Source organism: Diprion similis, chromosome 10 (assembly GCF_021155765.1).
Source record: "Diprion similis isolate iyDipSimi1 chromosome 10, iyDipSimi1.1, whole genome shotgun sequence".
NCBI classification, from domain to species: Eukaryota; Metazoa; Arthropoda; class Insecta; order Hymenoptera; family Diprionidae; genus Diprion; species Diprion similis.
Window position 1 is genome coordinate 4,614,067 of NC_060114.1, and position 64,980 is coordinate 4,679,046.

General features: G+C 38.0%; 4 protein-coding genes across 4 annotated transcripts; 3 read left to right on the forward strand and 1 right to left on the reverse strand.

The window, feature by feature from the left end:
- Positions 1–1,333: 1,333 nt before the first annotated feature.
- On the reverse strand, positions 1,334–4,302 carry LOC124411291 (28S ribosomal protein S5, mitochondrial). The gene is made up of 6 exons (XM_046890351.1): positions 4,069–4,302; positions 3,794–3,901; positions 3,113–3,460; positions 2,580–2,810; positions 2,269–2,468; positions 1,334–1,961 (listed from the first exon to the last, which is right to left on the reverse strand). The coding sequence occupies exons 1-6, from the start codon at positions 4,139–4,141 to the stop codon at positions 1,578–1,580; spliced, it is 1,344 nt and encodes a 447-aa protein (XP_046746307.1). The 5' UTR covers positions 4,142–4,302; the 3' UTR covers positions 1,334–1,577.
- A 1,090-nt stretch (positions 4,303–5,392) lies between these two features.
- Positions 5,393–10,036, forward strand: LOC124411285 (polyribonucleotide nucleotidyltransferase 1, mitochondrial). The gene is made up of 7 exons (XM_046890343.1): positions 5,393–5,582; positions 5,881–6,795; positions 7,511–7,684; positions 8,112–8,305; positions 8,607–8,764; positions 8,934–9,245; positions 9,379–10,036. The coding sequence occupies exons 1-7, from the start codon at positions 5,428–5,430 to the stop codon at positions 9,763–9,765; spliced, it is 2,295 nt and encodes a 764-aa protein (XP_046746299.1). The 5' UTR covers positions 5,393–5,427; the 3' UTR covers positions 9,766–10,036.
- Positions 10,037–11,016: 980 nt separating this feature from the next.
- Positions 11,017–13,938, forward strand: LOC124411298 (probable DNA replication complex GINS protein PSF2). The gene is made up of 5 exons (XM_046890360.1): positions 11,017–11,344; positions 12,455–12,563; positions 12,712–12,873; positions 13,649–13,793; positions 13,837–13,938. Exons 1-4 carry the CDS (start codon positions 11,100–11,102, stop codon positions 13,691–13,693), a joined length of 561 nt encoding a protein of 186 aa, XP_046746316.1. The 5' UTR covers positions 11,017–11,099; the 3' UTR covers positions 13,694–13,793; positions 13,837–13,938.
- A 1,169-nt stretch (positions 13,939–15,107) lies between these two features.
- Positions 15,108–51,971, forward strand: LOC124411283 (5'-3' exoribonuclease 2 homolog). Its single transcript, XM_046890340.1, has 17 exons — positions 15,108–15,302; positions 15,437–15,564; positions 15,814–15,925; positions 16,086–16,259; positions 16,371–16,533; positions 16,745–17,205; positions 17,329–17,535; positions 18,289–18,441; positions 18,556–18,716; positions 18,870–19,038; positions 19,941–20,030; positions 20,164–20,320; positions 20,412–20,640; positions 20,984–21,199; positions 22,293–22,369; positions 49,838–50,115; positions 51,711–51,971. The coding sequence occupies exons 1-17, from the start codon at positions 15,228–15,230 to the stop codon at positions 51,777–51,779; spliced, it is 2,919 nt and encodes a 972-aa protein (XP_046746296.1). The 5' UTR covers positions 15,108–15,227; the 3' UTR covers positions 51,780–51,971.
- The last annotated feature ends 13,009 nt before the right edge of the window (positions 51,972–64,980 follow it).

Consider the following 64,980-nt stretch of genomic DNA (forward strand, 5'->3'; position numbering starts at 1 on the left):
TCGATCGATTTGTTAACACTGCTAGTGGAAAGGATTTTTCAAAATATTAATGACACCGCTGAACGAGTAATCGAAAGTGATGTGAACAATGAAAATCCCGGGACCTCGGATAGTAGCAACAAAAGAAAAAGGCGACGTACGTACGTTTGACGTCATTACTAATGACCTAGAATCATATGAGAAGAAGGCAAAAGTAACAGAAACTCTGCTGCCACTCAATATTACGTCTGAAACTCAAATGTCAGAGAATATTAAATCCGCTCAAAAAATCGATACAGTATGGTGCATTAACCATCGCCAAAAGTAATAAGTAATGGATTCATATTGCATTAACCATTTCAACAAACATAATCAAACCATCAATTTCAAAATGGATAACCTGGATCAGTATATTTTACTTGGTTCATTAATAATTGAAATTAATAATTGCATTCATTTGTTATGAATCTTTAGTAATCGAATTAAAGCTAAACAAAATAAAGTTATAATACGATTACAAATATATGGAATCATGTATTTATAATCGACCAATACTATTGATATTACTGAGCACATCCTACACGACAACTTTAGCCTGTACTTGACTGAACCTACCGAGTTAAATCTGGCATGTAGACCAGACATAAAAGAGTGTCACCCACTGAATTCTATACCATTAACTGAAGAATATATTTTCAGTCAACGTCTACACTTAGACTTGTTGCCGTACTACAAATAAAATATCTTCGAGCAAGTATTCATATAATTATGATTGAACTTTATTAATTAAGTTCGTTTAATCATTAAATTATTCGAATACGCGAATATTTGGCTTCATTTCTGAACTAAATTTCAAAATTTAATTCAATTCAACCACTGATAACACACTTCGAGAATTTACATTCATTGGACAAAATGTAGTATGAAATAAATTGGCTAATAGTGCTTTAAATTACAAGTACGGTCTATTTACTGAATCATTATAATCCACCTAATCACCAAGTTTTTTAAGAATATCAAATGAAAATGCTGGGAAATTGAAAGTATTTTGGTAAACAGCTTGACTTCCACTTTCACTAATTAGTAAAATAGTTACTAAGATTGGTTGAACAATTATAAATACGGTTTCCCAAAAATATATTTCAATATTAACACATTTAGAATGTTCAAATCGAGATGAAATGACCAGCATATTGTACTTTGCTTACTATATGGAATTATAACATATACATTTTCCAAGTAGTCTTCACTCAGTAAAAAATTTATGCAGTTTGGAAGAACAAAGTATGTAAAGAACTTGGGGCATTCAGATACGATTTAGAATAACTGACATAGGCGAAAAATATTTTTTTCAGTGTTATCGATTTAATTGTAGATAATCAACACAAATAAACCGAATCTATTGAATATTTGTAAACTATTAACAGTATTGATAATAAATGGATTTTGTACATATGAAGATATCATCGTCGAATAATAAGCCAACGTCAATAACATATCTGTATACGATTATCGAATTGAGATTGACCATTACACATATTATTTTTCACAGACTATCGGTATATTACGAGTATACAATGTGCTGATCGCTAACGTTCTCAAGCATCAGCATTTACAATAGGTTTGTCTTCGCTTCGACGTGGTCTTGCTTCAGGATATTTCTCAGTTAAAAAACTTCGCAATTCACCGTAGTTAGCCAGCAATCGAACTTTGACTTTGTCCTGATTTCTGTGATACTCTTGACGCCTTAGATAAATTTCCCACGATCTGTGTTTAGTGTAAAACGGAGGAAACTTTTTTTTCTGAAGAACCACCCGATTTTTCATCACATACTGAGTGTAATCTAGAATTTCATCTCGATCAATTTCCTCAGGTTTCCTGACGACTGGTGGAGAGGCAACGACTATAGGAAATTCAGCCATTTCTTTCCTGATTTCAACTAAATGCAACTTCTTTTCTTCTGCTATTTGCGAATGGGTTTTCTGTGGTAGTGGAACAGAAAATGACACTCTTTAGAATGTATTATTTGCATTACAACAATATTTTACCGTAAGAAACCGCATCGTTGCGGTGGTTGGGGTTCCAGAGAAAGAGATAGCATGGAAGGAGTGTGTTGTCTCCTTCTACTAACTACTGTGCATGCGTGGAAGTCTAAGCAAAAATGTAACGTCAGTGATTTAGAGACAACACTTCCCTTCCGTGCTATCTCTCTTTCCAGAACGCCAGCCGTATACCTATTTAACCATGCAAGTAATCGTTTCAGTATTATTGTATTTCAGTGAACATTACCTGTTGCAGTAGCCCTATGAAAAATGCTTTGACGATGTGTTGCAGATTAGTAGAGCCTTCGATTTTCGCATACAAGTCTTTAATCCCTATCATTTGGCAACAACTTTTGATCGCTCTATGGCATCGCAGTCCATAACCCTCCGGTTGTTTCTTCACAAATATTTTCGTTTTTCCAAATTGTGTAAAAAAGTCGTGATACACTGTAAGCAAAATTATTAAAATGTACAAATGTGGAAGTCTTGATATATAATCTCATCAGAAAACATTTATCACAGTTCGTTAAATACATAGAAGAGTCTTGAACCTCATACCTGTATGATTGTTGTAAATGTTCACGTGTAAGAGTCGTTGACCAGCACGGTTTTTGGCATTTTTTACAGCCGCTTTGCCTTCGACAGCTTTGCCGAGCCCAAAACCAGCTAATCCATTTTTATTTCCCGTTACAACAAATACACTCATTCTTCTCTTACGTCCCATGTTTGCGCTCATATTAAAAACAGACTTCGATTCCAAGCATATTGTGTCAAATCCCTCGAAAGTTTCTGTAATATTTGGCACCAGAAACATAGATGAGAATATTATGTATTAATTTCACCTGCGCAAAATCTTTAAAAAATTAAATTGGCCAATCTTTACAGGAATGTGGAGACTGCTTTCTGGATTTCAAAAATTATACCCAATGAAAATAAATTGTAATATGCGTATTTGCACGAAAGAAAAGCACACCTGTTAGTTTCATTCCGAATTACGTATCGAATAGTTTGAATTAGTTTTAACACTCAGTTATTGACAAAGTTTTTCACATTTCTAGATAGCCTATATAATAAAGTTACAATGGCTTTACCTTCGCCTCTGGGATCAGGAGGCCCTATGCTTCTTCCTGGTAATTTAGATCCAGACCAGCCCCGATCAAGTGAATGAATTTTGAATGATCGACGGCCGGTGTTTTCATCGCGCATTCTCGCCAAGTTTGCCATCCGTTCCGGGTCTTCGGGAAGTTTCTGTTGCTGGATGAGTTCTCTACCTCGTATGACTGGGCTTGTTAGCCCAGGCCATACTATGTTGGCTTTTCCAATTCCGATAATTTGACCTTTGTTCAAGTTCTTTGGCATTTGCTTTCCTTTTGCTCTGCCTCTCCTCCGCCCCGCATTGCTGACACTGATAACACCCTTCCATAATGCGTCACCAGGCACTTAACAAAAAACATGATACATGTGAGTAAGCATCGATTTTTATTTGGGGTGTTCAAGGAGACCACTCACTTGCTATTATGTTTATATTTAAGTATATGCGTTTGAATAGCTGGAAACATGAATTGGAAGTATGTATACACAGTTAAAAAACGTACATTAATTTTGCTACAGAAAATTCATGAACGCCGACTACAATTCGAGCCTCTCAAGGTGGTGACATCCATTAAAATGTGGAAATTATGTGTAAATTGATAGCATACCTCAATAATAAACCTAACTGTATTTTTTTAGGCAAGAACAGTTGATGAACTGTCGAAAATTACTCAACTCACATTTATTAAAGAAATTCGTGTACCGAACAGTGGAAATTAAGGGAACTTGTGTTTTCAGCAGATTCTCATTCACTGTACTGACGAAATTCCGTTTCGGTAGTTCTAGTCCTGAAACAAATTTGGAGATTAGAGGTTATGTTCCGCCGGTCAATGAAGTATGGTTACGTTCGGACAGATTAATATTGAAATTTTCCGTGAGGCTTTGCTTTTGTGCTTGCGTTTAACTACAGTCCGTAATATGCAGCGGGAATCAATGCTTTCAATCGTTATCATACCGTGATTAGATGCGTGAAGGCGTTGTGCAGCTTTCGCAACTGATTCGTAAGCACGGACAATGCGATAAGCCATTTTTCTGTTCAATGTTAAACTGCCAACTAACGATAACAACGGGAAGTTTGATTAATCAAGCAGCCATTAAGAGGACATTTATAGTTATAAAAGGCCACTGTTTAAGTTACTGTAACGCATTTTACAATATCAATAACAGAAATTCGCATTCGGGCCGAAAGGCGAAAGCCACTCGGTCACAGATTTCTATGCATGTATAGAAGTGTGCGCTCAGTCCGTAAAAAGAGACAGAACATACGCGGTCAGTACCTGTTTTTTTCTAACCTGAAACGTAACTCTAACGTTAAGCGAACCTGATATGAATTTTTTCGAAAAAAGGATAGAAAAAAGACGGATGAGTGTTGAGTATGAAGAATACATTTGTCTTATTATATTTATCTTATCAAGCAACAGTTTTCGATTGCATAGCTTTTGATTCAAAAGTATAGCCACATCGTTCGTCACGCACTCCAGTGGCAGCCCGCTAAACTATATACTTTGGCCGCACACTAAGAATGCGTTCCGAAATTAGCTTCCAGTGCTATCAGCAATATGTTATCTCTCTTGCACCTGTGAGTTTGTTACTAGCTCTGTTTCTGTCCTAGGGAGTTTCTAACGCTGCCAGCTAGTTAGGGTGCGTTCCGAAATTAGCTGGCAGCGCTAAAAACTCCCTGCGACAGAGCTACTCGTGAACTTGAGAGTGCAATAGAGGTGCAAGATTGTTAACAGCACTAAAAGCTAATATCGGAACGCACCCGATCAGTAAGTGCATACAAACATGGAGGATCCTGATCATAGACTTATAAGATAGACCGAGCGTTTCTATGAGAGGCACTGACGCTTTCATATGAAGGACAGAGATATCTGGGAGTACTGCTCTCTCTTTTCAATCGGCGTCATGGTGGGAGACAACGGAGCAGTGGAAGTGGAACAGCTTTGCGCCTGTCATATGCGTATTTCTCCTCGTTCTTCTCTACTCAGTCCCCGCCACTAATATCGCCAGACAGAGAGAGAAATACTTCGGACATATCTCTGTCCTTTATATCCTTGGTTCAAGCGACTCATAAGAGCGCTCAGTCTATCTTATAAGTCTATGAGCTAGCTTTGGGTAAGAAGCGAATTGCTAGACCGATGTTAGTAACATCTAGTAAGTTACTAAACTGCTGCTGCTTTTTACTGCCCATGAAATCTTACCATGAGGTTGCATGGGTTGCATATTTCCGCAACAAATGACAAGCTAGCCCTCCATGGCCTCGATGTATATTGCTCCGTGAGTCCGGCATGGAAAGTAGCCGGCGTGATCAAAAATGGCGTCGATTATGTCTTTTAGGTTATTAACGAAACATAAATTGCTATCTAAATATCGAAGAAGTCTATGTGACCCTCGTATATTAAGTTGCAAATGCAGTTCCAACACTGAAAATCACGAGAAATCAAAAGTTTGTGTTAATTTGAGTAACGGGTAAGCAAAACATTCAGACATTTCGTCTAAACTTAACCTCTAACTGATCATAAGGCCTGACCAACAAAGTCACAAATGTCTCCTGATCCCTAATTTTCACGAATAGAGGCTCAAAAACGTGACTTGGGTTTTTTTTTTGTTTAACGTGAGTTGAAACCGTGATCCTAAATCATCTGATAGAATATCCACCTTTGAGCGTTGGAAAACTGTATTCAATTGATAATTGCATAATTTCATTGCACTATTTGAACGCTGTGATTTATTACACACCAACATCATTTGATTTGATGGTTTTCAGGAATGAGATCACGTTTTCAACGGGTCAATATGCCAAAATGGCAGATGGATGTGCGGTGGCATCGATGGGTGATACCGCCGTCATGGTCACAACGGTCAGTAAAGTGCGAGCTTCGAATAACTCATTTTTACCACTTGTCGTCGACTACAGACAAAAGGCAGCAGCCGCCGGTCGAATACCGACAAACTTTTTCCGCAAGGAACTGGGTCCCACCGAACACGAGATCCTGACGAGTCGCCTGATCGACCGTTCCCTGCGTCCGCTATTCCCAGATAAATATTGCTATGACACTCAAGTGATGTGCAACATTTTGGCCGTCGACGGAGTCAACGACCCAGATGTAATTGCGATAAACGCAGCATCGGCAGCTTTGCATTTGTCAGATATTCCTTGGAACGGACCGGTCGCTGCTGTCAGAATGGGTTTCATTGATGGAGAAATCGTTATAAACCCGACGAGAAAGCAGATGCAAAACAGCGATCTGAATTTAATAATTACCGCGTTGGCGAACAGTCATATTGTCATGCTCGATGGCTCTGCAAACGATATACTTCAACCAGATTTTTTCAGCACATTAAAAACTGGCGTCAAAGAATGTCGGACCATTGCACAAAGTATATCGCAACTGCGAAAACAAAATGGTAAAGCTAAAAGAGAAATCGCGGCAATTCCTGAGATGAAGGAACAGATCAAAGAGTCGATAAGAATTCTTTCAGAACTGCGACTGCGAGAAATATTCACAGATCACGAACACAACAAAATTTCACGAGATAATGCAGTGAATAACATTAGAACAGATGTTATTGAGAAAATGAAACAGGAAGATCCCGATATCGATCTTGCTGTTGTAGTGGAAGAGTTTTCAGTGCTTAGCAAAGAGATATTCCGGTCGCTCATCTTTGAAGAGAATGTAAGGTATTTGATATTCTTAATTTTTGTCACTTGATTTTATTTCTTATCATTTCCACTCCAGGGAGTAAAAGTGGATGAATTTTGAGAATATATATCTCTACAACCTGTCGTTCAATTCGATTGAGGTTTTATTTTATTCAAAATCATGTAGATGCAGCTTCATTGACATATTATTTTCACAACAATTAATTAATATGAAGCCTCGTTATTGATTATAATGTCAACCGTTCTGTTCATTGGGATATTTAATGGTGCGTATGATATCTCAGAAATTACTTAGACTGATTTATGACAAATTTGGAAAGAATATTCTCGAATACATTGTCTTGGTCACAAGCCTGAGTTTTTGAAAATCATATTCATTAATAATTAATACAACATATTGTAAATTCTGGTCAAACAGTTAAATTTCAACTTCAAATGGTAGCCATTTTGTTAAAATACATAATAAACAAATTTCGTATAATGGCAAGAAGGGTAAACTATCGAAGAATATTGGCTCCGCAGAAGTAAATTGGTAAATTTATTTTTGAGATATTGTGGGTATCACAAAACATCTCACAGAGTGCAACAGTTGACTTTGTTGTCGATAAAAATACGTCCCGTAAACTGATTTCATTAAAAAGTAGTACGGCTACAGAACTGGGAATAAACTTCTCAAATTAGTATTAGTTTGGGTATAGTTTAATGCTCAATCTACTAACTCTTGATTGATAAGGTGCGACGGGCGAACGCTTGATGAATTGCGTAACATATCGTGCGAAGTTAATCTTCACAACCCCCTCCATGGGTCTGCAGTATTCCAGAGGGGACAAACACAAGTGTTTTGCACAGTAACTCTAGATTCGCCGGAAAGTGCTATGAAAATGGATGCCATTTCTATGCTGACAAGGTAATTAGTTGAATAATTATTTATTGCAAAGATTATAATGACTTTTTATTCTTTGTGAAAAAGTTAAATGCAGGTTTAAATTATAGCTACTTATAGGGTTGTTCAAGAAAGTGACCCGAATATTCAGATTCAGGGAATCTTAGATTAATCTGACAACTTTCTGTTTTCAAAAAAATAAAAGAAATCGTATTTTACGTTTTTCCTCTTTCTAATTTTGGGAAATAGAATATACAATCATGTTTGTGTGTATTGGAGTAACTATAAATATGTGAGTCAACAGTTGGAGAGAGAGAATAACTTAATAAACCAACCGAAGATGCAAAATATTAGGATTGAAATTATTGAGATTACAATCTATATTCTCTGTTTTATTCTAGTGTACTTTACTTTGAATTTCAAATGAATTGTTTGTGTTTCTTTTTTCCAGTGGAATAAAGGAAAAAAAGTTTTTCTTGCACTATGAGTTTCCACCATTTGCAACAAATGAAACTGGACGTTCAGGACCGGGTGGACGGAGAGAGATTGGTCACGGTGCTCTTGCTGAGCGAGGACTACGCGCTGTTCTTCCCAAAGACTATCCCTTTACTGTAAGGCTCACTAGCGAGGTGCTAGAATCCAATGGTATGTAAATATATAAATCAGTCCAGCGTTCTAAAAAGTTCAGGTTGAAGTTCAAAATGTCCAGTGTTTCTCACAAAAAAATGAAAGAAAATATTTTTGTGTCTTTCACATACACAGAACTGATGAGCGTTAAATCAGATTTTATATTCGAGAAGATCAAATGTTTTTTTACAAACAAAACACATTAGGTTATATATTTTTTTCCGATCAGTGAAAAAGCTAAAAATTTAGAGTCAAATGGAAGTGTGAACAGTTGTGACATGATGAAGCAGTAAAATACACTGTAATTTTCTTTTTAAAGGTTCTTCATCAATGGCATCTGTTTGCGGTGGAAGTTTAGCACTAATGGATGCCGGTGTTCCAATAACCGCCGCAGCTGCGGGAGTAGCGATGGGTTTGGTTACGAAGTATGATGAAACTAAGCAGATCAGCGACTACAGAGTCCTTACAGATTTATTGGTATATTATACCTGCTAAGTATTGCTTTTTGGATTGTTGTTTTTCTTTTAGAAATTAGTGTACGTTTCGCTTCCCTTTCGGTGAGGAAAACCACTCGTAGTCCACTTTTTATGCTTTTATTTTTAACTAAAGTTTGTATGTTAAGCATGTAACGTTGACTTATCGCCAGGGTATCGAAGACTACATGGGCGACATGGACTTCAAACTAGCAGGTACAAAGAAAGGGATCACGGCCATACAGGCAGACGTCAAGATTCCCGGGATTCCGGCAAAAATTGTATTTGAAGCATTGCAGCAAGGCCACGACGCGAAATCAAAGATCATTGAAATTATGAGATCTGCGATCTCCAAGCCGAGAGAAGAGAAAAAACCAAATATGCCAGTGTCAGAAATTCTTGAAGTACCCGGTCATAAGCGTGCCAAGTTCGTTGGAATTGCGGGCTCAAATCTTAAAAAGATACTCGTCGAAACTGGAGTTCAGGTTCGAGTTATTTCAATTTTTATGAAGTTTCTCTTTTACTTCAGAAGCTTCATCACTGTATTACATTTGAAGTAATGCAGTGTTTTTTTATTCCCTATTTATGGAAACAAATGTATCACACCGCTTGTTGCAGGTGAATCAAGTCGATGACACAATCTTCTCACTGTTTGCGCCTAACCAAATTGCAATGGACGAAGCAAAAGAAATAATAGATGAGATTCTTACTACGGAACGTGAGCCGGTTTTAGAGTTTGGGGCAATTTATACCGCCAGAATTGTGGAGGTTCGTGACTTGGGAGTGATGGTCACACTGTATCCGAATATGAATCCGACATTGGTCCATAATTCGCAGTTGGATCAACGGAAAATAAATCATCCAAGTGCTCTAAATTTCGAAGTTGGTCAAGAAATACACGTTAAATATTTTGGCCGAGATCCTGTATCTGGAGCAATGAGGCTATCGAGAAAAGTTCTACAAAGCGGCGCTGTTGCACCTGTGAAAAAATTCTCAAGTTCGTGAATAGGCGAGATTTCGAGTCATAATTAAATGAATTGCAAACCACAATTTTTTACGTATGAGCAGGTCGTTCGGTGTTTGTATGATATGTACTATGAAGTTAGTAAAAAAATCATCGTTTGCAGCAACATCGCTCGTGGCGAGTCGATAGAACCTATCAAGAAATTGCATTGCGATTTTAGAACATAACTATTTGTTACTTTATATTATATCGAGTAATTAGATCTTTGGTAACAATACCATAGGCTGTAAATATATTTTCAATTTCATTACATTTCGTCATGTTCATTTAACTTAGATACAGCTTATTTTCTAGTCCATTTGGTTTATTCGCATTTTGCACAAGGTTCCTGGTAAATTTCAAATTCTGAATTTCATGCTAAAAACATTGGGTTTGACTTTTAATACACTCTTAATGATTTGTATCTACCAATGTCGTTCATACGTCAATCAAACAGTGAGCTCATCATTGGATTGGAATTTCTCCAGGAGCTTTCCTAAGTGTAATCAGATATTATCTGTTGATGATAATAAACTCGTTTCCGTTACAGATATAGAAAAATTGCTTATTTTACAGAAATTTACAGAAGTAATGCACCTAACATCGGATTGGCAAAATTACATTTTTCGAGTGGCATATGGTTGAAGTATTCTTCAATCAACGCTCGGTACCTTGACCAAGACCTTGACGATCTTGAAATATCTTCAACGTTGACAATGTATCTGATAATTCGTGATAATTCATTTGATTTTTCCTCAAATTCTAGTAACTTAGGGTGCTTCCGATATTAGCTCCTAGTGCTTTCAATAATCTTTTATCTCTTTCGCGCTGCCGGATTCGTGAATAGCTCTGCCTTTGTTCTAGGGAGTTTCAACTACCAGCTAATTTCCATCGGATTCCCAGCCGGCTGCACTAAGTACCATTTTCTCAGTTGTCCACCAATGAAAACAGTGAAATCCTAGGGAGAATGCACTCAGTGCAGCCAATCAAGAATGGTGTAACGCGTTATCGATTTGTTTGACAAAAAAGAATCGACTTCGTGATAACCGAAAGTTTGATGAAGCACATTAATCGATTAATCGCAGGTCGATAAAGCTGGCTTTTTCTGACTTTTGGGATGCGTTCCGAAATTAGCTTCTAGTGCTATCAGCAATCTCTTATCTCTCTTGCGCCTGTGAGTTTGTCACTAGCTCTGTCTCTGTCCTAGGGAGTTTCTAACGCTGCCAGCTAGTTTCGGAACGCACCCTAAATATCGAAAAATTTCGCAACAATTAGCAGCAACAAGTTACAATATCGTACACATGTCGTTGACAGAAAAACAATTCTGTTATAAGACATGGATCCAAATGAAGTGGAGTTCTTGGGGGAGAAACAATTGGTGACAATTATACCGAGTTTCACTTTCAATCAGATTCATTTGATATCTGGAACAATTGGACCGTTCCGTGCCGGGTTACCTACTCAAGTTCCAATTTGGTTGGCAGTTAATTTGAAACAACAACAAAAGTGTCGCATTGTCGGTCAAGAATGGATGGACGCCAATCTATTGACAGACGTCAAGGACGAAGAAAAAAATTCCAAGTAACTATTAATATTTGCCCCATGCGATTCCAAGTCCATGGAATCGCATCATCTGCTTACTGTCAACTTAACCTAACCTAACCTCTCTTGACACTTCCTAACAAATGATGAAGTTGAAGTTCTTAACTTGAATATAATGATATATTTTTGGCAAAAAATTTTTATTTCGTTAACTTGAAATCGCCTGATATTCAGTAAACCATAATGCAGCATTAAGAAAGTCTTATTTTGCAAATACTAATTCCAAAATATTTTTGAAGCTGTAAAATAGTGATATTCTTTTATTCCAATGTTTCGTTACATTGATGTTACTACTTTTAGCTTCATGACAAGTTACGTATTATTTTAGATGTCAACACATATTGATGCATTTTTTAATTTTTCCCTTTTTTCAAACATCAATCACGTTGTTACGCAAGCTATGTATAAATGTGTTTTGTGTTTTGGTTCGGCATTCCTTGTTTTAATGACTATTATCTAGGGGCTTTGAGAATGGAATGATGAAGGTGTTAGTAGCATCAAGCTAAATACATAAAATTCACAAATTCTTAACACACTTGAGCAAACCGCGCAAAAATGATAAAAGATATGCATTTACAGTCCCGGTAGATAAAACTTAATGCATAAGTCAACTCAAAGTTTAGTGCAATAATGCCATTTCAGAAAAAGTTATTATTACGCAATTTTACGACTATTTATGTTATTGCTATTTATGTAAACATGCATAAAAAATAGGAATATTAACTAGGTATAAAGTCTCATTGATCATATGGGATTCTCAGAGTGCAAATTCGTAAATGATGAACTTGACGAAGTTGTTCAATTATACATATTATAGTCAATACTGGTTACATAATTAATTGCACCGTTCTTGTATAGCTTTATATTGATGAAGAGTTTTTTAAACTGCCCTCGATTTCATAAAAATTTGACTCTTAATTTTGATAGTAACTGAAAAATTATGTTCAATATCATAAGTGTTTTATTTGTGCAGCTACAGAATGAATGCTAGAGATGAAAATATGAAAACGCTGATAGTTCAGCCTCTACTGGAAAATTTTTGTTTCGAGAAATAATCTACTAAGTAATTGACTAAATTTTGTATTACAGGTTTTTCACACAAATGCCTAGTGATCACTATATGGACGAAACTCTCATGCTTCTGGGCGTAGCTCCAGAGGACATTCCACAGGCTGAAGAGATCAGAACAATTGTTAAGGTGACTAAATTTTTGCTAATCAGACATTTTATTCACAGAAACTAATTGATGAAGAATTTTGTGACTCAACGCACTTAAATTTGAAATCAGGAAATCGAATGTCCGACATAACAAAGAAGCTTTCCGAAATAAAGAAAATTTGTTCTAGGATCTATGGGATATTCGTATGTCTAAATTACGTACTTCAGTCGATGCCTTCATGAAAAGTGACAGCGTTTTTGCTAAACTAGACCATTTAACACCAATGGAAATAAATTGCATACGGCCTTCGCTACCTCATGCTCTTGATCAGCGAGATCGCATTCAAACGGTATGCATTTTGTTTACACCAAGCCATGTATGATTTTAGAGATAATATTAGGCTGCAGAATTACTTTGCATTTACCATCTTTTCTGCTTCTGCAGGAAAACAATTAGGAATTAAAAAAAAAATTTTTTCCCAAACCACCCATAATTTTGTAACTACTTGACACGAATGTAAAGTCGTAATTAATACTCAGTCAATTTATTCAAGAAATGGGTGTAGACTTGTTTTCCAATTTTCAAAAGTATCAGAAAGTTGTTTGCATGCGAAAATTTTGTAAAACTTTAACAAAGAGTATTGCTGAAATGAGGGGATCAAAAGTGACCAAGATTATTCAATATTTAATCCTTCTGTATTCTGACCTATGTGAATGATGACTAGTAATCCTAACTTTCTATTTTTATTCACTTCTTTGAACCACTTCATTATGGTGATTATTGTGAGTTTCAACCGAGATTGAAGTTTGTAATGCTAACTTAATTGAACATTGTAAGAGAATATTGCGTTTTGTGAGTTTATAGTTCCAAAACAAGTACGTTTTGATTTGTTCTTTATGGTTTATTTCAATTTTGGCACGTTTCAAGTTGCCAAATAACGATTTAAAAAAACCCTCGTTGCATTAAACTGTAAAACTTCAATCTCGTTCTTATTCCTATAAGACTGTGTTGAAATTCGACCTGGATTTCAAGAGAGTCTAATTTTCATCATTGTATTTATACATATCTACATATCTTTGCAATCGGAATACAGATAAGAAATAACGAAATTATTCATTTTTCAGTGTGGCAGCAGAACACGAGATTCCCAAGACACACAGCGTACATAGAATGCCTGTACTATGGTATAGAAAATCGTTTATACTTCAATAACCAATAGGATAATTTTTTTACACTCCAAATTTACTTGTTTTCAATGGTATTCTATGTAGGTGCATAATTTATTTATATCCGGTTGCGTATATGCGTGCGTCCGTGTGCCTGCTAGCACTACTAAATGCAAAATTCATAGTTTGCATAAAAATTATTTCCACCAGGATGCAGCATAGAATTATAGGGAGACTACTTTCGTTGAATATCTAAAGATACGGCCTTTGAGGCTTGACGATTATGAGTAATCAAGTATTAAAATAACATTATATTTAGTTTGATGTGAATATGAATCTTACTCGTGCTATTAAATAATAGGTACTCTTTATTACAGGTATAGTAGATATCTGTGATTGCCTTACCATCAGAGTTGCTTCGTGTATGACAAATTGCCTATAATACGGCGCTGTATTCTACATTCGGAAAAGAAAAGTCCAGTAAAATACTATCTTAACATTTTGCTGCCTAGTTCATGACTGACAGGGATGCCAATAAAATAAGTAATTTGAATTCAGTGTGCATAGCGCTCTTCTGCTTTATTCGCATGCCCATTGGTCAAGAGTTCAGCAGCATTTTGCTGCCCGTGAAAATCTGCCCAGAGATTATGGCTTCACATGTTGCGTTCCGAAATTAGCTGGCAGCGCTGAAAACTCCCTAGGACAGAGGCAGAGCTACCCACGAACTCAGGAGTGCAATAGAGATGCAAGGTTGTTGACAGCACCGAGAATTAACATGGGAACGCACTCAGAATTAATATCTTGTCTTCCATGGACGCAATGCATAGTTAGATGTTATCTAGTAGCTTCCGGAAGCACTTGGTTTTTTCACAAGATCCTAGTACTGCAGTTATAAGGTAGTAACAACCATATATACCTATAATAACTGTAAAAAAGTGGTAGCAAGCCTAGTCGAAAGTACAATAATCTCGGATATTCCAAATGAATTATTTCTGGTAATCCGCCTTGAATGAGTTTCTAAAATTCACTGTAGCAATTCAAATAAACGAGACGGTCAAGACTTCTAATTAATAAAAACCAAATATATCTTTTATTCAAAAGTATTGTGAAGAAGAAGAAGAAGAAGAAGAATAACAAACGTCGTTAAAGAGAATAATAATTGAATAATTAAAAAACAAATGAAGGCGTGGTGAGCTATGCTGGTCTTGTTGCGATCCGTCTAGGGGAATCTGTTGTACGCGTCATGTGGATATAGCATGAGGTTGAACATCATGTGGATGCGGTATAAGGCAGAGTGAATTCCACACTCACTGTAACACGTAGCGCCACCTAGTCGAGTAGTCGTACTTTGCAGTGTTCTGTTGATTCTATATGTTGATTTATTTCACGGTGATTGATACGGTTTTTTTTTTTTGTCACAATTTACAAGATGGCTACCAACCATCTGTAGATCACATAAAATTTATCGTAAATACTACATAAATTTATACGTGCAAAGTATAGTTATATAAACGCAAGATTAAGAACAAATTCAGTTATGGGTGTACCGGCATTCTTCCGATGGCTCAGCCGAAAATATCCGTCAGTTATAGTGGAATGCATTGAGCAAAAGGTGAACCAAAAACCACGTATTTGGATTCGTTTTCGGGCTTATACTCTCGAATTCGAAAGAACTACATGAAATATTCTTCAAGCATTGACTCAATCGCCACTTTATCCAACTCACTAAATTTTTTATTATTTCAGACGACTACCACAAACGGGGTTCGTGTACCCGTCAATTCCGCCGATCCTAACCCCAATGGGGTCGAATTTGACAATTTATATCTTGATATGAACGGTATTATTCATCCATGCACTCATCCTGAGGACAAGTAAGTATCCCTTTTATACTACTAATTCGTTTTTCATTTTGCATGATGCTTATAAGAATTAATACTCTGTTGGAACCTTGATGTATTATGAAATTGAAGTTTGTGACGTTAGTATAACGATGCATTTTCATATCTTACTTTTGACAGTTTGATGGAACTGTTTCGCATAACTTACCAGTCAGAGATAATTTTTTTAATAGTCCACAGTGATATCTTTGTAAGAATCTAATAATAAATTGACTTTATCAGGCCAGCTCCAAAAAATGAAGACGAAATGATGGACGCCATTTTTGAATGCATTGATAGATTATTTGCCATTGTACGTCCAAGAAAATTACTATACATGGCGATCGACGGTGTTGTAAGTTCAGCGTTAGATATTCATTTCTTAATTTTTTTTCTTTAGACTTGAACTGATATAACGGTTTATTGAAATTGCTAAATATTTTTCAAAACACGATTAAAACTTACATTTAACATTTTCATGTTCAAATTTCTAATGCTTACTTTTGCATTTTCAGGCACCGAGAGCAAAAATGAATCAGCAGAGGTCCAGGCGATTCCGAGCGTCTAAAGAAACGACAGAAAAGATTGCTGAAATCGATAGAATACGCTCAGAATTAGCTCTTAAGGGTGCGTTTTTACCTCCTGAGAAACCCAAAGGGGACCATTTTGACAGTAATTGTATTACGCCTGTGAGTAACAAACTAATTGTAATAAAATATATGATGTTAAGTTTGATTGTTCGAAAAGTTCTTCAACACAGATTGAAAAATATTCTAAAACTGCATGAAAAATTGTTTTAGGGTACTCCTTTTATGGCGAGATTATCGGCTTGTTTACATTACTACATTCACGCACGATTAAACAACGATCCTGGATGGCGTGGCATCAAGGTTATTCTAAGCGACGCAAATGTTCCTGGAGAAGGAGAGCATAAAATTATGGACTACATCCGAAAGCAACGGAGTAAGTGCATTTTGAAATAATTTTTATTCCGAGGTATGAAGTTAGTAACGTTAGTGTAACGAAACATTTAACAATTCGATTTTCTGATTTCATCAATTAATTAACGATTTCGATAAATCGTTCTCTGAATGGATCGATTAATCGAGGTTATTAATCATATCTTTCTATCGATTATGTGCTTATTATATCTTTCAATTAAACAATTTCTCAGGTCAACCAGATCACGATCCTAATACGCAGCACGTTTTGTGCGGAGCAGATGCGGACTTGATAATGTTGGGATTGGCAACACATGAACCGAACTTTACGATTATCAGAGAAGAGTTTAAACCCAATAAGCCAAGACCGTGCGATATCTGTGGTCAATTGGGTCATGAAATGAAAGATTGCACAGGCTCGGAGCCAGTCGCAAAAGAGGAAGAGAATCTGTTCGGATCCGAATGTCAATTTATATTCGTCAGATTAAACGTACTTCGAGAGTATTTGGAACGAGAATTACAAATGCCTAATTTGCCTTTCAAGTACGATTTCGAACGTGCTATTGACGATTGGGTCTTCATGTGCTTCTTTGTAGGAAATGATTTTCTGCCGCATCTTCCGTCGCTTGAAATCAGAGAAGGTGCCATAGACAGATTAGTCAATTTATACAAGAAGACTGTGTATAAAACAGGCGTGAGTTTAACAATTCATTTGATGTGCAAGTCGCTAAAAGGGTACCTTTTGCATCATTCAATCAACGATTGATTGAAATGATTTAACTAGCTGAAAACCTATATATGTGGTATTTTTTTTTAGGGCTTTCTGACCGACAGCGGCGATGTGAATCTGGACAGGGTTCAAATGATAATGTCTGATCTTGGGAACGTTGAAGATGAGATTTTTAAAAAACGCCAACAAGATGAATTGCTTTTCAAACAACGACAGAAAAACAAGAAGAGAAGGATGGAGGCTATCAGCAATTACAAACCCAATTGGGTTCCTGCTGGACAATTTGCTCCAACTGTAAGTTCGGATGGAAAATTTGACAAATACGGTGAAATGAATGAAGCAGTTTAAAATTTTTAGTTCAGATGTTAGCCTTTACTCATTGAATTGGCTACATAATTTCGTTGAACAATTATTAGAATTAATGTGGTAATTTGTCTGGAAAACCTTCAACCTGCACTTTTAAGAAGTGCAGAGAAAGAAGAAATTTCTTTTCTAAAAAGGGTTATATACACCGTAAAATGGGCTACGATTTTCAGACACATCGTTTTTCTCATACTAGCCAAATTTTCATTAGTATTTTATTAGAATTTTATATTTTTGTCAAAAGGAAGTCATTCCTTTCTTCTTTTATTTGTCGGTTTAAAGTGTTTATTAAAAATGCCTACATAAACGAAGTGAAGAACACATTTCACTTTTCTCGCCAAAGGATCGTCGTATCGAAAGTTTTCATGTTCGTTTGATAAACAAAAAAAAAAAAAAAAAAAAAAAAACAAACAGATTGCACAGATTGAGAAATTTACCACTGGCTAAACGGTTGTTTTCATTTAATTACACCAATTAAATCATACATAGATTATCTAGAAACAGAGCTTTCGAATTTTTCACTGAAACGATTCAACAGGCTAAATGCATCACTATGTATACAGACCTCACCTCAAAGTATATGAAAATTAAATTTGCGCCCGATGTACTCAGTACTTTGCAAAGAAATTATCATCCGCATGGAAAATACGGATGCCGGTAATTGATGGCGTCATTTAATTTCAGCCCTTGGGTCAAGGGACGCAGCCCGTACAAAATGCTCGCCAGGAAGCATTCCAAATGCGAATGCAGGGTAGAAATTACGGTACGAGCGCTACAGAGAGAGCCTTGAAAGGAACGAACGCCAGCAATGCTTTAGAGAGTATGCTAGTACCAGAGGTGAGCCTATTCTCTCCCTGAATCAACTTGAACCATGTTAAAAGTTATTTCTCATGTCTCAGAAATGTGACTGAACCAGAGTTCTTCATGTGTGATTAATGTGAACAAACGTAGGGATCGGGCAACAAAGGACAGAAGCGAAAGGTCGAGAATCAAACGACGGAGGAATCAGACGACGATCAAGCTCACGACGAGGTCAGACTATGGGAAGATGGATTCAAAGATCGATACTATGAGTCCAAATTCGACGTTTGCAAAGACAATCTGGCGTTCAGGTAAAATTACTTATTATTGGACTTCACGATCAGTATTAGTGATTATTTTTAAGTTTTGATAAAAATATTTCATGCAGATACTATTTCATTAGCTGTATTCAACAGTTTCAGATGTAAAGTAAACTTTGATAGATGATGTCTTTTTTTTCTTAGGAATAATGTCGCACTCCAATACGTACGCGGCCTTTGCTGGGTGCTTCGCTATTATTACCAAGGCTGCGCGTCTTGGAAATGGTATTTTCCTTACCATTACGCTCCATTTGCCAGTGACTTTATCAACATAGGTGGACTGTCGACAGAATTTGAGAAGGACACAGTTCCAGTGAGTATTTTTCAACAAATTCAACGATTTTGAATTTGTGAAGGTAGCAAGTCAAAATGGCTTTCCTCAACCTTTCCACAAATGTTAGTCACAGTTTTATTCTGTGTAGCAAGAAAAATGCTGTGAATTGAAAATCTGCTTTTACGATCCTGAATGGAACATGTTATGTACAATTTCGTAGTCACCATGTGTTGTTTATAACTTTATAACACATCTAGACAGAATCTCGCGATACCTTACGGATGTTGAAATGGCTGAAATTTCAGTGTCTTCATTGTAATCGCTCAAATTTATGAAAAAGGTGATGCTTAGAAAACGAGTTACAAGAGCACAAGCTTATGAATGTACACTCAATAATGTGTGATGTCATTTATTTGAACGTATCAATTTGTTTGATTTTCACAAATTCATATTTCGTTGAGAAAAACAAGTTTTAGTGGATAAAAGTAAATTTCTATAAGTACAGTACAACAGATATTGTCTTTTAGTATATTGTTATCACATTATTTTCATTGGTCCTGCTGTAAGTCATTCATAGTTGGATGGAAGTATTGAAAGAGAAGAGAAAAATATGCTCGTGTGACGAAACTGAACAGCATAAAGCACTGAAAAATCTCGGAGTGTCAAATATTTTTCTGTACGGTTTAGTACTCGAGTTGTTTTATCAATACAATCGAGGAACTCATACTATACTGTTTAGTTTTAAAACGCCATTTTTTGTTGTTCACTTTCACTTGAAAAACTTTTTATATATAGCAAAAACTTTTCAACACTCCTAACTTGCTAACCCTTGGAAAATTTAGAACTAAAATTGAAGGGCTTTATTTTTTCCCAAAGAATAAATGTACTTTAATATTCTGGACACAATTCTGTAACAAAAGTTTTTCATTAACTTCTCGCAGTTTCGACCCCTGGAACAACTGATGGGTGTTTTTCCTGCTGCGAGTAGCTCACATGTTCCTCCCCCATGGGCAAAATTGATGAGCGATCCGGTGAGTTTAGAATAAATTTTGCAGATCCGTTGTCCGTCATATGACAAAAAAATTCAGACTTTAATAAGTTGAAAATTTATTATGTTATATAATGCGAGTGATCGCATTAAGAAGATTAAATTTTTGTTTACAGAAATCTTCAATCATAGATTTTTATCCTGAAGATTTTAAAATTGATTTGAATGGAAAGAAATTTGCCTGGCAAGGAGTTGCTCTGTTGCCATTTGTCGACGAAAAGAGATTGTTCAAAGCTCTTGAGCCTTACTATTCGTGTCTAAGCGAAGCAGAAAGTGAGTCACGCCAATATCTCAAGTCATTTAAATGATTAAATTCTTAGTACTTTTTGATAATCGAGTCCCCGTAATATTTTTATTTCTTCAGAAAAACGTAACGTCAGAGGTGACGATCGATTATACGTCAGCCTTGATAATAAAGGCTACGATTTTATAACTGGATTGTATAAAAATAAAGTGGACTCTAATGTTGAAACTGACATATGCATCGATGGCATGCGTGGAACGGTTTTACTAGCAGAGGATTGCATTGGAGATGGTGCTACGTTGAATTCCCCGATCGGAGGGTTACCAGTACGAGAGAATCGGGTTTATTGGTGAGAAAATTTAGTCCTTCAATCCACAATATTAGTGTTTAACACGATATTTGTGCATACGAGCTGCACAGTTTGATCTCGTAATTTGTTTCATTTCAAAAATACTGGAAAAGGTTTTCATTCTTTGGAGACTTGCTTTTTATTACCCGAAGAGCGATGTTTCGAAGTTTGATCAGAGATAAATAAATATAACTTAATTGAACCAACTTTTTTGTCTCTCTAGACGTAAACATAAAAAACATACTATTTGTAACTCAAGCACAAGAAAACTTTTTCATTTATTGACCAGTATCATAAGTATTTGTCTGAATTATTTTTATATCTACTGTTGACAAATTTTCAGCGTGAGATTTCGAGATCCGAAGTATCAGAAAGATTTCATATACCCAGCAAGGAAACTCAAAGGTGCCAAAGAGCCTCCTAAAGTTTTGAAACCTCAGGACTTTGAACAGATGAATCGAGCGAGCGGTGGTGGGGGAAATCAGTGGCGTCCACAAATTGGATTCACACCTTCAACGCAAAGAGCTACTCTTGGAGACGCAGGTCATCGAATGTTAGGGTCAGTAGCTTGCCTTTCAGTTTTGTTTTACCAAAAAAAATTCTTTATCCTTTCTTTTTGTCTGTTGAAAAATCAGGGAAATTTCAGAGAATTCGGGCGCAGTTCCTGGAATTTTTCTGATTTCTTCTGCCACTGAGCCAAATATTTCAGTCACTTTGTAATATGGGTGTAGAAAACAAATATTTTACTAAAAGTATGTATATAAGTGAAAATTTTACCAAGAACCCAGTACTAAAACTGATTTACACTATCCAACACATATTGCTGAATCGAACTGATGATTAGGTATGATTTTCTGGCACAGAAATACATATATCGTGATACATTTTTTTTTTAAATAAGGACATCGAATGTTCATTGGAATGTTGAGTAATTGGGATTGAGAAAAATTGATCTAAATTTGAGACAGCTTGACTATTTCAACTCACAACAAAGATATTCTGCGTTATACAATTGATTGAATTTAAATTATAAAAAAGTGAGTTTGTTCAGTGAGTTTTGTTGGGAAAACGGGAAACTGTCGGGGAATTTTAGTAGTTAATATCGTTGACAATAGACACTCAGTTGAAGAAGCGCGCTGTGTCGCAATTGGGAACATATTATCAGTTATATTATGACAAGGAATCTATTCACTGGATTGTAAGTCAAAGGAACGTAAAAGAGTTGATTTTTTTTTGAAAATACAAGAAATCGATGAAGATAACTAAAGGAACTAAGGTGGAAATCCTAGAAATGTCGCGAAGTCAATGTTAGAGGATTGAAATCATTGATATGATTTCCAAGTGAATTGCTCCTTGGATTGTGACAAACTCCTCAATTCTTTGAAAATCGAGGAAAAATTTTTAAACTCTCAGATACAGATGAAATATCGCATCATGAGGTGTAAACATTTGCAAATTTCAATTTTGTAGATAAGCGACATGTGAGAAATGTAATTACTTCCATAACTTTGGTATGCAAAAATTGCAATTCATGTGTCATTACATCTCTCAAATCACTGTGGGTTTTATATTTTTGTGCGCTAGAATAACATAAACCATTGATACTATTTCGATAACTTTGCTGAGTAAGAATCTTTTTCTCTTTCATGCAGGCATCACAGGAGCAACAATAGCCCTGGACAATACGCTTATGTTCCCCCTCCGCAGGTTGGATACCATCAAAATCGTGGTGAGTTTGATACAGATTAAATTATTTCTAAAGTCAGCAGGGTGGCCACTTTTCTGAAAACCTAGAAAATCCAAAAATTTTAAAGATTTTTGTATACAAGGCAGGGAATTGTAGCATATATTTGTGTTTTTTCTTGGAAATTTTGCTAAATATTGTGATTAATGCAATTTCTAAAGTTTTCAACTATTACCAGTAACTCAAACTAGATGTAAATAATTTTCTTACTCGCGTATTTCTGGTTTTCATCAATGAACTATTTCACCCCAACATGTTTGAAAATATAGACAAAGCGTTGCGAAACGCGATATTTCAAAGTGCAAAAAGTCAGTGAAAAATCGTAATTTCGTTTTACAGGGAAATAGTAAAAAGTTAGGGAATTTTCAAAATCAAATTTAGTGGCCATCCAGCAGTGAATCTCCCTATAATTTCTTAGCAACTAGTAAGAAAATTATATTTCTATCGATGCGTCTATACAATATATATATTATACACTGCAAAGTGGCATTTCTCAAGCTCGTCGGGTAGCTTATTGGTCAGAGCAGTCACCCGGAAAGCGAAAAGTCCCGGGTTCTAAACCGGGTTCAGTCCATGATGCGAGTATACATAGAACTCCTACGACACGCCCCTTTCTTTGAGGTTAAAGCCTTTAAGTGAGATGTGTACCAACTGTATAAAAAAATCCCTATATTGTTAGGGAATTATTTTTCTGGCGAACGGTAACCTGCTCGGTAATGCCGTCATGTATAGTTGTGGTGTGAGTTATTTAAAGTCCCGCTCATTTTTTCCCCACGCAGATTCAACGTCACAACAATTAATCACCACTGATCTAGGGAATTTTGGTGCCATCGGTACGCATCTTACTTAAGTCCAGTTAAGCGCGAGAGAGAAAATTTTTTGGACAAAGAAACTCCACTTCTAGACACACCATGTATATTCACACCACAGTCCAGTCTAAACCGTGAAACATTTTTTACGGATCCACGAGAAATGCACGTCACAATACATACGTATATACATAACACACGGCACGTTTTGATTAGTCGTTAACGAGCCGTCGTCAGGTTTGATTGTTTTGAGTGGCTAAAGTCAAAAGGCTGGACGCACGATTGAACTTATTGATTAACTTGCAGCAGTAACTTAAAAATGAATGGTCGGGGTCTTGCTAAATAAACGCGTGGCGTAGACGTACGTATATATGTATAACATGTGCAGATGTATATTTGTACGTGTATACACACGATAAAATTGTGGGGTGGTTTTAATGGGGTTCCACCGACGCCCGATAACCGTTCCCCCCTAGACTTTACTCTCTGCAGTCAGTCAGTCGTTCGTCGTCACTCCCATAAGGATTACAAAACTTGAATTAAAACGCACGCGTGCCCTTCTGACTTACGATACGCGTCGCGTCACTATACATATACTGGATAGATTATATGCATATTTGCAGGGGAGTCGGTATTGTATTCGCTTCGAGAAAAACAAAAGAAAAAAAATTCAATAGTATAATAATATAGGTACTTATCTAGCTCGTGAACTTACCATGTAAATAACGGATGGAGGTAAAAATGTCAAAATTTTGGCAACAATATGTTTAAAAAAAATTTTAATCGATAAATGGAAGTTCGTTTTTTTCTGTTGAATTTTGACATATAGAAAGTCGAAGTATAGAATCGCCACAATTTTGATGATTGTATGGGTATTTCGGATTTCTACGCTTTACTTTTCTGCATTTTAATTTTTTACGTATTATAATATTCCGTAAATCATATTTTCTCGTTTTTGAAAATTCGATTTTACCAGCCTTTATATTTTCTAATCAGTCTACATTTTTATTATCACCCGTAAGTAACTTTTATCGGCCCTTGGGCATTGATCGTATAACAGTAACTATAATTCATTAAGGTTCAAATTATGACAGTCATACATGAATTTACCTATCGCACCGGGTTATGGCCGATTTTTTTCGGTTATAACATCATGAAAAGTGAAAACAACTTACCAAAATTATCCAAAACAAAAAAATCACCACCCATTCATCCAGCAATGATACGACCTGTCTGTCAGCTTTTGGGGATAAAAATTTCCATTCGGTTGCAATTTGGAGAATGTTTTTGGGGTGTATACTAAGATATGAGAATTCTATAATTTTTAGCCCACTGCGTCCCGCCGTTTAATTAAGAGAAACACATTGATCAATTTTATATAACGTTTCTCAATTGGACTTTTGTCTTTCGAATTGTTAGCACTTATTGCCGTCGGAAAAAAATGCTTAGATTTGTATTTTTCTTCTGAACAGGCCAAATTATAAGAGCGAACGTATTTCGCCGGTCATGAACCTTCTTATGGTGTTTTGAGCACGTGGTTACGAGACCGATATAATTGAAGAATATTTGAAGGTTTTTGTGAGATTCGATTACATTTTCTCATAAAACATGGATATCATTTGAAACATTTCGTGTCATGATCACTTAGGGTTCAGGAACTGCGCTCTGGTCAGCTAGGACCGATGAATTATCACACCAATTAATAATCGAATAATTTACAAAATATAACCTCAAAGCCCATCTCGCAGCAAAATAGATATATTAAAAATTTGTACGTTATTTATTCAGCTCTAGCACACCAGATTGCATTATTCGACAATAGCATGATCATTTTACAAAAAAATCCAAATCGATGCGAAGTTTTGAGACAAGATTATACCGATTTTGGCAAATACTGTCAAATCGGTCACGTGACCTCGAGTAACAAAATGTGAAGATTTCTCCATAGGATCCAAAGTAGAAGCTAGAGCAATATGGAGTCGCAACTGGATTGACATTTCATCAGTTCAGTTAAAATATACGAACACAAAGAGACAGAAAACTTCCTGCGAGTGATTCGATTTCTGTTCACATACGCTGAGTTACTTTTGCGTGTAATACAGGCTGAAAAACGATTTTTTCTAACCAAATACGACTCGGTGAGTGAAGTACATTTTTCTGCCACCAGATGGGGTCCTTCGATATTTAGGATCCGAATACGGGCCCGTTGTACGATGTGGGTTACCCGTTGTTGTCACCGGGACGAGTCTAATTGTCAACCGGGGAGAAATCCTTTTGGGTCTGCAGACGGCAAAGCCGTAGCAACTTGATCCTTGCTGTGCTTTGCATGGTGTATAAAGGAGTTTGCGAAATGAGTTCGAATGACGGATTGTCACGTACCGCGTGACTCGGGACGTCGACGTTCCGTCACGTCGAGCGGTCGGGCGGGTCGTGCGCTCCCAATTATAAAACAAGCACGCCGCATTCTGTAATTATCCAATTAGCGGATGTACATCGTGCCCTCAGTGTGGAAAGGGACGCGTCGCCGCCCTTCGCCAAAAGAATAGAAAAGGGGCGGCCCCTGCCCACCCACACAAACAAAAACCCTCGACAGAGCCTTCGAGGACACCGAGTACAAACGAGCGTTTGTCCTCACGCAGCAGGTTGTCTGCACCGTCTATGACAAATCGAGGTTAAGTCGTTCCGACGGGTTTTTGGCGACGAATTAATTGACGTGCGGAGAAAAAAAAATCACTAGTTTTAGTCACTAGAGGATTTAATCTAGGAAAATTCGTATCGTTGCAGTAACGGTTCATATATGGTTGGAATTACACAAGTAAATATTAAGTATAATTAACGTTGCCAACAACTATATTTTCAATTAGTTGTGCAATATTAAATATGTTTGTTACGTATATGTTGTATAATTTAACTACATTTCTTTCAGACGAACAAGACTTTAAAATGAATTTAATCTTGCACAAACATCAAATTATTTGAAAACTTTCAATAGAACATATTAACTTATTACCAAAATTATAATCAGATTTTTTTTTAGATTATGTTTTTAATTATTGAATGACGGACCAAATTCACGAAAATTTGATATATTATTCTTAATATACGGTTTACCTTATTCAATATTTTTTTCCGTCTTAAACATTTTATTCTAAAACAACCAACTCAAAACTATCAGTTCTCATCTCAGTCCCTATCTACACAATATAAAATAGCTCCACTCTGAAATCAATTAATTCAGTAATTAAACGGTAAATCGTTTTCAACCTTTACAGACTTGTTTAAAATTACTCAAAAAATTATATAATCAAAACTCATCTGAATAAAACATTTCCGAAATTACTGCCCAACTACATTAGAAGAGAACAGAATCAAGAAGATTAATCACTCGTATCAGATTTCCGGTTTATACACCTACAACACTAATTTTCATTTTGTAACTGTAAAATAAAAACTGAAAATAGTTAGAGACTGTATACATTAATCATAACTCGAAATTTTCTTCACTGTCTCAATAGGTTCTATTTTGCAATATGAGTATTTTTGTCACCGAATTCTTCCAAAAATCTTCGTAGCTAATTATTATACAACAGATACGTTAAATTTGATGAATTCTAAACATTCGACCATCTCGTATATATAAAATAAGCAAAGCGGGTTACACATACCGAATTCTGTCTTACCACCTAACGCGAAAGGAAAAAAAGTACGTTGCCAACCAAAAAAAAAAAAAATCCTTGAAAATTCCGTCCGGTTTGACGTACACAATAATATCTCGCAAGGAATATCTGCATAACATGAAGTCTCTAATTTTGGATTATTCATAACCATATTCCTGACGTTCTCTCTTTCCTCTCTCTTACCTTGCATCCACGATTTGGTAAATATACTCATACATACAGAAACATACAACATTATACATATATGATGTAGGTATACGCATATATCTGCATGACGTACTATGTATACCAGAGCCATTGCGAGTCAACGTCTATACATATATATATATATATATATAGGTATATAAGAGACACGTACATGCTACATTCATCCGTCCAACGATTGCGGAAAGGCCAGGGTGGTCGGCGCGGGCGAAGAGGGCGGGAGGGGGGAGGGGAGAACCGGGAGAACGGTAGCGCGCCTCCTCGAGTGTTTGCAGTCCACTCGAAGTTCATCCCGGGCGAACGCACCAGTCAGCAGGGCTTAATTTGTCTAACGAGGCCCCGCTACGGGGGCCCCGGGCCCCCGGGACACCGGGCCCGCCTTGACGTGGGGCCCACCTGTCAAATCGGAGGATAGACAACGCCGGATGGAAATAGAAATGTGCGCCTCCGACCTCCTCCTCCTCCTCCTCCTTCACCTCCACCTACAACTTCGCCGCCACCCACGCCCGGCTCTTTTGCTTATACATATTTACTTGCCCTTCTACTTCTCCTCCTCCTTCTCATCCTCAGCCTCGTCCTCCAGCCACGACGTCGTATTGCGTTTGGGGAACGGATATTCGTTTCGTATATCCGCGCGTCGCACGCCCCAAAGTATGTCCCCTTCGTCAACTTCGGCTGCCGTGTAAGGTTTATATGTATATTGCAAGATCCTGATAGGCTGAGAGGTATCGAAAGTTTTATACCGATTTTTTGCAGGAACTTTTTAATTACGGATATTTGGTATGTCGGAATACCGTTATTTTTGTGATAATCACTATTTCAGCGAAAAGTAGATAACCTAAATAATTGGCAAAAACTTGGATTCTGATACCTTGTGAATATGGAAATGTACTAAGATATGTGTATAGAAAAGTCCTGATCAAATATCGGGACGTATATCGGCTATCAATCGAAGCCACGTAAACAAACCTCCATTAATTTTTATATCAGAAATATTGATGTCTTCGATTTTTCGGTATTTTGGTACATTTTGGTACGTTTTGGTATATTTTGGTATCGCTGTTGCGAGTTTATGCTCACAACATTATATTTTGCTTATCTATGTTAAACTTGTGATTCAACAGGAAATACGTTATTATTAATCACAATTCGAATTTGACGAATTCATTCAGAAATAAAATCAGGTATTTTTCATTAGAATCAGACAAACAATATGAATTTTTCAGTGAAAATATCGATGATAATGAAATTTCCATGACGTTCTCAAATTAATGAGGCTTTTATAGTTGAACTTCACAATCAGTGTTTCTAAGATAGAACAAAAAAGTATCTGATTCCGTTGCAGTACCGTGCCATAACCTCTAATCGAGGGAAAACCTGGCTGCAAGTACTTCAGTGTTTTCGTCAATTTTCCGAACTTTTTTCAAACAACTCACAAGCACAATTATAAGCCCTAATCATTTCCCCAAGTTTAAAGAGATTCATTACTTAGGACAAGAAAGAATTGTAAAATACGATCCACCGTTTTTGATGGAAGTCCGACATCCCCTTCATTATTTTCGCTTTATACCGTAACTGGAAAATCATATTATTACAGAGTACAGCTGACTTGGAAAAATCTTGAAACTCTCAGGCAATTTTTGTTTTCATTAGGAAAATCTCGGAAAGTTTATTTTTTTCGTGTAAAAATCGGGAAATTTTCATTCATCCCTTGGAAACTTGGATTATAGAGACTAAATATTGATGGCAACTTGAATTTTCGATTAAGGTTGATCAATTGAAATTTCAGGTATACATTCTTCAACACTTCTTGACGTCAATACAGGATTAAATGATTTATATGCCTCGAAACGGGTAGCATGTTCACCACTCGAACCAATTAAGCCCAGTCAAGGCCTCGATGCCTTTAAGACTTAAATTATTGCCCCCCCCCTGGTCTAGAAAATTTAAATTTATGCCAAACTTTGTACAATTAAAATTGTAGGCTAAAGTATTAAAAATATAATTTCACTATCATCAAAACTGGACAAAAATCAATATTCTTAGATCATTACTCTGGAGGAAAGAAAAGTAAAATTAAGCAAGAATACTGTGTTATTCAAATTCATGAACAGTTGTCCCGGGAAAATTTCTGTAGATATTTTATACGATATTTTCTCAATTCCTATCCTTTTACTCCGACGGAACAGTTCTCACATCTTCGATGTCGTCAGACTTGGCAATCATTACATAAAATGTTAGTAGATATACATAAATAGGGGCGCCTTTAATCTGGTCTACTATTCAAATTTCAGCTTTTAGAGCGTTTCATTACGAAAAACTAATTTCTCCATTCGACAGTCTATTTTTACTCATTTAATTTGTACAACTGTCTTGATTTGGCTTGCACCTTACCTAATCCTAATAGGTCACATCTCAGTAGAATCGAATAACGGTCACTCGGGGTGAAATTCACCCCAAACGTGATATTTTGCTTCAAAAATGAGTTCTAAAAAACTAAACAAAAAATTTCCGAGTATCGTTTAAGGATCGCAGAAAGAGCTCTCTCAGTTTTCCTAATAAAAATCGATTGTTCAAATATTGTAAAATATCGTCAGAATTAAAGAAATTGCAAAAAATGTCGAAAAAGGACCTTATTTCGCATGAAAAATGGCGCCAAAAGGCTCATAAATAAGGGACTCTATGAGGAGTTTCAAAAATGTTTGGGGCGAAGTTCACCCCCCAGTGACCTATTAGGGTTAATTGTCACTTACAAGGAATTTCCAAAGTAGCCGAGGTGTTCCGCACCGAGTTTTTTCATTCCCGTGATGTGTTGTAGTACATTAAAAAACATTAGTCACGTTTATTACGTGCCAAGTCGGCCATTTAAGGGGTGAAAACCACCCCTAAAGCCCATTACAAAAAATAAAAACTGCAACACGCATATTATCATCTGTTGAGACTGAATAACGTCCGATCGGTTTCATCAAAAAATTTTACGTCATCGTCAAGAAATTGTTAGAAATCGATTTACGGGGTAAACCTGGGGGGTGGTTTTTATCCCTTAAACGACCGAGTTGGCACGTAAAAAAAATATGCGTCCAAGTTTTTTGATGCCACAGGATGAAGGAAATCGGTGACTTGCGCCTCTGGTACTGAGGTCAGTCTACTTTGTTTATTTACATTCTAATGGGAATCCAAGACATTGCACTGCGTTCTCTGATATTACACCGTATAAACAGTCTCAAAAAACTGAACACTCGACTGCGCATGCGCCAAGTTTTTCGTCTGCTTACACAGGCCAGCCAACTTTGTTTGATTTTAACCGTCGCAAAATAGCAGTACGCACAAGCATTTCGAGGTTATGTTGACTTGCATGTATGCCAGACACACTTCGCCTTTTCGAATCCTCTACGAGATATAACCTCGAAATGCCTGTAGAATTTCGGCAGCTAGCGTCACACTGACCGCAACTCAGTTGGTTAACACGGAATAAGCAGACGAAAAACTTGACACGAATTAATTTAACTGCACCTATCCAATGCACATACGTGACTTGGCGCATGCGCATCGAGTGTTCAGTTTCCCGAGATTGTGACACGGTGTAAATTCCGTGCAGTGTGTGAGAAGAGACAAGCAAAGCAAAGCAATAAGCGGCGGGAAAAGAATAAGAGAAGTTGACGGTGTGCTTCGTGTTTATGGGGTGGGGATGACGGGCGTCACCAGCAGTACCGCGGCTAATTTCCTCGGCATTGAGCCGCATTGTGCTTCAAATCGGTCTCCCATCCTCCCGTCCATCCCTATGGAGCGACTCCCTTGCTCTACACGCCTCGTATAATTGTGGACCTATTCACTGGTCTGTTACTATCCTGCACGCATAGGTTAGGTGCTTGTATGCTGTGCGTATGTGGGCGCGTGGATTCGCATTTACATCCAAGCAAATTCTCGCGCAAGGGCAACTCACAGGGGTTGCATTTATCGTTGTCGTTGTGATGCGGTTGTTTCGCTTCGGACGAAGCGCGTGATTCCGTGTTGCTATTAAATCGACACGCTATTTTAAACGGCTTAGTCAGATTCACGGTTCGGCACCTTTCCAAATCGGGTATTCGATACCTGAGCTTCATGTTACATTACCAAGAGAAATTTCTAGATGTGGTTACTTATAAAGCCCTTGACTGTTGTCAGCTTTTATCGTTATCAAAAAATATAGCGCTGAATACGGAAAGGGCAAATAAGTTTTTTAACTGTAAATATAGAAAATCAATTATAGGTGTTTTAATTCATATCTTTGATTATCGTCACTTGTATTATACATATTTTATTGTAACTTTTGCGATAATCAGATATTGATGAAACCATGAATTAATGTGACGTTAAGGTGTTGTTTAGCTGAAAAAAATATAGTAAACTAAACGAACAGATTCCGTGCTACAATACACAATTTTGATTAGAATTTTCTATTAACTAACCAATCAAAAATCTAGTTGTTTTTTAAATTTGATTTTTCTGATTGTGTCGAAAATGGTGATGTGTCCTTACGCTTCTCGGTCGTTTAATATATTGAATACGCGCACATCGAAAGTTCCTACGATGGTGGGCACGCAGGGTTCGTTTTCCATATGGTGTTGCTGTGCGAGATGAGAATCAGAAGAGGGTGTAGAACTGGAGAATATACAGAAAGGTGCTTCAAAATGGGTGGACAAGGCAAGGAAGAAACGAGGAAAGACGAGGACGGTCCCCTCCTCGCCTCTCGTTTCCAAGTGTGGGATTGCCCGTATTCTCAAGTCTCTTCGGAGAGCGCCCAGTAGACTGTATCACTAATTATGACGTGCCTCATTAGCGTCACCTCGGCGAGCTGCCGCGTTTCCATCCCTTTGCCGCCTTCTTTTTTCTAAATTCTCTTCACAACCCTCCTCTGCAGAAACTCCTCGCCGCACTTTGTGCTTCATGATGTTTCGAGTGCGAGTCAAGCTTTGAGCTCGCGGTATCCTGCCTGCACACGTCGTAGAAACACGGAACTCTGGATTTCCAACGTTGCAGGGGTTTTGATCGGGTGCAAAGGAAGACATTTTGAAACGGTTTCATCAAATTTTGGGTATTGTTTACAGAGAGGATCGATAAGAATATTTTAAAAATGAATGGAAAGTAGGAGCCTGAATTAGAAACTAGGAAAAGAGGAAAAAAACTGTTAAAATATGATAGTGTAAAAAAATGTAACAACTTATTCACTGTGTGATGATAGAAATGAAACTCAACAAATTCGAGTAACACAAACCAAGATATCATGAGTTTGTGTAATTAGACCGTTGAAAATGATTAAACTTTCTCGTTTTTGATCCGATTCCAACGTTTTCAGACTCATCATCCATTATATTACCACCTACAGCAAAAGGGTTTAAGTCTCGATCCAATTACTTTTGCCAAGATATCGGGAATATATTATTATTTTTGAATAAGTCGAGGACAATGATCGCAGGCCTCTTGTAATACGGCTGCGTAAGAAGCATTTACCTCTGAGGCTCACAATGAACCGCTTCGAAAACCAAATTCAAGTTCAGGTTTTATCGTCAATTGTGCGTTAGTATAATTGGGGTTCGGGGAGGGTTGTGAATAGAAGCGTAGAAAGTATGCTTCGAACTTTTTTTTTTTTTCGAGGAAACTACGTCATCCGTGTAATAGAATTATACACTACTACTACTACTACGTTACTGCTAAAAAAAAAAACAATTTTTCCACAACCACAACAATTTTTCACTCTGATTTTTTTTATGTAATACCAATCTGAACTAATTATTTCTTCAAGACATTAGTTTTTGCAAGCGCCGATCGAATATGCAAATCTTATTTTATATCATATTTTCTTCTTCTGAGTGATAAAATCACTTTTCAAACTTTAAGAAATTATAAGTTTTATGATTGTGGTCGGTAAAAAAGAGGGTTGCAAAAAATATGAGATTTAACTGTGTAATAACGTGCAATTTTTCGAACGTTCCTCGATAACCATAAAAAAATAATTATAAACTCTTCAATTTCACAGAGTTTGGAATAATTTCAGGACTCGGGAGAGAGAAAAGAAAGTGTAAAATATAACGATTTGCTTATTCGGTCAATATTTCGACATCCTCTTATAATTGGACGTATTTCTTCAATGCTTTTATGCATTTTTTTTTATAAAAATAATTGTGAACTCCTTGCATAAAATTAAGCGGCCACTCATTTTTACCCGACCAAAACGTGTAATTCCAAAATTCGTAACTTTTCGAAAATTGCATGTGAAGAACTGGTCGAAAACTTATTTCGAAGCTCGGAGCATCAGCTTTCAAACTATTTTTTTCTCGGATTTGGTTTCCATAATCTTAGAACTCTTTTACGATGATTTGATCGTTTGTTACGTTTAATAAAAGTTCTTTAAACATTTTTCCACCGAGGATCAGTAACTCGACGAGAATAAATAGTACAAAAAATTGAAGAATACAGTTCACACACAGTTTGAATTGGCGAATAAATTGTTAAAATAGCTATTTATGTGGCATGCCCATAAACCGCCTGTTTTTTGGCAAAGATAAAGATTTCAGGACGAGCTGGAAGCGAGCCGAAAGCGAGTACTGAAATTATCCGAGCCAAAAAACGGTTTACCGGCACGCCACATACAATATTTTTTACGGTATGGGCATTGAAAAGCAAAACGAAGAGTAAGGTTATGTCGCGATCTGTTCGACGAAGCTACTTTATTCGGCAGTTTGGGATGCGCACTTCGAGCTGCGCATCAAAACTGCGGAATAAAGACTTTATTCCGCAACTTTGTTCGCTGCCGTATACAGCGTCACTTTACGGAACGAAAACTGCCACAAAAAGTGAACTTTTTAATGCCCATGCCGTAAAAAAAATTTTAACGGTATTTCCTGGCGGTTCTTATTCGATTCGCGCACCTACAACAACTGGAAAACTTGATTTACCTGACTCCGTGTGTATTTATAACGTGCAGTGAGAATGTACCGCACCCATTTACTTGTGAATGGGGTTGGTCATCCTCCGAAACCCTTAGTGGAAACGGGGAGTGGACTCGAAGGGTGACCAGAGAAGGTGGGCAGGGTTGATTATCAATTCCTCGCCTGACTGGTCCTCGGCCCTCTCAGAATCACTCAATTTTCGACTAAGAAACTCTATTATCGCGGTTTACTGATTCGGTTACCACGCTTCCCCGCGAGGGAACGATACGGGGTTCTCTAACGACTAATCGACCACCCGTGCTGAGCAATCGTTCAACACTACCGAATAAACGGGAAATAGAATCACTCGTCGTTTATCCGTTTAGAGTGCCATTCACGTCTGCGTAGTTTACAAGTCATAAAATAGATCTTCATCATCTAGTCGTGAGATGTATACTATGGAGTTATGTTAGAGTACCTAGACATGTTTTCTGATCAGTGTGAAGGTGCTTTCGGCTAAAATTTACGAACACGAGGGAAATATGTGACTGAAATAATCTGGAAAGGTCAGGATGAATTGAAATTGTAATGATGATTAGTAGTCACAGATATTTCAAGGAGACAATCTTTTAGTCTTCAAACAGAAACTCGGAAGACTGTATTAAAAAATGTCCTCGTGAACTTTTGTTCATCTTATGAGAATTCGACTGATTGTAAGCGTACTTTGATTTCTCCCTCTCAGAATATCAGTGGAATACACAATAGAAAATCTTGAATTACGTTCTTATCTAATAACAAGGTAAACCTTGGTTTTCCATATTTGCATGGTTACTATCCACTTGTAAAAGCAAGTATTTCCTTTTACGAGTATGCACTGAGAGAAAAGTATGGTTTATCCATGGTGTGTGTATAGTATATGGACCCAAAATACGATAGTTTTGACCATCTTTATGGTCTGCATCATGAGATTTTTAACGGCTTATTTTAACCACAAATGAAGTTTGTGGACAATTTTCCCGATACTTTTATTTTAGTGTAGTTTGCACGTAAACTGGAAACTTAGTGCTTGTAAGTTGTATAGCTATTTATGTGGCATGCCCGTAAACCGCCTGTTTTTTTGGCAAGGATAAAGATTTCAGGACGAGCTGGAAGCGAGCCGGAAGCGAGTACTGAAATTATCCGAGCCAAAAAACGGTTTACCGGAACGCCACATACAATATTTTTTACGGTATGGGCATTGAAAAGCAAAACGAAGAGTAAGGTTATGTCGCGATCTGTTCGACGAAGCTACTTTATTCGGCAGTTTGGGATGCGCACTTCGAACTGCAAATCAAAACTGCGGAATAAAGACTTTATTCCGCAACTTTGTTCGCTGCCGTATAAAGCGTCACTTTACGGAACGAAAACTGACACAAAAAGTGGACTTTTCAATGCCCATACCGTAAAAATCAACTTTCTAGAAGTATAAGCTTTTGCAGATGTTGTTTTACAGTTGCCATTTCATAAGTGCATCATTTTCGTAACGCGTGAAAAAAATATAAAATTATCGTTTTTGGATCTAATCGGATTTGATCGGTTAATTTCGTGTCATCGTCCGACTGGCTCAGGTAAATAAAAAGTTCGTAGGGTGATCCGCAGGTCCCCAAGGGATGCACAGGTTGCCCGCTTAGTACCTTCCATCACAACAGAACACCCTTACAGCTTTTTCAGTCCATGGATGGTGAGTAAGGGTTTTTGTTCCTTGGCTAGGATATGCGCTCCATTACCTGCGATGGAATTGTATGAGGTATTTTACCAGTTACTCACGTACCGACTACCGACCGATGGACAGGCCGACGGACGGACAAAAGGGCGGGGCGTCCATTCATCGAGAGACGAGTGTCAAGTCTCTTTTGCCTCCTCGGGGCGGTTTTGTTTGCTCCTGGATCACTTCCCGATAATTACAGACTCCTAGATTTCGTTTCTTATGAGTATGGAACAGCTCCACTCAGCCAAAATATAGGCTACTGCAAATACAGTTGATTAACGGTCCAGCGTATGTTGAGAACAGTGAATGGGAAACTGGTCAGTATCTGTACAAAAGTGAAAAGATTTGGTGACAAAGATCGGCAAAACATCCGATTGTGTCTTTGACGTTACTGCAAGAACCACTGCATGATCTTCAAACTCCTCTGTTGACGACCTATTCATTATACCATAAAGAGCCACTTGTCAGAGTAAAATTGTATCTCTTTTCTGAAATTACAGGCCGGCGTTTTTTAAGTGAGGTACTTTTGTTATTGGCACATCCGTTGTAAAAATAATCCATTCTAGTCTGAGTTGGTTCGATGGGTTTAAGGTCTATAAGGAAAACAAGTCAGAGAAGTTAAATTCTCGAAGCATCAACTTGCAAAATTTTCATGTCAAAATAATCGTCTGTCTTCTATTGGTTACATGTGCGAGGCTTAAAATACTCAAGGGTTGAGTATGTTCATGATTTTCTATAGTAATAAATGTTTAATATACGTGATAGGTACTGTTAATGGGTTAGAAAACGTCGATTTTACAAATTTCAGGAATTTAAAAAAATCCACTATTCTCACTGATCTAGTTCTCTTGTTCAGTTCAAGTTTATGTTCATTGTGTTCAGTGACAGACCCAGATAAATTGTGTGCTACAGGTATCTAACAGTTTTACAGATTTGTTTACAATAAATTTTTTATTAATTCGATATAGTATAATAATTCTTAAAGTATTTAGATCATAGGCAAAGGAATGATTATAATGATGGATTTTCCTCACCAGCACGTGATAACAAAAGTGGAGATTTGGCAGAAACATCTCCAGAAGTGGTGGGACGAAAACACGTTTGTAAATATTAAACAAAAGGAACAACTCCAGCAGATTTTATACAGCCCAGTTCGTATGTGCACAAATGAGCTCAGTCCTTTTAAAAATAACTTCACATTTCCCAGGATTTTTTATTCCAATTAATCTTGAAGGCGCGCTAAGCGGTCTACTGGTGCCGAGGTAAGAGGCTCGAGTATAAAGGGGGCAGTCGAATGAGATTAATTCAAAAATGACGTGGAGTTCTTTAGACTCTGGTGCGTATACGGCGGCGTAAACGTGGAGGGCCAAGAGCTGCTTCCCTTCTTTGCACCCCAGAAGCGGTCCACTAGTCCTCGTGGTACAAATACTCTTCATTGAGCACCAATGCGATGCCTCACAGATTGGCCTCAATTTTCTCTTACCGTAGGTTACCGGGTATTCAAATTAACGTTTTTCACCGCAATTTTCTGAAGCCCACACCGGAAGTACTCAGAACGTTCATTGGCTCACTGTAAAGGAAATACACGATGAACTTGTACAGACTATAATTTGGCGTTTATGAACACTATATGATGTGTATCTAACACTATCCTAATATCAATTTTTCGAATTAGTTACAAAAATTGTTCAGTAGTAGTCGACATCGGTTAGTTCTGGATCATTTTATCACCACCATTTTCACTTTGGTTTTGATACTAGTGGAAAACACACATATTTGTAAGGAATAATTTTCAGATGATATCATTTGGGAGGATAAATCGAGGCTAAATACAATAATGATGACGATAGCGGTGAGGGTACATTATAAGGAAGAACCTTACCGAGTATTTTTTTTATTCCTTTTACTTGGTCTTCCAGGCCCGTTTGTCGACCCGTCGTGTCTTTTTTACACTGGATGTATGAACGCTTGAGTGCCCTGCACCCACGACGATTCTATACCTGAGCCTATAGTAATATCAAAACCACATCAAGAACAAATCTAACATATTGAAAAATAAGAATGATGAAAAAAAAAAAAAAAACACATAAAAGGCAGACACAGCTTCGGGTCTACCGCTCGGCGGTGGTTGAATTCTCTTGTGGTTCTTCCGCCTCATTTCCGCGAGAAGAAGTGAACACGATTGTGGCCAACTTTTCACCGTGCTTTTATATGATCCTTTGGTTGATTCGTTAAATCGAATTTCACAAAAGGACGTTACGCCGTGATCCGTCAAATTTTTTTCCTCCCCCTTTCAACTTTCCTGCGTATATAACTGCTGGCGTATAATAACCACTGAACTCGAAAATTTATATATATGACAGAAAAATTCAACCATATCTATAAAAAAAATTCCGAAACTAAAGACTTACGTTGTAAGCAGCAAGGCACAATAATCACGTTCAAGACAGGTTAACAATCTATCTTTTGCCAAATTGTTGTCGACATCTCTGGTATTGGATGATTGTTCTTCCTTCCAATCTTGTAGTATAGTGTCTCGAGTCAGCTAACAAGCCCTTTTTCTCAGGCGTGGCATCGGAGACCTTTTTCACACCGAGCCGAAGACAAGTATTGACAGTATGTATTGTCAGCGGGAACTGCTTCAGCTTTATATATTGACACACACGGTCTGATTCCTGCGGAAATGGATCGCGTTACCTCTTAGACGCGGGTATATAGCTTGCCCTGTTTGACCAGACCGTCAGCCAAACGTCTCAGGTTTCATCCTTGCCGGGTTTGTGGCTGGAGGCTGATGCCCCAACATGACAGGTTAACTCTCTCTGTCAAAACAAACCTTCCGTTACATGCTGACCGCACAGCTTTGAGTTCCCTTCAGTCACCCTAACTGACATTTGAGAGGAGGAGTTACACATGGGAGTGGAAATGTAACGCCAATTATTGGAGTCAAATCTGACCACGTAGAGCTAAGAGAGTCTGAGCGAATTAGCATCAGGTGCGGAAGAGATGATGTTGCGGCCGGCAGCTTCCGGAGACTACTCATTCGGCAAGTTTCAAGGGTTTCAAAGGCTCCGTGGTCCGAGCACCTGGGCTTAAAGATGCCTGAAAGAGGTTTGGAGGACGCGTGGAGAACGAGTGCGCGAAGCCATTGGCGGAGGGCGCTAACTACTCAAGAACTGGGAAAACTCTTGATTCCGCAATCCGTACAAAAGTCTCGCGGCAAACACCCGATATCCTTGTAGCATTTCAAGGAGATGATACTGCTGGTGGTGGTGGTGGTGGTGGTGGCGGTGGTGGTGGAGCTCGATGCTCGAGCCAGGGGAAGTGGAGAGCATATTTACAGCGAGATGAGTAGACGGCGAAGGCAGCGGTTGGAGACCGGAGCCTGCAAGCCTGGAAGCTACGGGGACCAGAAACAAGGGGCTACGGAGGGCCAGGAAGGTAGGGGGTCGTCGAAGCCTCCTCGACGGCTCTAGGATACTCCTTATCGAGATCCTCGTAGCCCTTGGTTCACAAGGACCATCCGCATCCTCTTCTCCCGCGTACTTTGCCTCCTCTCTCTCTCTCTTTGCTCCCTCTCTACTTCGATGTTCAAGGGGCTGCGCGCGTGCGCGCGCATATGCCTACCTTCGCCTCCCTCTCCCTCGGGACTCCAATCTCATGCGGTATTCTCACCCGTTGAGGAGGAAGTTTTTACCGTGGGTGTACCTGTATGTACTCATACCTACGTCGAGGGAAATTTCATTATCTTGTTGTTACAAATAGCAAATTATCATTGAAAGTTTATCGTTTATGGATGAATTAGAAAATGTCCAGCGTTGTTATTCCAGAGATTACGGAAGTGTGTACTCGATTTTCTTGTTACAACTAATAACTCATTTTCATTGCGTGCCCCGAGAAATATTTTTCGACTACGACCTAAAATGAAAACACCATAACCTATAAACAAAAATTTTTCTTGGTGTAATTGTGTACGCAGTACCAATGTCACTTTGTAAAGTTTTATAAGCAAATAGAATTTTGTGATAATCATTGTCATTAACGAAGTTTACGGCCAAAAGGACACGAAGGTACTACTTTGACCTCCGTAAACGCAAATTTTTAAACACTAAACAGTATTCTTTGAGTATCACAAATTTCTGTCATGCTCAGCTCAGCTGTTCAGTTGTAGTCATGTGCTAGTCGGATCCGTCTTCATTTAACAATCCACCTGATAACAATGCGATTCAATTAGGCATTTCCCAACGGTAAAGCGAAAACTCCCAACTACAGTGAACATCGATTATGAAATTGCGAAATGTCTGTAATCATCTTGAAACTTTTGTTCCTCATGTGCAGAAGTTGAGCGATGCAGTAGTGCCTTTGCTTCAGTAATTATTGACTATCTGACACTTGTTATTAGACCTGAACTCTGGAATTCAGATTGTGGTTACCAACTTCAAAAGTTCTTAGGTGCTTCTATGACCTGTTCAAATCATGGTAATTGTTGTTTCTAACTCGTATAAAATTTGTGCTTTCCAATTACGTTACCTGTTCATGAGTGCGAGCGTATAATATGTGAGGAATAACTCCAGCAAATAGAGAAAGAAAGACGAGAAATGGGAAAAGAAAACTCCTGTCTGAAGAATTTATATTCGAGAGCGAATGCATGCGTGTGAAGTGTTATCCTCGTGAAGGTTCAGGGTGGCAGCCTCGCAGACCTTGCGGTACAGAGGTGAGTCCGTGGTCCATAGGAACGGCTGCTGAGGGTCCTTGCTTTGGCTCTACGACGGAGTTCGGCTGAATGCCCCTCTATAGCCGAGTACGTGCTTCTAAGTGCATCCTGATTTTCAGAACCTCTTTGATTACATGCACTCAACCAACAGTATTCAGTTAAATACGCGTCATATCCTCTTATTCCTTTCGTATTTCGTTTCTTCTCGTAAATTTCACCCGTCTGCAAAGTTTGTCAGAATAATTTTATCATCTTACCGAAAATTTATCAATTCATCACTTCCAACACCTTTTTGCGAAAATCAGTGACGCGATTTATCCACTTTGCAGTTTGACGGAACAACTTTGTCGATGGAACATTTAACGGTTTGTTGTTTCGGAGAATTTTTGTTCAAAATAGAAGATTATGATTGTCGAAGTATTGGTGTGCCTTCACCATCAACGCTCCGTATGGATGATTTTTACTTTCGAACATTTATTCAGAGAAAGGTTTTTCCCTAGAAGCCTTTTTTCATTCTGAAAACAAAAAACTTATTCACTGCATTTCCACTGATCTTTGATCAGTCACTTCAAGTTACAATGAACTACCCTGAGTCAAAAAATTGGAAGATCTATGGCTAAGTACAAGACAGTTCACCATTCGTATGTCGCGAGGATCGTGGAATGACTAACAGCTTTTTGGCACAGTGTCTGATGCGATTTTATCGGTGTAACGTTAAGCGTTACACCTCTTATCGCAGGTGTACAAGGAGGTGTGTTGATTTATTTGAAAAGTGAGTACTGGATGGGAATGTGGCTTGGGCATAAAAGGGGAAGTGAGGCGGGGTGAAATGGTGGAGGTTGGGAGTCGGGAAAAGAGCCCTCCACCGGAGAGTCCTACACCACCGACCAAGCGCCAGCCTAGTTTCAGAATTCACCGACGTTAAAATCAACGAAGCGAGTTTTACCCGTGATTCGCATGATGGCTTGATTGCTTGCTTTATTTTCTCCATATTTCTATACTCTCACCTAGTATTTTGCTTCGTTACTTTGGAGTAGTTATTTCTATTTTTATGTTCAGTATATTGACCTGAAATGTTTCATCTAGTGCCATTTTTCAACCGTTTCGGCAAGGTTAGGGTAATAAAAGAAGATCCACTTTCAACGACGGAGTCAACTCATTCTGATTTTTCAATTTTTAATTTTGATAAATTTTTTTGTAGCACTAAAATCTTATTATTTCCGAATTCCGATGGATCAGCGTCTATTTTGATCGTGAATTTGAAACATTGTATAAAAAATCATGATAGGATGTAAGTAATATATCTAACAACGTTTTTTTTTAGAAAACATATTATCGCTATTTGAAATTTATTTTAGGTGATCTGTGTATCAGTTGTTAGTTACGAACAAAATGGGCAGTCATGCCTTAAAAATCGGACACGAAATACTTTGATTATGTCTATTAAAAGAACTGAGCAATAATATTATTTTTTCGAAAATATTAATAACTAAACTTTCTGTACTTGAATTTACTGTTTCTAATTTTATTTTACATCCAGAACCTGATTCTCCTAAAGCAATTAAATTCAATTAACCGAAGACCACCTTTCTAAGTCTCGATTTTAACACTTTCTTCACTTGAGAAAAGATATTCTTCAATTTAAATTTATTTGATCAAACGTAACGTGGCCCACTTTCAACTAAATTTTATTTTTATGAAAGACAAGTTGACTTGTAGGTAAGTTTGGAATTGAGAACTACTTAGTCGGATTGAGAAAATTTCAGTCCAATTATTTAATAAAATTATTTCACTTACGAGCTATCGATCAAATATTAATAACTTCCTCGAACAATTGATTTTATCTTCTAACACACGTGAAACTCACAAAATACATTCATTTGGCTTCAATAAACGTTGATTGCTTCACTCAATTTCTCTCCGTTTGACTAAATTTACAATTTTTTTTTTTTTCACAATGTATTTTCAGTAGCCCGCATAATTAATGAACTCATATGGATAAAAATAAGTTTTCTTGATTCAAGTACGTCATTCATTATTCGGTTAAAAGGTTGAACGAAACTTATTGTTATTCGAAAGTGGAAGGTTTCATGAAATCAAACAAATCGTAATTAATTAGAATTTCTTCTAAAAAGGAGAAATTTCGTTCCTTAATTTTATTTTACTAATTTTTTCCTTGGACTGTACCGTCTAAACATTCTTAATATCCGCCGGCTGGTCTCTGGGCGTATTATAAGAACCGGGTTTTCATCTGATGAAGATACTCCAGCTATCTAAGGTTAACGTGAAATCGGTGAACCAGGGAAACGGAAGCTGGCAGCGCGATGCGGTTCCTGGATTGCGAACTCGTCGCGAAAGGCGGCGGCGTTGATTGGATCACCACAAGAATCGATACTTTCACGGCAGAATGAGCCGGTACCGTAGCCGACCCCGGAGTCCCGGCTCCTCTCCGCTTCCCCGTGACGGCCTCCTGGAGCATCGTCGAGTAGGTCCTCGAGAAAGCTCGTCCCCCATACCCTGCAGGGTCCTTGCAGAGCTACCCGCCCGCTCACTCGCCGGATCCTGTCCAGCAGGTCTCCATGCCAACGCGCGCTCGATAAATTGGTTCTCTATATCCAGGCACAAGGACGACGACTCCTACAGGACGAATTCGCCTTCGAGAGTTAACGAGCGGGACGTTGTTACTCGACACCTGAGATGACGGAAACATCTTTGTCCTCAATTAGCATGAAAGCCGTATCACAGCGGAAAAGACTTTCCCAGCATCCTCTCAGCAATCCTTCTTCGTCTCCTGCGCAGCCTTTGCTGAAGAATCGGGTCAATCGTCTCGATCAAATGTCAGGGGAACAGAAAATATAGCTATTTATGTGGCATGCCCGTAAACCGCCTGTTTTTTTTGGCAAGGATAAAGATTTCAGGACGAGCTGAAGGCGACCCGGAAGCGAGCCGGAAGCGAGTACTGAAATTATCTGAGCCAAAAAACGGTTTACGGGCATGCCACATACAATATTTTTTACGGTATGGGCATTGAAAAGCAAAACGAAGAGTGAGGTTATGTCGCGATCTGTTCGACGAAGCTACTTTATTCGGCAGTTTGGGATGCACACTTCGAACTGCGCATCAAAACTGCGGAATAAAAACTTTATTCCGCAACTTTGTTCGCTGCCGTATAAAGCGTCACTTTACGGAACGAAAACTGCCACAAAAAGTGGACTTTTCAATGCCCATGCCGTAAAAAAAATAGTGTTGGATTAATCTCCAGCGATGTTAGTTAGTTAGTAAACAAGAAGCTGTACTCTGTGATAAAAATTAATTCAAGCAAATTCGAATAACACAAATTGAAATATCAACAATTTGAAAAAAAGGTTTCATAATTAGACTCTTCAAAATGATTAACCTCGCCTCGAATATCTCCGGGGATCGTTCAAGACAAATTTGTCAAACAGTCATTTTTGTAAGTACAACAGTTGATCGTCAAAAAATACATTTCCGCGTTATAACTCTACTGTAATATAATACTTTTTGAATGTTCATCAGACTCTTTTTGGCCATCTAGTCAGCGATCAAAATGTGCCCAAAAACATTGAAATCGAATTCAAAATACCAGAGTTCGAGCATTTTGAACGTTCTTATTATAAAATCTTTTCTCAAACCATTAATATCTTTGCTTGTGTTATTTAGTTTTGCTCAGATTTGTTTCTATCGCATGGTAGGCCTATCGTATCATTCGTGTTCACCATCAATTGCGCTAATAACATGTCTTGAAAATTTCTAATTCGTCTCTGTTCTTAACTTCAAATTGTACGTAATCCTGAAACGCGCTACCCCCCAAGCTCAGGGAAAATTCAGTATTTGCAAAAAACTGTTATGGTTCAACGACTTTTGACCCAAACAAGTCACAGCTCGGAACTAACTTACAATAATTTTTTGTTTTTTATTGAGAATTTTATAACACCAAGAGAATGAGAAAAACTTTGCGATATCTTATGTTTTGTTATATCTGCAAATCTTGATATGAAATTCTTGGAACCTCGCATGGAAGGTGGTTCGATTTTCAATTTAACAGTTACTGTTAAACGGATACATTGAGTAACACAATTTGTACCAACAATCAATTGATCAACAATATTAACGTCTCGATATTGTTATCAGTCAAAGTAACTAATTTATCTTAGATAAAATTTCCTCTGAAGGTTGTTTACTTCAATTTATTTTTTTCACATCATCTTGGTCTGCGTAACACATCCAGTGAAATCCCAATTTTCGCTGTACGCTCTCAATCTCCCTAATAGGTATTTACAATACCATTTCTGTAAATGTTGATACAGTGCGGTTGCGTCGTTTTCGACTATCCTTCAATTGGGTGAGCAGAACTCTCAAGTTCAGCATCTTAGAATTGTGGTCTATTGTCAGTCATCACAAGTATGTAAAAGAGTTACGCGAAACCTCCATTCTCCATTTTTCCCCTAGAAGATAGCGAACAGAAATCATGTTTTTCGTACCATTAAAATCACACATGCAGTTATTGCGAGTTACGTAATTTTCATTCATTCATGACGATGTTCGAAAGATTTTAAATCAACACTTCTTTAAGTTATTTGAAATCATCTCAACTTGTCTTAGAACATATAAAATTGAAAACAGTGATTTCTGGTAAAGTTGTTCACACTAACATGAAGATGCATGTCGTCTTTTAGGTACCCATACAATAGAAAGTTTTGTAAAATGACGTTTACTCCGAACCATTATATTCTGCATAGTTAAGAAACAAGAATTTATAAACTTTCATTGAATACGCCGCAATTTTTGCCTGACAAACAAAAAGTTATCCATTTTCACCTCGTGTAAGAAAAAACAAAAATCGAAAATGAAACCTGCGGTATTGACACAAAAAGGTGGCCTTCCTACTTTGAGTACATTTATTAACCCGCGTTGGGTGCACCCGCGAACTCCCGGCAGGAGGGTCAAGTGGATGCCGCCCTGGCGAGGCCTCCACTCAAACATTCCCCGCCCCATAAGCACCACGAGGGTGGCTGGAGAAGCCCGTCAGCTCAACAGAGCACATAGTCATTAGATGCAGTGGGAATTAGTTACACTGGTACGTGTGTTGTGGGAAGCGTGCAGCGTCGGGTCGCCGTAGCTATAGTCGTCAATATTGTGATTTAATTGCAACCCCCTGGGTAACTGTTCGTATAACATTCGCTAGTGTATCATCTAGATCATTGATTTTCAGCGAAAGAACGATAAAGATATCTTTATAATATCCATTTAATTGAATGATACAAGAGATGAAACTACTTTTTGCAAGTTTTCACCGAACAAGTCAAAAGACTGTTCACTCAAGGAAATCATGAATTAGCAATGTCAGCTGGAATCCAAATTGCGGATCAATGGAATTCCAATGAGTCGGATATTCATTAAAGTGCTGGGGGATTGATAGAGGTACCTGAAATGGTTTGAAGTCACAACGCATCATTTTGAAAATAGTTTGTATTTGTATTTCTACTGCTGAACTAAGGGAAGACTGTTTTACTGTTTCTTCGTTCCAGAGTAACGTACCAAATTATGAGAATTGAGAACAATAGGATCACCGAGAGTTTGCAGGGTCTGATGGGTGCAAGATACTGTCTGATTCGTCTAAATAATCTCGCGTGTTTGTTTGAAAGGATATTAAGTCTGAGACGTTTTGAAAGAAAGCAACGTTGGCCAAAGCCACGAAAAGATTTTCCTCTCGAGCAAATCATTGCGAGGGAGTGCTGTAAACATGCAATCTCCACAAGCCGAGAGAGAGTGGCGGAAGAGCCTCCATTACCGACGGCTGAGAATCTCGAGACCGCCCAGACTTGTGTTTTGTGATGCAAAGATGAAAATGAATGCCGAGATGAAGACGAACTTGAAAGAAGAGGAAAGCAAGTGAAAAGAGAGAGCGACGAGGAAGCTCCAAAGGAGAGGAAGGATGCCAGCAGACTCTTGTCCGCAGATTTTAAATGCCTTTATATACAGCTGAGCACTTTATCCATCTTCACAACGCTTTTTTTTCCACAATTGCTTTGATCAAATACTTCACTTTGCTAAGTGCAGCTGGTATCCGTCCGATCCGCCCCCTTCCCAAATCATTTCATGCTTTGTCACCCAGAAGTATTTTCATCTGAGACGTCAATGACAAGTGTTACGGATGTATATCCATTGTCAGTGTCTTCAAACAGATCGTGAACTTGTCTAATGCTACCTTCACGGTTTCATCCACGCGTTGGCACCTGATGTCGACAAAGTCAGGATAACACAGACCTCACCTTTGATCTCCATCCGAAAATTGGTTCTGAATGATTTTCTGAAGATGAAACCAACATTGAAAATGTTCATCGACCACCTATGGGTGTTTTCACAAGAGGAATCAAGGCTTCCATGATGTTCAACATGTAAAACTGTTGCAAATGAGCCAATTTACGCGAAGATGACTTCATACGCGAGATGTGACTTCTACTGAAATTCACTATAATTTCTGCAGTAAAGTATCGAATGCTGCTTTTACGATGTCATTCACGCACCGATACTTGATGCTGTCAAAATCAGGACGTTATAGATTCTACGCCTTTAGTCCATCATGATATCTTACTTGAAAATTGTACTTGGATGACTCACTGGAGATGAATCCATCATGGGAACCCATGAATTCAGCCAATTTGCATGGAGCACTGCAAGACAACTTGATAGACGAAACGCTACTGGTACTAAAATGTAATTGCTGAACGATAGGAAACGGTGAAGGGTATAATGTGGTGAGTCGAGGCGCGAGTGATGGCTGGTTGATATTGGATGATGAACGGAATCTGGCAGGGTGTAGAGAGAAGAGGATGACGGGAGAGGGCGAATGGGAAGCAGACGACCCACATCGGCACTTGAGTGTTCGTATTGCTGACGTGGCGAGCGAATCCAATGCCACCATCCAGAGGTTGGCGAGTACTTCGAGCCCGACAATACAATGCTGCCACTCTCTTGGCTTGGGGATTCACATCGCCTAGCTGCGAGCCAAGTCCGATTCCTCTTACTCTAAACGCTCTATCGGTAAAGCACTGTTTCGCATTCACGCTCCGAAGGGTTTGAAAATCACGTGGCGCCATGACTGCAGCATCACGAATCAAACAGAATGGAATTATCACCTTTGAATAACAGTTGTGGATCTTCAGCTTTATTCCACTCTCTCGACTAACCATCAGTGACTCCTCCCCATCGGGGTCCCTGAGTCTTATTAGAGCTCAACGAGTCGCGCTTGATCTAATCCAACGCGATGTTGGACTGCCGAAGTGTTCGCTCGAGAGATACTGGATCATGTTATCCCGATATCAGATCTGGTACAGACGATTGGGCTGTTCAACTAAACAGAGTCTTTCTCAAATCATGCTACAACTGTTGTGACGATTTGATCGAAGGTGTTTGTTTGTTTGTTTCCAATTTAATAGTTGCAGAGCAATGTTGCTCTGGCAGTTGTGTATATAGTGAATGAAAAATGTATTCCTAGTCAAAAAATTTCTGCTCGGCGTGAATCTAGTGAAAATGAAAATGAAGAGCAGACCGAGGAGTAGCTAATAACGAGTGAGCGAGCAGGCTTGAGTCAGGTATTATGGATGAGGGGCGTTCATATAGTTGCGATTTCGGTGGCAGGAGTTGGTTGTCAGAGGTAACTATTATCCTAAACGCAACAATAACGAAGGATGATCCGGCATGTAAACGGTTAGGATCCTGGGCAGCCCCTTTCAGGACAACGAGGGCGCGGATTATTCCCCGCTGGGAGGGCGGGAACCCCTGGATATCGGGCGAGAGGTTATTGTTTCCTCGGTGAGCGCTGCGCGTGGTTCGTGTCAGATATGCTTCGGCGCATATTAACTGCTTCTGTCCATCCTTGGTCCACGCTAAAGGTCGATCTGCATGGATCTGGGCAGGATTTACGCGAATCCTTCTGCTGGTCAACCTGCAGCCATAATATATATATATATATATATATATAGTGCAGTACTTGGCATGTCCTGTGAAAAGTCAAAATCCTTGAATCGACTGACCCGGCAACCTTTTTGTATTTTGAATATACTAGACAGAATTCATTCACAGCTTAGGAACAGCTAACTCAAGCTTCAAAATTCTCGGACAATTTGCTCGCCTGTCGTTTAGATCAAGTGAATAATTATAACGGGATCGTTTCATCCATCCTCCATAAAATATATTCGATACGTCAATGAACTTTTAAAGCGAAAAAAGGGGCTGCCGGCAGCGTTATTATTCGACTCCTGTGAAATCTGTTATTAGCTAGTATGTTGGCATATATTAATATGACGTTTCGTGTGTTGGGTACACATGGAGCCACGCGCCGCCACGTTTCTACTCAACTAAACATTGTCCTGGTCGAACAAAGCGCCCGGTTAGCTGATGTCTAAGGACCTGCGCACGCTGTTTGTACGTAGTTAATAACCGAGCGCGAAGCGTATATTTCTCCATATTAATCCACGTCTTTAGGAATATTTTGAACAAACTTTTATTTGTATAGTGATTTGAAAAATGGTCTCATTTAGCGCAAACCGCTATACGACAATCGCAATATAGTTTAAAGCTGTGTGATTGATTTTAAGAACATTTCAATTGTTGAAGATTACCACTTTAAGTGGCAAGCAGCATTATTTCTTATGGCATAAACATCATGTCCACCGTCAATGAGTGCAGAAATGATGAAAACTTTGAAAATCGCTGGATTCATTTTTTTTTCTCTTTTCATTAACGTCGTTAAAATATTTCGATACTCCGTATTAAATCAGGGATTTTTTATTTTCGTATTATGTTATCAGATTTGAATTCAGCGCCTTCCAAAAATCCCCGGATTCTGCAGTGATTGGTGAAATTATAATCAGTTAATTACAAATTACAATTAGATTTGTAATTTCTTAGTCAATTACAAATCTCATTTGTATTTTGTAATAGAAGCGATATGACATACAAATTCCATTTCTAACTCGGCATTGTGACACGATGTGGCAGAAATTTAATTTGCAGTTCAAAATACAAATTGTATTAATTAGGCATTGAATTTTACAAAAATGGCAGTAGCATAACCTTTTATTTCTAAATTAAATTTGCCCACACAAAGTCTAGCCAAATATTACGATAAATGTAACATTTGGATAAATTTCCATTTACATATTGTTCGTGAGAATTTCCCTCATGTTACTAAAACGCAATATGTAACCGCGGAAGAGTTTTCCGCCGCAATTATCTGTTATTATTTTGCGTTGCATTCGCCACATCGTTCCTTCTCGCAACTGCTTTCTATTTCGAGGGGGAGAATTGTCGGAAACCCATTTACGGCAGGGGTGAAAGAAAAAAAATAAGAAAATTTTCTGCTTTGTTTCAGGGTACCAGAGTGGGTACCATTCTGGTTCATCCAACAGTGGCAACGCCGGCGGTTATGGCGGCGTAACTTCTGGACCAGCCGGCGGCGGAAGTGGCGGAGGTGGTCGTGGAAGCTATAATCAGAATCCACAAGCCGGAGTTTGGGCCACTGGCTACGTGGCTCACCAGCCTAACTACCATCAACGTAACCAACACCATAACCAACACTCTCATCAGCAACACAACCGGCCTCATCCTTATCAGAATAAATCGCACAACAATTACTCGAATCCTCAATGGGTAAGATTAATACGCTTTGTTGGGGGTCAAAAAGTGGTAGGATTACACAATAGAATTAGTCACAATACCGAATATTCAACCCTTTAGTGACTGTTAGTCTCTTATTTGATATATTTTTATCAATATGATAAAGTAATTTCGACAAGGAAATTATTGAACAATTTTGCAAGCTTTTGCTGAGCATTGCGATGAAAGTTTTGGGACCAGCAATCCTTCCGGCAAATTGAAAGTCTTAATTTTTGTGGTTAAGGAAATGTTTTGCGGCCGACATTTTTTTCTCTCCTCTAAGTGATTAGAATGGCGGATTTGAAGGGTTAAAGATGCGTTAATCTGATTCATGGTATTCTTGTCGAATAAACCCACATAAAGGTAGAATAAACCATCCTCACGGAAGAAACCCTCAACTTGGGTGTAAATTCTAACCCCAAACTCATAGATACTGCTAAATTCCCATAAGAAAAAAATTGAGGGTGTAAATTTACTCTCAATTTAAGGGGTTTTTTCTATAAGGGCAATATATAGAATCGTCCAAATTTCTACGTTACATATTTAGTATAATTTCTACATTCTTGATCAGACAATTCTATCTATGAGCTTGCAACATTTTTATAGCCTTTCACGTTTCGACTTTGAATATTCCGAATTTCTGCACTTTCACCTTATAAGCATTTAGTGTTCATATAGTTTCTAATATTCGATGTTGTAACCCTCCTATTGTATGGCAATTATACTTTTTGATCCTCACCTTTCTCATAACCTTTGAACGTCTACGTCTATTAATGACCCTTTTTGTTACGTTAGTACCCGCGATCTGAAAGCAACCTGTCTGTTACACATATTTATCATAGATTCACACTTGTTTCATTTGCTATAGAAGTTGGTTCCATTCGTACAATAAACTGACTTATTAATTTACTATTTCGTTCAAAAGTTTTACAAGAATATTATCGTGACGATATCAGGAAAGTTAACACCCAAGTGCTCATGCGCCAAGTTCTTCGTCTGCTGGTCAGTCTGTCTAATTTTTTCCCGGCGCAAACTGTAAATGAGTCATTCCACATCTAACCGCACACTTTTGGGGCCAAATTTTTCATCGGTATTTCCAAATTTTACAAAAGTTCGTAAATAAATCAACTTCACCCTAAGAGAATTCCTCGATTTTTTTCAAATTTTAGTGTCAGTGTTTGCGGAAAATGTAATAAAAAAGGCAAAACAGTCGCACATGATGATCTTTACACGTTTCGAAAGTGTTTCGTTTGATGTGGAATAACTTAAATACGCGCAAGCATTTCTAGGTTATGTTGATTTACGTGCAGAATCGATACTATTCGGCTGTGTAAAATTCTTAACGCAAAATAATCTCGAGTTGCACCCAAATTTTTAGAATCAACGTCTGGTCCGAACTGAGTTGGTCAACCTGACAAGCAGATAAAAAATACGGTGCAAATTAGTTGAATCTACCAATGGAATCGGTGATTTGGCGCATGCGCATTCGGGTGTTCGGTTTAATGCGACTTTCTCGGCGTAATGAAAGGGTGGCCAGTTATCGAACTTTAACTGTATTGATGAAATATGAATGTTTCTTTTTTCTATAGAATCATTCGCAAAATCGTCGAGGAGGAGGAGGAGGAGGAAGTGGTGGTGGCGGGTGGAGAGGCCGCTAAAAGTGGTTGAAACTTCAGGTCTCGTAATCCACTGACTCATAATTCAGGTTTTAATCAACCTGGATTATATAATAGCGTTGTGAAAACTCACAAGCGCAATTGATTATTATTTTACATTTATAAAACGAAAAAAATATCATTTTTGTACACTATCAATTAACCAACGGCAACTTAATTTGGAACATATAAATAAAAATGATAATAATAATGAGAAGAAAAATACCTTATATTAATACAGTGCATTGTTTCATATCTGTATATATATAACATATATGTATAGACATATAAACATTATTATACTTTTACATCCATTATTATACACACGCATTCATTCATACGAATTATATGTATTCACTCTAACTTTATAAAGTCATTAGATGACGACACCAAATGGTTGTAGCACACAAAGTAAACGAAGTCAATAACACAAATCATGTTTGAAGTATATTTGGATTGTGTGAATTCAATTTTTTAGCCATTCGTACGATAAGGGGTTTCAATCTGTGATTTAAAAAAAAAAATCATACTAAACGAAAGGCAGTTACCAACAGAATTAACGTTCGTCAAAGGTAGGTACACATATTTCACAGAAATCTTTATCAAGATTTCAACTTTTGAAAAATATCAATCAATAGACGAGTTTATTTAAGATGAAGTTTATTTCTGTGTATAATTTCAACACAGCAAATGGCAATTCAATACTTGGTTTTCCTGAATTAGTAATTTGCTATTTCCTAAAATTGAAAATTCATCAATACAACGTAGCAGAACGGAAAAAAATAATCTTTTGTTGACACTCTGCAAGAGAAAATAACTGATTTTCTGGGAAAATGTGTTTTTTGTGTTGATCACAAAAAGTGACGACAATGAAAACAATTTCAAGTAATTCCAAGCATCTGTATTTTTTTCAATGAATGACCGTTTCAATTTTCGGTCCTAGATGGTTCATTTAACTTCGAAAATTTATCACTCTATCTGGACACATGAAGAAACAAGAGGCCTGTACACAGGTTGCCATATATATCTTACATATATGATTGTATTTTGCATAGAAGAAAATATTTTCTGTCATGTGAAATAATATACAAAAAGTTATAAGAAAAAATCCTTAAAAATCCACAGGCAGCTTCATTCTTACTGGGTGATGTTTACATAAATTGGTCTTATTTCAATTCATATTATTAACTTTTAAGAACTTGGGGCCAAATATTGACAGCAATTATTCGAAAATGCTTAAAGAAAAAGTTGAAATTTCTATGTAAATAAGAAATTGATTCTTTAAAAATAAATCACAGTAATTTAACTTGAAAAAAAGTGTTTTTTGTTACACCGATTGTAGCTACGAGTATATTGTAAATTCACCGTCAATCCGACGAATAAAACGTGGGACATATACTTGACGGTGGTCTTGAAAGACATTCTTTTGAGAAAAATAATTCAAGTTTCGACATCGATGAGTCAAATTCATGATTAAATCTTTTTAAGATTTTCACATCACCACTACGTTGTTCGCATTCTCAAAATTCACCCTTAAATCAGCGATTCTCGATCATCACGCTGAGAAAAATTTCATTTGTTATAGTTTATAAAAAATTCTGGTATAATGGGTATCGTTACAATATCTGTTTAAATATTATTGGAATAACAAAAAAATAGACTACACGTAACTATTTAGTGTGATTATTGTAGTAGTGTATGTTTTTTGCAACATTAAATAAGAGTAAAAATATTCAGTTAGATAACAACTGAACGTCAATTCACTTTATAAAAAAGAATAGTAACAAATACTAGATTTTCTGGTCACAGATACAAAACTAATTTTCGTTTTGTACGCAGAACTACGTTTTCCGGTTGTGTTAAAAAATGTAAATAGTCACGGACTCCATGGTAACCATAACTAGAAATTTCTCTTAGTGTCCAGATAATTGGGCCGGTAACCAAGCTGTACCGTAACTCAAAATTGATGAACGGGGAACGTACGAAAGGTGAATAAGAGATGGGCAGGCAACCAGGGCGCCAGCTGGTAGCGGACGAAAGGACGAATGGGCGAACCAGCGAACGCGCGAGTGCCACTCGAGAAAACAATAGCGAACAGCGTGCCTCTCTCCATCGTCACCCTGGTTCCTGGATCCCATAATCCTCATCCTCTTACGAAGCACAAGCCCTCTGTACGGAACAACTCACCTCGCCTCTTTTCATTCCGACGTTTTATTCCGTACGCAAGCAGTCGCGGCTTCCCCGTGTTTTTCACGTCTGGTCAATTCTGCTGCAGACTTTCGTGAAACGCGTCGTTGAACCTCTCTCGCGAAGTCATCCTTACTACGTGCATGGATTTAATCTGAACCTTGATCTTGATGCAACTGAAAATCAATCATGTATCGGGTCAAGACGACCTCTTGATATGTCGAACTTTTTTTTAAATCAATTTGTTACCAATACTGACAATGAGTCCTGATAAAAATATGAAGGATTCGTATCTATGGGTCAGTTCGATTTTCAGCCTTAAGTCCACTCACCGAAACATACGGTGGCCACGATTACTTCGAATCTCAGCTGTTCTAATGGTTTGAATTTACAATGTGGTAAAAACTCTGAATTATAATAATTCTAACCATAGCAACGGATAATTACGTATGGCATTCGGAGGATCTTATGCCTCAGAATCTTTAGAAACTTCTGTATGTAAATTTCTTCTGACTATCTGTAAATTTGAACTATTCAAAATTTTAAACTCTGGACTGATATAATTCTATAAGACAGTGAGTCTGAATTGTGATTATTAGGAACTCGAGGCACCAAAATTAATTTTGTACTCATGCATCGAGAGTTTATTATCAGAACACAATATTGACGATAAATCTGAGGTTTTCGATCAAGCTTGATCGATGAAAAGTTCGGGTTATACATACTTTGCCCAAAACTATGAAATAAGAGAAACCATATCACTAGTTTAAATTTTTACTCACCTTGTCAACTAATTTTGAAACCTAAAAAGTGGTGAATTATTTAACGAACGGCCAAAAATCTAGAGGCTCTAAGTCTTCAGTTATCACTATAATAAATCTATAAAAAAAATTTCATTTCCGTCGAGTAAAGTTGATTTATTTTTTGAAATCATCGCATGAATCGACGTTGGCCAGAATAAGTGCCACTAAACGCAATATTCAAACGAAAGTTACATTGAACGGAGTTTATGACGCAGCGTAGAATGCATCCGATGTTGTTGAGAATTACAGAGGCCCGCATGTAGTTCAATCCTTTTGAAACTATTTGAGCTGATACTTCCGATCGCCCGCATCTGGTATCCACGACAGCGTCGCCCGTTTCTTAGTGCTCTGGTTACCCGATCGTTGCTAAACCTTAAAGCCTCCGATATGCAGGGAGAGCATCTGGTGCTACTGATACAGGTGTTTAGACACACTGGTTCACCTGCGAGTGAACCCAAATTTGAAGAAAACCGAGCGGAGAGGCATGTAACGACGTGCTGACTATGCCAAAAGTGTTTTATCATTAGTGCCGTTGAAAAAAATTGTTCGTTGATATTCTAATCACAAAAAATTATTGGATATATACGCCACTGGGGTAAAAAGGCTTTTTTCGACAGATAAACATAAGTGTAATCATCGACAAGTCTCTTTCATATATCATTATGGTAGAAATACATTTTTTGAAAAACTTGAAAAAAATTATGATTCAATACCGCTTTTGGTCTACTTGGAAAACGTGGCTGACTTTCGATTGAAAAGTTCTTTGGCACAAGTCGTCTCATAAATTTCTACCTAATTTAAACGACTTGTCGAGTATCAATATCATTTTAGAATCAATTTCACTTGGTGTTCCTACATACATATACTATCATTCTAGACTTTACTTGAGTGGAGTTTTAATTGTACTTAGCGATTCTGATAAACGAGATCTTTTAAAAAATAGCCCAATTTTCAAGAAAAGTTATCAAACTTTAAGCTTTTTTGAAAAATACATAATTACTAGCCACAAAATAGACTTTAACTTTTAGAAACTCGAATCGAGAAATAACATCTCTCGCCATATTCCATCGCCATGCATATATTTAGTGTAAAATTCAACAAATTTTCTGCTCTACGATATACAATATATATTCATATATGCATGCTTGTACGCTGCCAGTGGTATAATACATAAGGTACGTATGGATATGTACACGTCCATATGGGGTACATGGAGGGACCAGCGAAGTACCAGGCTAGAAACGCGGGCGAATAATGCGTCTGTGTTATCTCGGCTGGCTCCCTTTGACGAATAAAGCGATATCCGCGCGGGAAATCTCCCCCGGTCGGTCGTGGTGTCCTGGCACTCCGCTTCTGCCTCCTCCTCGGGACAATGGAGCTCCTACGTGCCGTTGAGTGCACCACGTATACGCCGCACACTTGGCGACTGCTTAATACATTTGCCGGCGCTGCTTATATCCGCTGTTCCACGTCTGCATGTTGGTATACGTGTAGTTCAGGGTGCATGGGTATGGGTACGTTCTCGATTACGTCGCCAAGGGCTTGTATTTATTCACGTTCCATTTAATTCTGCCAAGGCAAACTAATTTGCATCGCCTACAGAGACTGCCAAGCCCGGAGTACACGTTCATTTCGAATTGTAACTACATACAGTCGTCGAGCATTAATTATTACAGCCAGGGTTCAAGTTTTGCTGCACTTGTAATATTATTCTAGGTAGAGCCTTCTTTTGGAGACTTAACACCTGGTTGTGTCACGGTGAAACGTTGACATGAGCGATAAAGCTCAATGTTTTTGGGTAAAGCAGTTTTGACTTTACTTAACTACTTACGGCATGTTTTTCGCCGAGGTAACATAACCTGTATATTGATTGTTAGCTCTTCCAAAGCCAAATATTCGATAATCATTAATATTTTTAGAATTATTTTATTGAAGTATATTAGTTTTCCGAACGTGAACGACCTTTTTTCGGTGATATTTACCAAATGTTCCATAGTTACCACGTGGAGCTTTACACCCGATGCATGTTTTATCACAAAGCCTCCTCGGGCCTTACTCTGAAATTTTATCATTTATAAACGGTGATAGGATTCAATGTTTTTGGTTTGGGTAATACGTTTACGTAGATTTATCGTGTGACATAATTTCGGTTGTCAAAAAGCTAAAGGCAAAATAATAGTGAAACGTGTGATAAACATATTCCATAATGACCTGATAAAAATCGTTTTTATACGATAAAGTGATTACTAAAATCTGACGTACTGAAACGTTCATTTATAAGGTGAAAAGTTCCAAGCGGCAACTATGGAATATGGGTGGGCTCCAAAAGTTTGTTCATGTTTGCGAAAGTATTTTGATACTTTGAAAATAATGATCACGAACTTATTTTGTCTTTGAAACAGAAATTCAAAATTAATGTCGAGGTTATGTTGCCTCAGCCGAAAATTTGCCGCATAAGCAAGTACAGGTACTATCCATCCCAAAAACATTGAGCCCTCTCACTTACACCACTGTTTTATTGCAATACACGAAGAGGTGAAGAATTTTGTTCGCCATAGCAGGGTCTTATAGAGATTATTTGAAATAAGACATTTTGAAATATTGAAAAAATTTTGAATTCCTAAGAAAAATGATGATGAACAAAAATAGACTAGCGTATATCGGTAGGTTGGCATTTCATGATTCAATGTGATTAGATTAATGGCAAAGACTTTGTCTGAAGCGTAAGCGAATGTCTTACGAATCCAGAAGGTATAGTTTTCACGTCGAGAAATATGATGAGCTTTATCTTAAAGCAATAGATGGAAACGAGTGCCCATGTGTGTAAAATTTGGAATCCAGCCGTGTATTTTCATCGTATCTTTCATACATTATTACTTACTTTCAAAACTTTTAATAACATTCTTCTATGAATGAACAATTAGAAGTCTATTTAAACCATTAATACGCTGTAATCGAGAAAAGTACCTAATGAAGAAAAGTGTGTAAGCGACGACGTTCGAACAGTTTTTATATATAAGCATTATTACAATTATTATTATCATTATTATTATTATTATTCCATTCGCTGGAAATCGAATGTTTGGATTTTTTTCGCTGAGTGAAATGAAGCTTGAAGGAAGCGGAAGTCAAGGAAGAGAGGTGAGTAGTGAAAGGGCGTGAGAGAGAACGACACTTCAAATCCGTTGAGCCGCTAGAAGCAAAGAGAGTTTTTACGAGGCTCTTGAGAACTCTCAAAGGGAGTCCAGGTGTGGTTGCTGTAGGAACCATCGGCAAGAGGCACGTCTAGCCCGAAAATTTTGCGAAGCCAGCACCCTGCGAAGAAACAAATGATCCTCTCTCGTGAAAAGGGATTATACATATAATATACCTGAAATTACATACACGCGATTGCAGAACGCAATATACGACGAGGCACGAACGGCTTTCTCTTCGTTCTTAACCTAAGATCTGGTTTAGGCGAAGAATGCCGGAGTGCAAATGTCTTCTGACTTTTATTTTCTTACCTATGGTGACGATTCACCTCAACTTAATAACAGCCATTTAGTTTCTCCTTACAACCACTCACTATAAAGGATTACATTAGTTTTCCTGAATCCGAGTGTTAATGACGGACTTGATCTTTCATTGTCAAACCGTGAAACTTTATTTTAAGGATGATTGAGCCCGAATCTGTATTGGGAGAAAGGGAATACCGTTTAAAAAATCTGTAGCTGTGTTAATGTTGGTAAACACAAATAATATAACATATTTTCTATGTAAAAGAAACGAATCTAAACAAATTTTAACGACATAGGCTGAAATGTCAACAATTTTAGAAGGCATTTTGTAACTAGAAAGTTCAAAATGATTCAACCCTGGTATCTTTGGACCGATTTTTATGCTGTAGGGCTAATTTTAATCACCACAGACGTATCCAGAGAACGTCAAAAAAAGTTCTACCAACGGTTACCTCCATGGTGTATGAAATGAAATTGTATAAATACGGCACCACAGATGGTCGTTAACAATTACATTTGCACGTTAAAGTTATTTCTTGATTATTTTCCAGATAACTTGTGGAGATCTGGTCGGCGAGCACAATGCGCCAAAAAACATTAGAATCGAATCACCAACATCATATTTCAAGTATTATGAACAATCTTATTATAGTTATATATTTTATAAAATCTGTTCTCAAATTATTGATTAGTTTCTGTCATTTACATTTGCTTAGAATCAGTCCAATTATGTAGTATTAATGATATTTTATTGGTGTTTACTATAGTTGGTACGCATAATCCTCACCATTAGACAAAAGAATTTCCTGAAGAAGTCTAACGAGATTAAGTGGTCAATATTTACCAAAGAGATCCATGACTTGCAAACCTAAACAACTGTAAAATGGTATTCAAATCAACGTAGAGACTTAGAAAAAACTCTCAAATGGAACCAAGTGATTGTAAATTTTCTATGTTTGTGTTGAAAAAAAAAAGAGTTCTTATTTTTTTGAAAACTCGCCAACATTTGAGCAATTGTCACTAACCACAGCCATTGCGGAAAGTACGTGGACTCGTGTCCTTTGACGATTTCACGCGGTTCGCCGACTTTGATTAACATCCTCAAGCCTCCTGTAGCTATGAGCTAGGGAGCTGAAAAATTCTTACTCAACGAGAGCCGCCTGCTTGTGGGAGATGCTTTTTTACTCGTGGTGAGCTTTAGAAGCCCGACATGACGCAGCACCATTATACCTACCTCCTGGTTACCTTCCATTGTTTCCCCCGCATTTATTCTTGTGAGCTCGTGCTCAAGTGCTGTAGTACCTATAAGGTATTTCAGTCCTGGAGGAACAGCCTGCACCCTTCAACATTTGATCTACCTTAACCCTCGCGAATATAACAATGTCATAGTTGAATTTTTCATCGCACACTTTTTTTAATGACGGCTCACTTTTCCCAGATCTGGTATAATACGAATGAAGAAATTCTGAAATTCAAACGATCGTGTATCCGGGTTTAGAATTCATGTTTTCATTTGAATGACACTCGAATAATTACGAATTCCGAGACCACATCTTAGACTTTCTACGAGAGTCCAATGCATTCTGTACACCAGATCGAAAATTTCTAACTTTCCTAAGGAAACATCGAAAACATGCGCGGTAATAAATTACGGGCACATCGTTGTGTGGTGCAAATAGTGAAAAAAAATTCGAGTTGGTAATGCGAATTACTCCGAATGTTAACTTTTGTATCAACGGTGAAAAAATTGATCAGCGTTTCACTAGTCGAACTTTCTAATTAGTTAGAGTGACTTTTCTTGATTTATTGGTCGTTATTCAAGGATGAAGAGCGGCAGACTCGACAAAATTCGACAGCCGTAATATTGAATCTGAATCAAAGGAGTCGTTTCAGGGATGAAAACCTTTTACGAGGGGTGATTTTCACATGGTATAGGGTATAAACGTCTTTACCTTTCACGTGGAAATATGCAAACACTGACAGGCTTTCATCCGGTTTACATCTTTCCCTCGATGTGCAAACATGCGATGGAGTCGAGCCTTTTATGGCTTTTTATGCGCCGTGCAGACGTGTGAAGGTCACAGAATCTACCCTCGTGGACTGGTAGGACTACTTCATTTATAATCTTAATACAAACTGGTCAACACACGAGGTGAGAAAATTCTATGTAAAATCCCACGACAGAAAAATTGGCTTACGATACACAAATTATTGGCGATTTCGCATTGTACGTCATAACGATTTGGATGGTTAACTTGTAGTAATTAAATATCTCGAGATACCTCAAAATACTGCTATGACAAATGATTTCTTTACTGATGTTACATGCAATGATGTGGTTCTTCGTCTATAATCCTAACGTGTCTGATAATGAGTGTGATTGCAAATCTGGTTTTCATCTTCTAAACCATATACCGGAGCGAAGACCTCAACGTCTATTTGTCCGTCTGTCTGTATTGAGAGACTTACAGCCAAAAAACGGAGAAATTTTTTACTATTTTTTCAGCTTTTATCCTACGCTGTTCTAGATGTCGTTGCATTTCAGGCGGTCCAAAATGTCTGATAGAAGTCGTAGAAATTGAATCGACGAAGAAAGATTTTTGGGTTCAAGAGTCTCAGCAGAAAAAAATCGAAGCTCGTCGATTGAAGCAACTGATCAAAAGTTACAACCAAAGTGCATAGAATCTGAAGGAATGATTTCGAAAAGGTGGGGGAGAAAAACTACAACCTGGTAGCGACAAAGTTTCAGTTTATTCAGTATGCCTTAATGCTAGTACAAGTGTTCAAGTGAAAGTGTGTAGTACTTTGACAAGTTGCCAATTAGTATAGGTGTAAATGACAAAACGCAATGAGAAGTATGATAAAACATTACTTAAGAAGTCTGCTTACCATACGAGTGATAAGCAGTGCAATAAACATTATATTAAACAGAATATGGAAAATATTCTATAAAGTACGTACAATCGTAGTTTGTAAGTATGGCGAGAGATGCAGAATGAATGCAAGCGGAACGCATTTCTGCAGGAGATAATTTACTGTGTATGATAGTCATTTGTTATGATACTGTATAACCAAGATCGGAATAAAATGAGTTGTTTTAGTCAGTTTTCTGCTGCTCTTCTTTCCTTCGTAATTTCTTTGCGGCTGGTCCTACGCTCTTTTTGCGGCGTTTTCCGTGTTCCTGAAGCTCTAATTAGTTAGAAAATGTCCATAAAAATCTATTAGGGACTGAAAATTTATGGCCCGAAAAGGAGAAAGGCTAACCCCTTTGGATTTCTGTTCAAAATTTTGACGATATTAAAAAGTGCTAGGATCATTTCTTGGATAGGCTCTACCGACGTAATTTTGACCGTGAAATCGATTAGGCGCAGTCCCGATACGCTGCGAGCGATCGAAGGAAAGTGACGGCCGGAAAACTCATGATTTTCACTGTCATTTCGCAGCTGCTGGTGCTACGCTCTATTTGATGTGTTTTCTGAGTTCCTGGTGGTCGAATTACCCTAGGGATGGTCGTACAAATCGATTCCAAAACGAAAACTTTTCGGCTCCGAAAATTACCAAAAAAGTAAGGCTAACCCCTTTGGATTTTTGCCGAAAATTTCGATGACTTTGAAAAGTGCTGCGATCAATTCGATGAGGCACTATTCCGCCGTAACTTTGCAAGAGAAATCGATTAGGCGCAGTTCCAATACGCTGCGAGCGATAGCTGAAAAGTTACGGCCGAAAAACTCATGATTTTCATCGTCATTTCTCTGCTGCTGGTCCTACGCTCTTTTTGATGTGTTTTCTGAGTTCCTAGTGGTCAAATTACCCCAGAGATAATCGTACGAATCGATTCTAAAACGAGAAATTTTTGGGTCCAAAAATGACCATAAAAGTAAGGCTAACCCCTTCGGATTTTTGCCGAAAATTTCGATGATTCTGAAAAGTGCTGCAATCAATTCGTTGGGGCACTATTTCGACGTAATTTTGCGAGAGGAATCGATTAGGCGCAGTCTCAATACGCTGCGAGCGATAGCTGAAAAGTTACGGCGAAAAAACTCATGATTCTCAACGTCATTTCTCTGCTGCTGGTGCTACGCTCTTTTTGATTTCCTGTTGGTCGAATTACCCCGGAGATGGTCGTACGAATTGATTCCAAAACGTGAAATTTTCGGCTCCAAAAATGACCAAAAAAGTAAGGCTAACCCCTTTGGATTTTTGCCGAAAATTCCGATGATTCTGAAAAGTGCGGGAATCAATCCGATGAGGCACTATTTCGACGTAATTTTGCGAGAGGAATTGATTAAGCGCAGTCTCAATACGCTGCGATTGATAGCTGAAAAGTTACGTCCGAAAAACTCATGATTTTCATCGTCATTTCTCTGCTGCTGGTGCTACGCTCTTTTTAATGTGTTTTCTGAGTTCCAGGTGGTCAAATTACCCTAAAGATGGTCGTGCGAATTGATTCCAAAACGTGAAATTTTCGGCTCCAAAAATGACCAAAAAAGTAAGGCTAACCCCTTCGGATTTTTGCCGAAAATTTCGATGATTCTGAAAAGTGCTGCAATCAATTCGTTGGGGCACTATTTCGACGTAATTTTGCGAGAGGAATCGATTAGGCGCAGTCTCAATACGCTGCGAGCGATAGCTGAAAAGTTACGGCGAAAAAACTCATGATTCTCATCGTCATTTCTCTGCTGCTGGTGCTACGCTCTTTTTGATGTGTCTTCTGATTTCCTGTTGGTCGAATTACCCCGGAGATGGTCGTACGAATTGATTCAAAAACGTGAAATTTTCGGCTCCAAAAATGACCAAAAAAGTAAGGCTAACCCCTTTGGATTTTTGCCGAAAATTCCGATGATTCTGAAAAGTGCGGGAATCAATCCGATGAGGCACTATTTCGACGTAATTTTGCGAGAGGAATTGATTAAGCGCAGTCTCAATACGCTGCGATTGATAGCTGAAAAGTTACGGCCGAAAAACTCATGATTTTCATCGTCATTTTTCTGCTGCTGGTGCTACGCTCTTTTTGATGTGTTTTCTGAATTCCTGGTGGTCGAATTACCCTAGAGATGGTCGTGCAATTCGATTCCGGAACGAGAAATTTTCGGCTCCGAAAATGACCATAAAAGTAAGGCTAACCCCTTCGGATTTTTGCCGAAAATTTCGATGATTCTGAAAAGTGCTGCAATCAATTCGTTGGGGCACTATTTCGACGTAATTTTGCGAGAGGAATCGATTAGGCGCAGTCTCAATACGCTGCGAGCGATAGCTGAAAAGTTACGGCGAAAAAACTCATGATTTTCATCGTCATTTCTCTGCTGCTGGTGCTACGCTCTTTCTGATGTGTTTTCTGATTTCCTGGGGGTCGAATTACCCTAGAGATGGTCGTACAAATCGATTCCAGAACGAAAAATTTTCAGCTCCGAAAATGACCATAAAAGTAAGGCTAACCCCTTTGGATTTTTGCCGAAAATTCCGATGATTCTGAAAAGTGCTGGAATCAATTCGATGAGGCACTATTTCGACGTAATTTTGCGAGAGGAATCGAATAAGCGCAGTCTCAATACGCTGCGAGCGATAGCTGAAAAGTTACGGCCGAAAAACTCATGATCTTCATCGTCATTTCTCTGCTGCTGGTGCTACGCTCTTTTTGATGTGTTTTCTGAGTTCCTGGTGGTCGAATTACCCTAGAGACGGTCGTGCAATTCGATTCCGGAACGAGAAATTTTCGGCTCCGAAAATGACCATAAAAGTAAGGCTAACCCCTTCGGATTTTTGCCGAAAATTTCGATGATTCTGAAAAGTGCTGCAATCAATTCGTTGGGGCACTATTTCGACGTAATTTTGCGAGAGGAATCGATGAGGCGCAGTCTCAATACGCTGCGAGCGATAGCTGAAAAGTTACGGCGAAAAAACTCATGATTCTCATCGTCATTTCTCTGCTGCTGGTGCTACGCTCTTTTTGATGTGTTTTCTGATTTCCTGGGGGTCGAATTACCCCAGAGATGGTCGTACAAATCGATTCCAAAACGAGAAATTTTCGGCTCTAAAAATGACCAAAAAAGTAAGGCTAACCCCTTTGGATTTTTATCGAAAATTTCAATAATTCTGAAAAGTGCTGCAATCAATTCGATGAGGCACTATTTCGACGTAATTTTGCGAGAGGAATCGATTAAGCGCAGTCTCAATACGCTGCGAGCGATAGCTGAGAAGTTACGGCCGAAAAACTCATGATTTTCATCGTCATTTCTCTGCTGCTGGTGCTACGCTCTTTTTGATGTGTTTTCTGAGTTCCTGGTGGTCGAATTACCCTAGAGATGGTCGTACAAATCGATTCCGAAACGAGAAATTTTCGGCTCCAAAAATGACCAAAAAAGTAAGGCTAACCCCTTTGGATTTTTGCTGAAAATTCCGATGATTCTGAAAAGTGCTGGAATCAATCCGATGAGGCACTATTTCGACGTAATTTTGCGAGAGGAATTGATTAAGCGCAGTCTCAATACGCTGCGAGCGATAGCTGAAAAGTTACGGCCGAAAAACTCATGATTTTCATCGTCATTTTTCTGCTGCTGGTGCTACGCTCTTTTTGATGTGTTTTCTGAGTTCCCGGTGGTCAAATTACCCTAAAGATGGTCGTACGAATTGATTCCAAAACGTGAAATTTTCGGCTCCAAAAATGACCAAAAAAGTAAGGCTAACCCCTTTGGATTTTTGCCGAAAATTCCGATG

Coding starts and splice junctions, on each gene's coding strand:
- LOC124411291 (XM_046890351.1), bottom strand. CDS start 4,141: ATGGCTTATCGCATTGTCCGTGCTTACGAATCAGTTGCGAAAGCTGCA. Junction 2,811..3,112: donor TCCTGATCCCAGAGGCGAAG/GTAAAGCCATTG, acceptor CAAATATTACAG/AAACTTTCGAGGGATTTGAC. Junction 1,962..2,268: donor TCATAGGGCTACTGCAACAG/GTAATGTTCACT, acceptor CCACTACCACAG/AAAACCCATTCGCAAATAGC.
- LOC124411285 (XM_046890343.1), top strand. CDS start 5,428: ATGGCGTCGATTATGTCTTTTAGGTTATTAACGAAACATAAATTGCTA. Junction 7,685..8,111: donor GCCATTTCTATGCTGACAAG/GTAATTAGTTGA, acceptor TCTTTTTTCCAG/TGGAATAAAGGAAAAAAAGT. Junction 8,306..8,606: donor CGAGGTGCTAGAATCCAATG/GTATGTAAATAT, acceptor TTCTTTTTAAAG/GTTCTTCATCAATGGCATCT.
- LOC124411298 (XM_046890360.1), top strand. CDS start 11,100: ATGGATCCAAATGAAGTGGAGTTCTTGGGGGAGAAACAATTGGTGACA. Junction 12,564..12,711: donor AGATCAGAACAATTGTTAAG/GTGACTAAATTT, acceptor AATTTGTTCTAG/GATCTATGGGATATTCGTAT. Junction 12,874..13,648: donor AGCGAGATCGCATTCAAACG/GTATGCATTTTG, acceptor TTCATTTTTCAG/TGTGGCAGCAGAACACGAGA.
- LOC124411283 (XM_046890340.1), top strand. CDS start 15,228: ATGGGTGTACCGGCATTCTTCCGATGGCTCAGCCGAAAATATCCGTCA. Junction 15,303..15,436: donor TGGAATGCATTGAGCAAAAG/GTGAACCAAAAA, acceptor TTATTATTTCAG/ACGACTACCACAAACGGGGT. Junction 17,536..18,288: donor CTGGACAATTTGCTCCAACT/GTAAGTTCGGAT, acceptor ATTTAATTTCAG/CCCTTGGGTCAAGGGACGCA.